This window comes from Cryptomeria japonica, chromosome 9 (assembly GCF_030272615.1).
Source record: "Cryptomeria japonica chromosome 9, Sugi_1.0, whole genome shotgun sequence".
In the NCBI taxonomy this organism is placed as follows: domain Eukaryota; kingdom Viridiplantae; phylum Streptophyta; class Pinopsida; order Cupressales; family Cupressaceae; genus Cryptomeria; species Cryptomeria japonica.
Genome location: NC_081413.1, coordinates 276,963,814 through 277,026,023, shown reverse-complemented (window position 1 = coordinate 277,026,023; position 62,210 = coordinate 276,963,814). Strand labels below are relative to the sequence as shown.

Here is a 62,210-nt window from a genome sequence, read left to right as displayed (position 1 = left end):
TCGAATCGCAGGCCTTTTCGAGCAACAAAAGCTACTTTTGCCTTATCCAGGAGCTCAGGCGGAAAAACTGAATGCCTTTAGCAAAGCAATTATCGCCTTAGGGAAGTTTCGAGTGAAGCAGCCGTGAAACTTAAAAAACGGCTGCAATCGGCGAAAAATTACGAGAGGAAATCAGGAACTCATGATCGGGGCGGGCAAGGATTGCGAAATTGTGGGAAATAGTGATTGTTTTGGTGTTTTGGATCAGCGATCGAGTTTTTCAGCTGCGGAAGGCGAGGATTCGGAGGCTTATGCGGTAAGATCGGAGGTCCCGTTGTAGCTGTTTGTGAATTGCAGGGAAGGTTGGGGCTGCTGTGCTTCCGGCCGATTCCCCTATCAATTTTAGCCTAATTTGCGGTTTTCCTGGACTACTGAATAAATCTCCGCAATGGTAAGTGCAAATGTCTGCACTCTTTTGGCTTTCAGTTCTGTAATTTTTTCTTTTTTTATTTATTTGTTATCGTTAAAGACGTTATATATTGTTTTGAAGATGAACCTTATGATTCAAAGTTTTTGTGTTTGATATTGCTTCATTTGATTGACTGCCAGTTAAGTTTAATTCGACGCACACAAAATAGACACTGAAAAGAATTTAGTTTGGTAGGCCAGGAGGCCTAGGGTTGTGAATGATAGGAATATGGAGGGCTTTCTGTCCGAATCCTGGTTTGGTCATTATTATTTGTGTCTTAATGACATGGAAGAAAAAATGTTTTTTGAACGGCTGTTATTTTGGGCCCTTCAATCACAACCTTTGCCAGCAAGCTCACGTTAATATTGAAGTTAGCATGTCTATTTATTGGCGATTGAACTGGTGGCTATTGACCACTGGTATTGTAATGGCAATCACAGACGAACAGATCGAAACCAGCTTTGTTATTGAAGCTGTTTGGAAAACCTGATGCTTTTAGAGAGAATCCTTCCTTTGAGTTGGAGAGATAATTCTTTATTTGGATATATCGGGAACAGAGATTTTGTATTTTAAAGTCATAAAAACATTATACGGACTAAATAGTTTACAAATAGAGACACATGCAATACATTAACAAATAGAGACCAATGCAACAAACGCTCCGATCTGCAATAAAAACTGATGGAGATGAGAATTAGATTGTCTCGGATCTCTGTTGATTTCACATCTTACCTCAATTGCAGGCATGCTTGAGACACATTTTTTTATATTTTTCTGACAATATAAATTTGCTCGAAAAAGTGCCAATTTCTGAGGCACCCCCACATTTCTCAGAATGCAATAACTTGGGATGATGGTATTGAAAGTACTTTTAAAGGGCCTTAAAGGGCTGCTAAAGTATTTTTTCATCAAGATGACTATTTAATATTTTTAAGAATTGGTCGTTGAATTCAAGTGAAAGGCAAGCATATAATATAATTTAGGAAATGGTTGTCCAAAAATATTAAATAAGTAAAATGACATAATGAATCTATTCTACAAGATGGTATACAAATGCATAATGTCATACAACCCTTTTCATGTCATATTCAATTTTAAGGCTGAAATTTGCCTATAGATGGGAATTTATGCCAACTACCTTGATATCATTGTTACGTGACCGAGGTACATCCCTTATTTAAGGCATATCAGGAATGTATTCTTGTTCACAATGGATTTCAAATTTGACTGTATGTAGGCACTTCGTGTTTACAAATTTTACCATGCATAAATTGAATTTGACCTGATTTCTCACCTCTAGAAAGAATGGAAAAACTAATTGAACTTAGCTGGTTTGAAACATTGCATGATATATCAAATCAACTAGGATAGCATATTCAACCTTCCCATCTTTGGGCTTGATTTAGCAAGTCTTTAGCAACACATTTGTAGATGAAAAAGCTCAAACATTCTACTCCTTTATTGTGTACATGTATAATAAAGTCACGGTTTGATTTTTGAGAAAAATATCTATAATTTTCTGACTTCAATGACGGTTAAGTCATATATGCAGTCAATTTAAGACATACTTTTGTTTATAAATTATAATGTTTGTGTTATGGAATTATATTAGCAGTTGCTGAAGATATTCTTACCTGTCCTCCCTGATTTGGATGCAGGTGGCGCCTGTCAACATAATAGTAGGTTCCCATGTATGGGTAGAAGACCCACAGTTAGCCTGGATTGATGGAGAAGTTATTAAAATTGTGGGACAAAATGCTGAAGTTCAGACTACTGCTGGAAAGAAGGTAAGGGCTTGTGTTGAATGAACTATTTGGTGATGATAATGTGCAGTTTTTATTAGGTGTGCTGGAATCCTGTTTTATCGTGATAGCATTTTAAATGTGTAAGTTTTATTGATCTAATTTTTTTGTTGTAAAGGACTGGTTTTTAAAGTGATGTACATTGTACTGTCACAAGTTATATATGGTAAAATTTTTAGCTTCTACAGTGCTTTTCAAATAAAGAACAGTTTCAAGGGTGAGAAGCATTGGGTTATTTGTCTGTATGGATGAGTCTTTTATATTGGACATGATCAGTAGTTAGAATGAATGGGCATTTTAACTTTTATTGAATTTTTGGCACCCTACCATTAAACTTGGAACACAAATCTAGGCATTTGTTTCATTTATATTGCCGAACGGTTCAATCTATTCAAGCATTTGCTTGTATTGTGTTTTTCGATAAGTTGCAGCAAAATCATAAGTGATTACCAGGAAATTTTATAATCATGCGCATTAATTTGGAGCATATGGTAAATGTTTTTGTTTGTCTACAGGTGTCTGTTAATTTGGAAAATGTGTACCCAAAGGATACAGAAGCACCTCCGGCTGGAGTTGATGATATGACAAAACTCTCCTATTTACATGAGCCAGGAGTCCTGCAAAATTTAAAAACTAGATATGAACTGAATGAAATATATGTAAGTTGTCAGTTTATAATAATTTCTTCTCTTTTAAATTTGAATATTAACATGGACTGTGGAAACATTATGTCTCTTAATAACCTTAATTTTAAATTTGAGGGTTTGAGATATTCTTTCTAATATATAGTTTTAAAGAACACAGTTTAATGATTTTATACATTTGTGATGTTATGTACTTGACACCTTTATTTTTAAAGCTTGATATGTTATTCTTTATGATATCAAGGAATAAAATGTATGCCTAATAATCTTGTTTGACTCTTTTACTATCAGTTTTGTCTGATAGGAATTATACAATGTTTGTCAGACATATACAGGAAATATATTGATTGCCATCAATCCATTTACAAGATTACCTCATTTATATGATACACATATGATGCAACAATACAAGGGAGCAACATTTGGAGAGCTAAATCCTCACGTTTTTGCAGTGGCAGATGCTGCTTACAGGTAAGGCAACTGATCCTTGATGATCCTTCCATAACTTGCTGTTTTTTCAATTAAGTGCAACTATATGGTTGAAATTTAATTTTGTTTTAAATTTTTTCAAACACAGGGCTATGATTAATGAGGGAAAAAGCAACTCCATTCTAGTCAGTGGAGAAAGTGGTGCTGGTAAAACAGAAACCACAAAAATGCTCATGCGTTATTTAGCATTCATGGGTGGTCGAGCTGCATTGGAAGGAAGGACAGTTGAGCAGCAAGTTCTAGAAGTAAGATCATTAATGCAATTATGAGTCAAGGCCAGAAAGTTTTTGATTTTGTAAAACTTAGTTTATAATAATTTAGGACTGCAGTGTTACTGTATAATTCTTTTCTGAATTCTTTGTTTTTTATTTTACAGTCGAACCCTGTTCTTGAAGCATTTGGTAATGCCAAAACGGTCAGAAATAACAATTCCAGGTTGAGACTTTTTGATCATCTAATATATGTTATTGCAAAAGTTATCTCTTGATTCAGTAATGCAATTCTGCAACTTCAGGGTGGCTATATACCTTTTATAAGAAAAGAAAGAGCATTGTTAGTGGTTCAATGTTCTATTGAAATTCTCTTATGTTTTTTTTCATAGCTTATGTTGGACTGAGATGAGAAGAGTTTTCATGGTTGCAGTCGCTTTGGGAAATTTGTGGAGCTTCAGTTTGACAGAAACGGAAGGATTTCAGGAGCTGCTATAAGGACATACCTTCTTGAAAGGTCCCGAGTTTGTCAAGTATCAGATCCAGAGAGAAATTATCATTGTTTCTACCTACTTTGTGCTGCTCCACCTCAGGCATGTTATATTGTCCGTGATATTTTTTAGTGAAAATTCTTACTGTATTGGTAAAGGTGCTGTGATTTATATTTGAACTGCTTATTGTTATGTGTAATAACCATTAATTGATTTTGACAAGCAATTGTAGTTTACAAATTTGAAATTGTATGCTCTGTTACTTTCAGGATATTGAAAAATACAAGCTGAGTGACCCAAGATCCTTTCACTATCTCAATCAAACCAATTGTTTCAAGCTGGATGGTGTTAGTGATGCTGAGGAGTATCTTGCAACTAGAAGGGCAATGGATGTTGTGGGTATTGGTCCAGAAGAACAGGTGCATTGATTGTCATTAGAAAATGGTGTTTTCCAACTACAAGTAAATATAATATCAAATGTTGAATGACCATACACTTTATTAAAGTAATGGCTTTCTTTTCAGGATGCAATTTTTAGAGTTGTGGCTGCTATCTTGCATTTGGGTAACATTAATTTCACTAAGGGGAAGGAGATAGATTCTTCAAAACCTAAAGATGACCAATCACTTTTCCATCTGAAAATGGCAGCTGAACTTCTCATGTATGCTGCAGTTTCTGACATGCATTTTAAAAAATCTTTTGTATGTATCACACTTATTTTCAGTTGCTGGCATTCAAATTGGTGCCAAATAATAACAAAAAAATATTGTAGGTGTGATGCCGAAGGTTTGGAGCATGCTCTTTGCAAACGTGCCATGGTGACACGTGAGGAAACAATCATCATGTCTCTTGATCCAGTAGCTGCGACAACCAACCGGGATGCCCTAGCAAAAACAATATACTCAAGGTTATTTGACTGGTAAGAATGCCATCTCTAGCACAAAGAAGGAACGTAGATGTGCTTGTCTGTCTAACTTTTCAAGTAAATATGACAGTCTAAAACCATGTTTGAATCCTGACAATTGGGTAATTCTATGCTAGGTTTGTATGTAATAAGAATGCCTTTGTGCTGCTGACAGGATTGTGGAGAAAATTAACAGTTCAATAGGACAGGATCCCAACTCAAAGACATTGATTGGAGTACTTGATATATATGGTTTTGAAAGCTTTAAACACAACAGGTACGTCTTATTCATGTGAGAAATGGTATTTAAAAAATTATGCAAAGGCTTTTGCTTGAAAGCATCTTTTAGGTCTATTTGAATCCCTTAGAGAATTTGAAGGTATTTTTGCTGCAATTGCCAACTTTTATTTTAACTGAAAATTGCCAAGTTCTACATCATCAATTTGATTAAGTTAGTCTAATTTCTCTGTGTTGTGTGTGTGGATTTCTGATTGATCTGGCTCAGCAAATATCAAATTCATGTTTACTGCTGTTTGTTTTAAGTGTATTATCTCTCTAAAGTAAATTTAGAGTGGTGAAAATTTGAATTTGTAAATTGTAGATTAGTTGATTTTCACTGCATTTTTTTTCAGTTCGTTTACATAAGTCGTCGTTTTCTTTATGGCAGTTTTGAGCAGTTCTGCATCAATCTTACAAATGAGAAGTTGCAACAGCATTTCAATCAGGTTAGAGAATTTTCAGATGGAGGACTTATTTTAAGATCACATGTTTTTATAATAATTCACTTGAATAAGGAATATGGTCAAGGTTGATTTCTAGAGTATATTGTTTTTCTTCAGCTGGTTTTACTCTCTGGGTACATTTTCTGCAGCACGTTTTTAAAATGGAGCAAGAAGAGTACACGAGAGAAGAAATTAATTGGAGTTACATTGAATTTGTTGATAATCAAGACGTATTGGACCTAATTGAGAAGGTTTTACTGCTGCCTCTTTACTTTTTGGGTAATTTCTGGTGTTATTTTACTATAGATTTTACCATCGATGTATTTTGACTTAACAAATAGGTGAATCATTTTCCCACTGGTGAGTTGTTGAGGTGTTGTTTGACAAGTTCATGGTATTTTCTGGTGTTAGATACTGTTAATATAGAGTGGACGTATATTAGCTTAACATATAGCTGAATCATTTTGCTGTTGAAGAGGGTTGGTTGGTATGTCTATTTGTTATGATCATTTTCTAGTTCTGTCTGTTTTCTATAAACACTTTGTGTCTGTCTGTTTTCTATGAAGAGTTGGATGGTATTATAATTACAATTATTGTAATGAGTGACTTTTCAGATAACCCATGTTAAACCTTTCAAACCCTAAGTGTCTCATGAAATATTTTTAGGGCTGCAGATTCTATGAATCCTAAAGAATGACTTTCCATATTCTAGTACAAGGACATCTACTACATTGAGTACAAGCTAGGACTCTCACATGTAGATTGATTGAGCAGATTTGTACATAACGTTTCCAAGTATTTAATGACACAGATAGAACAATTGTAGCATGGCTGCCATCCTCAGCAGGCTCTAAATAGAATAGATAAACTGGAATACTCACTTTAATATCTATTAGATGGATTGATGATTGGGCTGCTGCTTTCATTTGCCTCTATTAGACGCTTTAGAAAATATTTGGCAACCTTCTACTTTTTGAGACCGTGGAGATTTGTTTAAATACCAGGTTATGCCAAATTCTCTTTATTGAGGGACGAGAAAACAGGGGGACCTAAAAAAGGGGCAATTGGAAGTATCCTTCAAATTCTAGGAAAACGTGGACAGCAAATATAAAAATTACAGATTTCGAAACAAAACATATTCAACAGTGGGGGAATTTTAATTAATCATTGTTTTTTCATTAATATTGGTAAGACTGTCAAAATGAAAATTGTAGGCTGCAATACAGAAATGTATCACATTCCTCATTGCAAAAAGATGTTGGTTTGATATGTTTTAAGAATTGTTCTCTCTAGCCTAATCTCAAAATGACATGAAGAATACACAAACAGTATGCTAACTCATAAAATGTGTGTTGTGTTTAGGTTCTCAGAAAATGTATGCAGGTTTTCCTTGTTTATAAAAAAAATAGGTCAAGGTTTAGTAAGTGGTGTTTTTTCTTTTTTATTTTGTTGGGACACCTAATTGTGCCTCAAGGGGTCTTTCCTTTTGTGTCCCCATGGGAATGTGAATAGGAGGGTGGAGTAGAAAAGATGCCAATTCATCCCTTGTCAGTGTGGATGGCTCTAGGAGGCCCCTAGTGTGGCCCTTGGTACATGTCCTGATATGGGTACTGTTATCACAAAAGCTTGCACCCTTGCTGAGCTATAAACTCAGCAACCTTGTGAAACATGGAAACAACCCCAAAGTGTGGGACCTTGTGCAAGGGGGTTGAATCTCCAGAGAGGGTCGGTTTCCTTCTCAATCCAGGTGCAGGTGTTGAACCAACTCAACACTTCAAAACGTACTCCTAAAGCCTATCCTAACAACTTGCAGAGGAAAAGGGAAAAGGGAAATGCTTAAAAAAGAAAGGAGGTGATGCACCAAGATAAGAGATTGTTTCTCTCCCTACCGGAAATGACACAAACAATCAATTGAAATACCCAGGAGATGCACAAACATCAGCTGTATGAATGACCCCAATGCATGTATGGAGGTTAGGATTCGCTGAATGTCAAGAGGGGAGAAGGATTCCCACAAGTCACACTTCAAAAATAAATTAACACAACATATATGAGAGAAGAGCCACAAAACAAACACCTATGATAAAGGTAAGGAAACATACACAACATACATAAGTTGAAGGAAGGCAAGAATAGCAATTTCAATTCATTCAATGGCCAATGGCCAAACTTATAGTTGCAGAAATGCAAGATAAATACAAGAGAAGTGAAAGAGGATAGAATAGCTCAAGCCAACAGGGAGAGAACCCTTTACAATGAGGCTTAACAGCCTTTATATAGAAAACTGGTTGCATAAGAGAGACCATGACCCCTGTGTGTGCAGGGAAATGTTAGTCTGGGAGTGCAGGGAAGTGCATGCACCTGACTTTCTGTACATGCAAGCAACCTAGCCATACCCTGAAAATGCAACCCTGAGAAGGCTGGATTGACTGACATTCCAAAGTTAGAGCATGCAGACATGACATAAGTTATCACAACAAGCATGGCCTTGTACCTCTCTTGATGGAAATCTTGCCAAAATCATTAAATGCACCCCTGTAGCTCCACAAAAGGTGTACAAGTCGCCAGAGTTGTCATAGCATTTAAAGCTTTGAGTACTGATTATGCCATCCGGAAGTGTTGCAAGCCAGAAGGAAGTCTGAGGACTTCAGAAACTCGGGTTCTCAAAGTGGGGAAGACAAGGAAGGAACTTCAAAACCTCGGGGTTCCAGAGTTCCGAGGAAGGGGAAGGAGACAAGGAAAAGAACTTCGGAACCTCGGGGTTCCAGAGTTTCGGGAAAGGGAAGAAGAGAGTAAGCAAAAGGAAAAGAGGAGACCTAGCAAAGGAACTTTAGAACCTTGGGGTTCCGGAGTTCCAGGAACAGAGAAGGAGGCAAGGAAAAGGCGAGACTTAGCAAAGGAACTTCGGAACCACGGGGTTCCGGGAAAGGAAAAGGCCTAGGGGAGGAACTTCAGAACCTCAGGGTTCCAGAGTTCCAGAGAAAAGAAAGGGGAGGCTAAGGAAGAAACTTCGGAACCTCGGGGTTCCGGAGTTCCGAGGAAGGGAAGAAAACTAAGAGGGAACTTCGGAACCTTGGAGTTCCGGAGAACAGAAGAGGAGATGGAAGGAAAGGGAGGAACTTCGGAACCTCGGGGTTCCGGAGTTCCGGGAAAGGAAAAAAGGAGAGGCAGCAAAGGGAAGGAACTTCGGAACCTCAGGGTTCCGGAGTTTCGGGGAAGGGAAGCAAAAGCTAAGGAAATGACTTCCTCTAGACAAGACAACACTTCACAATTCCTAATTCCACTGCTCTTCTCCCTGATCAACTGGGGCGGCGCCGGTCCATGGATCATATCTCCAATCGGTTCTCTCTGATGGACCAAGGGTGTCATAAAATGGCAACAGGTACATGGCGTTTAAAGTATTGAATGCCAGAATTGCATTGCTGTAGAACATATACCAATTGTCAACTTTTCAATGAAAATAGTACTAGATGCTTCTTTGCTCAGGAGCTTTATCTCACCTGCTTTATTGATGTTTAATTTAGCCTCTTCAAATGCCTGCTTTTATTTTCTCAGGCAATAGATACTTGATGTATGGAGTTTGTATATTATATATGTTATTTAGTTTGTAGATTTAATCACTTCCTAAAGAATACCTATGTTTGGAAGTCTTGAGATTCTTGCTGCACATTGTTGTTTTCAATGTGAATAGTTCTTTGCTTTGACATGGTTAGCGTTCAGAAGATCACACATTTCTTGAGTGCAATTTAGTATGAGATCATTGTTTAGGTCGTACTTGAATCCTTCTTAAGCTGCTATTTTGCATTTTGATCTGCTGAATTTAACTGCCAAAGATCTCTCTTTAAGAACACACATCACAGATATGGGGATTGTTTATATAGTCAAATGCATTGCTGCTAAAGGCAACTGTGAGAATTCAATCACTATCTTAATGCTGTATTCCAACACACATTGTTGTTGAAGTCTGAATTGATTATCAAGCTTGACACCTTATAATTGTAATTGCTATACAAAGTTTCAGATAGATTTTTATGCGTAGGGGAAAATGAACTATTTGTCTCTCTTGCATTTTTTCTTACAATGGCTTCTACTAGTAAAGCCTTCCATATAATTTTCAATATGAATTGCTTCCTATCTATGCCAATTCTACTTTTAGTAATCTTGATCTATGTTGCAGAAACCTGGAGGAATCATTGCTCTATTAGATGAAGCTTGGTATGCATATGTGCTCTTGTTATCCAACTTTTTGATGTTCCTTTTCCAGTTATTAACTTTGCACATTTTTTATGGGATGTTGAGTACTAAATATTTTTTGTTTTTGCAGTATGTTTCCAAAATCAACACATGAAACTTTTGCACAAAAGCTTTACACAACATTTGTGAAAAACAAGCGTTTCAGCAAGCCAAAACTTTCTCGAACTGACTTCACTATTGTTCATTATGCTGGTGACGTAAGCAACTGTTGGCTTTTGCCATTACAATTTGATTTCATTCTGTGCTTTCTATAATTTTCCAGTTATGAATTACTTTTAATGTTGATGCAGGTTACATATCAGGCAGATCAATTCCTTGATAAGAACAAGGATTATGTAGTAGCAGAACATCAAGACCTGTTGAATGCTTCAAAATGTTCTTTTGTTGCAGGTCTTTTTCCTCCTCTCCCAGAGGAGTCTTCAAAGTCTTCAAAGTTTTCTTCCATTGGCACACGATTTAAGGTATTTTGGTGCTTCACTTTCTGTAGATATATGAAATAAATTTTTATTGTCTGTTTATAGCTTAGTGTTATGCTTCTCGTTCTGATCAAGCTAGAAGAATTTTATAAATATTGATCTATATGCAAGTCAGCTAATGGGCCTGTTTTAGAAATTTGAGAGAAGGATTCAGAAATTATAACGGAAGGATAACTTGGTGATCCATGATAAGTTATAACAGAATACCAATTCCTTGACTATCTGTAGGATTCTGTTAATAAACAAATTAAGTTTGTATTAAATCTTCACCAATATGATATCAAGCCATTTTGGTCTAGGTTGCAGTTTGGTCTTGCCTCCCATTTGCTTTAGCATTGATTTCCTAGAGTGTATTCCATATTTTAATAACTTTATAATTAGGAGCCAATTCTGAGTAAGCTACAAAGCAAATTCAGTGCAGTGTATTTACAATAACTATGTTTTCCAATGATTCAGTTTGGATCATTCATGTCAGGCAAATTCATTTTTAAATGTCTTCCCCCTAAGTGCATAAATCTGAGGCCCCAATTTAAGTTTTAAAAGTCCTTGATAAAACCTTTTGTAGGTCTATTCTCTGTAAAGTTCTAGACCCTTACCCTTACACATTGACTAACTACTTCTATGGGATGGGACATCCTTATATTTATGCCAGTTTTAACTTATATGCAAACGAATCTTCAAATGGGATATTGAACTAGAAAAAAATATATGGACCTTCATATCTACACATGCCACTGGCTTTTCAGCTATTCTTCACTGGCAACCTGCAATGCCTTTGTGATTTTATTTGATTGGGGACTAGCTTTGCTATTTTATTAGCTACTTAATCTGCAGGCTTATTATAAATTTTTAAACACATTTTATTCCTAATAAGATAAGTGCTTTCTCCAGCAAAATTTATTTATTGCCACGATTTGGAAACCAATTTTATATAAAAAAATCATTCAATAATTGATCATTTTCCCTTAAGGTGATTTGGAGTAAGACCTTGAGTTCAGGTTTGTTATTAGTGGCAAATGCAAGCACTTGAGAAGCTAGAATGAAGTGTGCCTCCTTTATCTTGAATTGCCATATCTCCACTTGCATTCCCTGGATCATGGTTCAATGCCTCATGAGTGGCTCATGCATTTTGAACATTGCAGAATCTAAAGATTTTTGTAGCAGAGGGGTCGATTGAGTCCAAAATTGATATAACTGCAACGTGTTCAAATTTCTTTGATTGATGTGCAAACTTATTTATTGTTTTTTTGCAACTTTGGAAGTATTCTATTTTCGTCATCATGCTATCATGGAGTGGGATTTGAAACATTGGTGCAAAAACACCTATACAGCTATCACCAGAAGCATTCTTAATCACTTACATGGACTGTGGAAATTTCATGTCTATTGTTAATTATTCTGTTGTTTCATGATATAGGTCTGTTGATATTGTGTCCACATGCTTCTCTATGCTGATAACCTTCATCTTATGTTGATCATTACTTAACATCAGATGTTTTTTCTGCAATTGCTTTGACTCATTATTATTACTAGCATTATTTATATGAATTGAAATTAATTTTATTGGTTCTCTTTCTACAGCAACAATTGCAGTCTCTAATGGAGACATTGAGCTTAACAGAACCTCACTATATAAGATGTGTAAAGCCAAATAATCTTCTCAAGCCTGCCATTTTTGAGAATCAAAATGTTTTACAACAGCTCAGATGTGGAGTAAGTACATTGTACTATTTGACCAAATTCAGATGAATTGTCTTTTATAAGAATTTAACTGTGGTGTTTTTCAAGTAGTTATTATTCTACGAATGGGGATGAATAACTCTTTTATATTCGCTGTCGTGTTGTAGGGTGTCCTTGAAGCCATCAGGATCAGTTGTGCTGGCTATCCTACCAGACGAACATTTTTTGAATTCCTCAATCGTTTTGGTCTTCTTGCTCCAGAAGTTTTGGAGGGAAAGTATGCCTCTTTGATCCATTTGCACAGTTTAGGTTTCTTTGGGTCCTTACAAAATGTTTGCAGTTTTGCATATTGCATCTAAATTCTGATTTCAAACGGAACTGTTGATTTTTTCTTTTCCTTGATGACAGTTATGATGAGAAGACTGCATGTGAAAAGATTTTGGACAAGAAAGGTCTTAAAGGATATCAGGTTTGACCAAAACCTGTACAGTTTTAAATACGTAATGCTTGGATAAGCACGGTTATTCACATCTCTTTACAACTAATGGAAATGAACTCTAGTTACTGTTAGATTATCATTTGTCCCATTCAAGTACTATCGACCACAAATATAAGCTATATTTGGCTATTTTTGCACGTTGCATGTGAGTGATGATGCCATGGTGTATATGCTAGTAATAAAGTCAGACGCACATTTCCTTCTTCTAAGTTAATGATCACTTTCTACATTATTCAATTTCATTTTGCTCAAAGGCTTTGTAAGTCAAACAGAGTCATTATGCTCCATATTTTTTGTCATTTTCATCTGCTTCTGTGCATTTATGGGTATCTGAATAGGCATATTCAGAATCTTACCGAAGCCTCGGTGGAACAATTGGATTGCTAGATTGCAAACAAGGATACAGAGGCTATGGATATGGTGGTGGGTGTAAATGAACCTCGTCTTACAACCATGGCACAAATCCTACAAGGCCCTATGACTATGACTAGTTGAAAGAACACTCTTGGGAAGCTTCCATTTTGTCAGTCTCCGTGTTGTTGATATTGATGCTGTTTCAAACCTCTGCCTCTGTTGGCAAGCCCTTACAATCACCAGGCCCTTGATCTCACCCCAAATTACATGTCTTCTGTCTCATCTCCATGCCTATCACAATTCTATATCCGTGAGATAGATCACACAATTTGGGGTGCCTTTTAATATCCTGCTTAATGACTCTTACAGTTTCACCCCAAATGGGCAAACGTATGAATAGATGATCCATTGTTTCAGTTTCTGTTGTCCATTTGGGGCATCCAAACTGGCCAAGATCTTTTTTCTGGAAGCTTTTTGTTGAGATTCTTGGTGGCTCTGTAAATGTAATTTAGCCATACTATTCTTCATTTACTTCTGTAACTTCCTGTACCTGAATTCCGAGCTTCCTGGGGTATTTAAGTTTGATATGTGTTATTTTATTTATGCAACACCAAACCTATTCTTGAATTACACCTTAATGCATGAGTTGAAATATTTTTGTTTTTGAAAGATATATCATAATCAGTTGAAAGATATATGAATAACTCTTGTACAATCTTTATCTCTGGATGTCAATAGATAGAGTTGAAATCCTCAGAGGCATGTTAAAATTGTAAGTATTCTGACAGTTTTTAAACACATTTACAGGTGGGAAAGACAAAGGTCTTCCTTAGAGCTGGACAAATGGCTGAATTGGATGCCCGAAGAGCTGAGGTTCTAGGACATGCAGCAAGAGTTATCCAGCGCCAAATCCGGACATACATTGCTCGAAAAGAATTTCTTGCCTTGCGCAAGGCTGCTATTAATGTGCAGACTCTATGGAGAGGTATATTACTGCATATTATTCCTTATAACTCAAGAATTTATAAATTCAAACTGGGAGAATGTTCACTGCCTTTTCTTCTTGTATTACTTGATATTAAACAATTAATAATTTTTTAGTTTTTCAGTATTGAAAACTATAAATTATTTATTTCTGTGTGTTGTTTCAGGCAAATTAGCATGCAAACTTTATGAGCAGATGAGGAGAGAAGCTGCTGCAGTTAGAATACAAAAAAATATGCGTGGACATCATGCTAGGAAAGCATACACTCAATTGCGGTTGTCAGCAATTGTTGTTCAAGCAGGATTACGTGCAATGGCTGCTCGCAATGAATTTCGATTTAGGAGACAAACAAAAGCTGCGATTATTATTCAGGTATTATCTGTTATTTTAGAAGAGATTTTTACTGTAAATTTTTGTACCTGTGATCTCTCTGCTTTCCTGAAGCAGTACATTTGTGCAAGGTCCTACAGAGGCGTCAATTAATGCAAATCTACTAGAGCTGGCAGTAAAGAATGTGAAGCTATTTCAAAATTGTAAATTGTAATTTTATTTTGGTGGGGTTGCAGGCTCAATGGCGCAAGTATAGAGCTAATTCTTATTACAAGAGTCTGAAAAAGGCAGCACTTGTTTACCAATGTGCTTGGAGATCAAGGGTTGCAAGGAGGGAGCTCAGAAAACTAAAGATGGTAATCATTGTGTTTACATTGCATTTTAGCAGGGCATTTTAAATTGTGCTTATTAGTCAGTTATCAATAATTTCATTGAATACTTGGCTTGATGTAAATTGTAATATTTAGCACCTACACATTACTTGAAAGTGGACATCACCTCAATTAGAACTTTGCTTGTTGACAGGTCTCTTTCCAACTTCTTATTGTTTATACATCTTTTAATATCAGGACTTGTTTGTTAGGTTCTGACCTTTATTTTTTTCCACCAAATTTCTTTTCTCTTTCTTCATTTCTCATTCACTTTTATATAATAATATTTCATATTATTTCTGTGTCATAATTTTATTGTTCAACCAGAATATTTACTTCAAGCTATTTTTAATCTTGTGCAGGCTGCCAGGGAGACTGGGGCATTGAAAGAAGCCAAGGACAAGTTGGAGAAACGTGTTGAGGAACTTTCATGGCGTTTGCAATTGGAAAAACGTTTGAGAGTATGTCTTTCTAATTTGATTTTCATGTATATGAATATCTGAAATTAGGGTGAAAATCTCTGTTCTTCAGGGGTGTGATTCTGGGCCCTAGACACCCATCCCAGATGTTCTGAGGATGGGGATGGATACCAGCCCCCAGTGCCCCTTCACTGTTTTGACAAAACTGGGATGCCTCATAAAATTGGGGATGTCCTCAATCTTGCAGATGTCAGGGTATTCTCCCATGCCTTCACCTTTTAAACAGAAAATAAAAACTATGGAAAGCTTCCTGTGAGCTTGTCATGATTGACATAAAGAGATATAGCTTTCGTAGGTGGAGTAGAGAGGAATGTGAGGAATCCAATGAGATTTCAAGATATAACCTATGTTAAGTGAGGGATCAAATTAGTGTTCCAGATTTAGCCTAAGTTACTGGTTTAGGTTTGGGTTCCACAATGGGGGTTTGGAACACAGGTATGGAATTTTTTTAAGGGTTGGTTATGTTTTAGGTATGCCCATACAATAAACATATTTCATAAATATATAGTATATACATAATTTAACCTAAATATAAAGATTAAGTTCATAAATATATTATTAAATTTAGATTATTGTATCAGATTAAAAATTGTAGTAAAATATTAGAATTTAATAATTTATTAATTTAATTATATTATTAATTGTCTTTTTTTTTTTTTCTATTAAATATAAGGAGAACCAATTACATAGAGTATATATTATCAAGAACCAGTCTCTGTACAGGCTCGAGTTCCAGAGCTGCCAGATTTCAAAAAATTACAGACAGAGAATATAATGCGCTTCACAAAATATATTGTTCAAGAGTTACATCCAGAATATGATGTGCTGTATACTATTCACACAAAAAAGACAAGTAGCCAAGCACAATATACCAAAATTCTGTCAATATAACCCGAAGGTCCCTCCATTTCTCATCACCTTTCCAATCAAATTTGATACTACCACTTTTATCCAAGGGGTTTTCTATCATATTAAAGTCTCCAACAATCCATGTGATCTCCTCCATCTGATACATCCAACTCCACAGCTCAATCCTCTCTCTGTGGTCGTTGGGTACATAGACAGAACAGACTCCAAAGAGCTGGTTCTTATAATAAAAAATAATCCACACCAGTCTATTACAGGGTGAGCAGCCCCATCTAGAAACATACTTGCTCCAACTGCTGCTGATCAAAACAGCAGCACCTCCTTTCCCTTTGGGATGGCTGGTGGTATAGTAATCTGCATCCTTCCAAATGCATTTCATACTGATATCATGTTGAAATCCAGTTGCTTTTACCTCCTGTATGAGTAGAATATCTATCTCTCTGTGCATCCTCAAAAATCTCTTTACAATATACTTTCGGTCTGGGGATTCCAACCCCCTAACATTCCATGAGCCTATTTTTAAATCCATATAAACTTAGGGGGCAGTGTCCATTGGGGCTCTGAAGCTCGTAGAGCAATTCGGGAGGGAGCCCATAGGGGCTTTCTTAGTTTGGTTTATAACAGATCCTCCACCGGGTCTCCCTCTCCTTTTAAACTCAAAAATCTGATCAGCTCCTAGTTTAGTATTACTCAGCTTTTTATCTTTTTGTTTCTTAGCTTTTTCTTTTCTCCTCTTCTTTCTGCTAGCATTTCACTGTCCCATCAATTCCATAGCCTCCTCCACTATGCTATCATTTGACTGAGCCTTATAGGGGACAATGGCCCAGGATCTAGCCTTATCTTCATCAGATAAAACACCTTCTTTAGGGCAGACCTCCATACCCTCCGGTTCTTCACCAGTACAAGTCTGTTCAGGGACACCTACAGCAGCTTCCACCACTCTGTTGGGGTCCAGACCAAGAGGGAAGGGGGGGCGTAGTAGAGGGCATACTAGGTACAGAATTTTTAGTCCCCAATTCTGGAGTATCACCAGCATATTAATTGTCTTAATATGCTAGGGTATTGTTTTATTCGAATAGAAGTTAAAACATATACCATAACTAATAACACATTGGATACGGTTGGATGAATAAAATGTATTTATTATCTCAGTATAGAGTCAGCAGTAGAGACACAAGCAGAATTGTTTCATTCAGAGTGCATGGCTGCTGCACCTCTATTACATTCCTATTTCTGCAATCTTGGGTGGGAGGTAGAATGATAAACATTCTTGGCTGGACTTTTAGTTTTAGGATGTCTACTTTGACCCCAACCAGGCAGTCTGCCATAAATCTTAAGCATGTTTACAGGACATTTTAAGGGTTAGGACTCCTGACTTACTCTTTACCAGTCAAAATTAAAGTCAAAATTATAAATTATTAAAAAAGCCATTTTTTTGTGTGGGTTCGTTCTGGGTACTGTTGGGTTCTGCTGGGTCCTTCTAGGTTTGCCCAAGTTCATCTGGGACGAGCCCACAGTCATTGCATGCACTTTGGTTGAATTTCCTGTTGAATTGGCCCTGAATCCAGACCAGGAAGGAACTGGACCTGGATCTGGGGAACGTAGGGGATGAATAGGTAATGTCGGACTTAGCAATGGCGAATTGATAGTACTCACCTGCTGGAATTGGTCACATGTGATTGCAGTTCATTTGCAAATGAATTGAGAGGATTCATTCTGATTCCTTAGACAAGTTCCAGTTGGATCAAAAGTTATTCATAGATAAAATGATAAGCATCATTTCCTTGATCCATTTTAGGAAAGCAAGCATGTACATAAGAGGGCATCACTGGTTAGAAGCAAGGAATAAAACACAGCGGGACCCATTGAATGGAAAGCAAACTCATGATCTCATCTTTAGGTGGTGGTGAAAAATTTATTCAAATGCCAGCTAAGAAAGAGAGATCCATTTTCTTTCCAGAGAAATACATTGAATTGTCCAAACATAATTATGCAGAGAAGTGTAACCTACATTGGCAGCAGGGGCATGTAATTGTGCATTCAGAAAACTATTGTAAAGCTGAATAACAGCTGTCAAGATAATAAATGATTTAATTATTTAAATATATTAATAATATAATAAATATTATAATTATTTTGGTCTACTGACCTGTGTGGCTGTTGGGCTACTGTGAAGTGGCAGTGCATCTCACTGCACATCCTGGTTTTTTAGAACACGGGAAATCAGTTGCATGTTTGACTTTTATACTGGGAGAGTGAAAAATTTGCTTTCCAATGAGTTTCAGATTGATTTGGTATAATTGTAAGTGCTACAAAAAAAAATTCAACTCAGTGGAATTCAGATGAAACCAAGAAGAATGGTATATTTGCATAAAATGAGTTCTGTTAGAGTTTAATGTATCCTTTTGATCTGTTTTAGTTTTATGCATACAGACTGTTTCTACTGAGAATTCATGCTTATGTGTGACAAGGGTAATTTCTGCAAACTATCCTTTGAATAAGGTGATTTGCAAGCTATACATGTTATTGCCTTAAAGGCTTCTTTAAAACGAAGAAGTAAAAGTCAGTAGAAAATGTTTCATTATTGATGAATGAAATCATGGCATCTCAAGTTAATAAAATTAGTTTTTGTTTATCTCATAAATTCTTGAGATAAAAGAAATTTGGAGTACATTTATTAAGCATCAAATTTTACCCCTCTATAAAAGATCAGTTTGATGGTTTTAAAGATAAAACATCATGTCTTTTTATATAAGGTACAAAAGCATGGAAATTTAGGAGTTTAGTTTGTATGAAAATATCTTACATTAACATTTTCAGTTTTTTTTCTACAAAATTTTTTTTATTTGTTTTTTCATATTTTGATTGGTGAAAGATATCCTTTGCAAAATAAGTTAAATTTGTCACAATCCAAATTTTTTGTCCTCTTAAGAAAAGGCCATGGAAAGAACTCTTTTAGGTTTTAATTATGCTGAGAGACCCAATTATTATTTGCAGCCGGTGATGTAATGGCATGGGTCTGTTCACCAAACCTACTGTTCAATCTTTGGGAGGTATGCAGCTGATTAGTTGGATGAAAATGATGATCTCCAAGACATGATTTAGCAAGAGATGGAGCTGGGCAGACCTGATCATTTGTTTACCCAAGAGACATTGGATAATCAATCTACTATCCCCATAAACAGAATGATTCTTGAGCTTTTTTTGACAGCAAGAAGACCCAAATTGCATCCCATAAATTCCACAACATTGTTTGAGGCCTACCCCAAGTTTATACTGAAGATGCCTTGGACCGAGGTCAAGATCATAACTCACCTCTAGCAGCAGCAATACTGGGATTGGATTTTGAGGCCCCCTCAAAACAGAGTACAATAATTGAAGGAAATTTCCAGAGAGGGGCAGCCAGGCAAAGAATTGCATGTAAAATCCATAAGGTTCCATTTTTTCACAATATGAAATTTTGCTTTGGATGGCACATTCAGATTTTGCTTTTTTTGTGAAATGACCTTTGGCATTTTCCACAGCATGCTGAATCTTGTAGGTCTGAGTGTTCTTTGGGGTAGCAGTGTCTTCAAACATTCCTTTGTTGCCATCAATCTGAATACAAATTTAACAAGAGGCTTACCTTTGAGCGAGCTGTTGTAGTAAGAATTCCATAGCCAAGTTCAAATTTCTAAACACAGATAGAAGATTAAAAAATTCCAGATAGAAAAGGCTTCCTCGCAGTCAAAAAATAGGCGGGGTTGGGTTTCACAAGTTTTGAAATGTCTGAAGTAGATATGAGGTTCTAATATGCCTCTTTTGTCGAGATTTTCTCTAGTGAGAATCTTATTCTGCTTGACTAACCAATGAAACATTATTATTTTTTAGAGTGATGTTAAAGTTCCATATGTTGTTTAGAGAGCGGTCATCAGGTTCCCCTTTGAGAAGAGAATGAGCTCCAACCCAAGTTGATTGTGGAACTTAACATGTCCAGATTAGCACCCATTCTCTTTGATGTTCCTCAGAAAACCTATTAATTTGAGAATAATTAGAATGATTTTCTTCCCAGTCAATAAGGCGTGCAAGTTATTCTAAACCAAGTTGGGTCATGGACAGGAGAAGACCTCTCAGCATGAGAGTGCTTTGTGGTTTGTTGCCTAAAATAGGATGATCTCAACATCCAATATTGCAACCATTTCTAGTACTGAGATATATTGCTTTTAATTAATTCATCAGCTCAAACAATCAGCGTCCATATTTTAAAGGCACCTGGGGGGTGGAATTGAGCAGGCACATACCTTGACTATCATCACCATATTCGTGAGCAAGAATTTGTTTTCAAAGAGTTGTAGGAGGATTTAGAAGGGTCAAGGGCCAAGGGCCTTGTCTTTTGCTGAGCTAAAAGTGACATCTTTGAGCTCATCCATGGTGACATCTTGGCATAGGAAAATTTTAATGTCCTTAATGGTGACTTTTGGTATATTGTTTAGAAGTGAAGCTTTGGCAGCAAGGTCTCCATCCAACTTTTGTTAAAGAGCTTCATAGTGATAATGCACGGCCTCTTTAATTTCCTTTCTATTAGATATTGTGTTGCCATTATCCAACATAATTTCTCTGACTGTGATACCTTGGTACTGTTGTTGTGTATTCAGATGATAGAATCTGGTATTAGCGTCTCCTCCATGAAGCTAAGTCATGTGGGATTTAAGCTGCTAGTTTGTTCTTCATGCCTAGCTTTTTCATGCAGCTGAGAGAGAATAAAGTTTCTTATTTTAGAGCTTCAGTAAGGATCTTCATTTTTTGGAGTTAATTAATTTCCCCTAGCCTGAGGAATAAAGGAATATTTTGGTATTTTAGGGATAGAAAGAGGCTTATATCAATTTTCTTACATCTCCTTTTAATCTGGAAACTTTGAACTTTCAAGTAGCTTGGGGATTCTTTACATTGCTCTTTACAATTATCTCTGATTCTTGAGCCACTCCGTTTTACAGAAGGAAAGAGAACAAGTTTGAAATCTCCTAGCAAAATCAGATTGCAAGGTTTGTGTTCCCTTAATGAAGGAGAAAATAAAGATCCAACATTGTCTTTTGCTAGTAAGAGAGTTGGGAACGTATGCATTTAGGTAGATGAATTAGAGCTCCTCTTCTTAAGTTAAAGAAAGCTAGTATTCACTTTGATGCCCATCAATCTTAGTAAGATAAGATTGTTAAAATATTCCAAGCTATAAGGAGGCCTCCAAAGGCTCTGTTGGCATTGATAACTTCCATATTAGATTTGTTCCAAATAGATCTCCAGGAGTAAAAATGTAATGTCCCTTTCCCTAGAGTAGCTGGAAATGATCCATTTAGCCTATTTAATTCCTGTAGGCTAATTTAAGGCTATATCAGGAAATAAATAAATAAATAAATCAAAGTTTTATTATAAGTAGTTTCTTGATTTGATTGCGTGAGAAGTTTTTTGACCATCAACGTTTCTGATCACACTCTGTGATCCATCATCAGGATGTAATTAAAGTTGTCCAATAAAGCAAATTTTATTGATGACTTCACTTCAATGAAATTTATAAAGTGACTTAAGTGAAATATTAAAAGTCACTTTGTAAAGGAGCTCTAATGAAATATTTTAAGCGGGAAATTAAAAGGTCCCTTTGGGAATGTTCCTTGGGAAAATATAAAGAGAGGATTTGAGAGCTCCTTTGCTCATACTTGTTTATTTTCTCTCTATTGTGAAGTTTGAGCTCTTGTTTGAGCAAACTTCGAGCTTGGAAACCCAAAGGGAATTAATTTCAGTGGTGAAAGATCTACCGTAGTCGATTTGCTGGTGGAATCACTTAGATTTCACACATAGGATTCAATGATTGAAGATTTAATAATTTGCAGAGTCTTGTAGGCAAGACAAACTTTCAGAATATTTGCAAAAAGATTTACAGGAGAGACTATGGATGCTCCTCATGCAAATCACGTGACAAATATTTATGGGTGATTGGTAGTGTTGGCCGTTATAGGTAAATGAGTCTATTGCTGACTGCCATTTTCAGACCAAGCTGGATGTGTGAAGAGAGGAGCAGGTTGAGGTTTTGTAGCACTCAAAAGTCAGGCATAAGGTGGTGCTTGAAGAGTTGTTTGCTGATTGCTTACCTTGAGCAGCTGGACGTGAGGAAATAGAAGTCTTATAGCTGAAGATTTTAGCAATAGGAAGGGCAGAGTGTTGGTGTTTGGGTGAGATTGTGCTGGCCGCTGCCAGTCAGGGAGTCAATGTGGGGTTTATTGCAAGCAAACAACATTTTAGAAGGGATGTGAGGTTGCTGGAATTGATTCCTACAGTTGCCACAATGTCTGGAAGCATCCGAGGCGAGTAAGATGCTATGTTTTGTCATTGGGAAGAAGAAAGATGCTATTATCAGTCCATTAGGTGGGCTGTTTGTTGAGGTCAGACTTGTATCTATTTTTATTTGTATGCTAATCCTCAGATCAGCAAATATAATTCTCATTTCTTGCTCATAATTTATCTTTGTATAAAGGTTAGATGTTGAAATGTTGCTTTCTATTTCAAATGCTATGTGATGGGAATATTATTAAATCCACAAAGCACATTAAATCAAATAATGCAATCTGAAACTTTTCATGCAAGCATACACACAAACTGTTTGACAAAAGAGTTATTATTTGAGCATTGGAAAAGGTGAAAACTTGGGTGTAGAAAACTAGATCAGGCTCTTACATGAAAGTGCTTTTTTTGATCTTGATTGGTTTCTTAAATTCCAATCAAGGAAGGACAATGGTCTTTGATGAGACACTTGAGGTATCTTTTCTTTAAGGAACCACCTAAACCCCGAAAGTTTCAAAAGAACAAAATACTTTTTTAGAGGGTTTCTTGCCTTTGGAGAAACCGTTTAGAGTTGCTTGGGTCTTAGTCACTACATTCTTCTTTGCTTCCTCCATGCTGATTGCTTGATTTGTTTTCCTTCCCAGCCTGGTAGATGATCGGTTAAGATAATGGTTAGAATTGATTCCAAGAGTAGGGGCAATTATATTTTCAACTGTTTCAGTCTGGTTAATCATATCGGCATCCTCAAGAGGTTCTTAGGTGGGTCTTTAAGCAAGTTTTGTGTGCCTTCGTGATGGGTTTCCTATATAGTTTGTGATGAGTCTCCTCTTCAGGCTTTGAGTTTGACTGAATGTCTTTATCCTGGTCAAAAGAAAGGGCAGCAAATTTGTATGATTTGTCATGGGGATGAGAGTTAGTGGGTCTGGGTTTTTTACTCCTAGACAGTATATTTCTCCTCTTGCTTTGAACTTTATAATGTCAATTTGCTGGAGATATAATGTGCTGATAGCCCAGATTGTTGTCTCCAAACACAAGGAAATTCACCTCCAGACAGCAGCGCTAGATGTAATAGATATCTTCAGTGCTGGTAATGTATTTGTCACAAGCTTCTGGGGTTTCGTCCAGAAGATAAGCTTCCTAGGGGTTGTCTTGGAAGAAACACTCACTTGCAGAGCAAAAATCATAACCCCAAATATATGCCTTTTAATACAAGATTCCTCCAGCCAAAAAGCTATCGAACTCCTCTTCCATTTCTTGATTTGGCAACTTAGTCAAAGGCATTAATATTTATATTAATTATTAAATAGCCCCCATGAAGATATGGCCCAGTCATAATAATGTTATAACTTAAAATGGCCCCTCTTTAAGTCATAATGAATAATTATAACAATTATTCATTATACATTAGCTTTTTGGCTATATTTCAATTATTCCCTTTATTATTTATTTATTCTAGCCTAGGGAATATGGCAGGCTAGAATTTGACTTCCTGTGGCCTGTCATTTGAGAAGGGACATTACATGCAAAGTGGCATGAATGATAGAAGTCAACTCAGAAGCTCAGGCACCTCCTGGCAGAAGTCCAACCACATGCATGATAGTACCACAAAAAGCAAATGTTATATAGAGGTCTGCTCAATAGTGCATAGGATGTTAGGAAATTGGGCACGGGCAATAGTCACATGCAAAACACATTTAATAGGCTTTGCTCAAAACAAGTGCACAGGGTGTACAAAGCAACAAACTACACGTAAGATGCATTGTGTTATGAATGAACTGAAGATGAAAGGTGCACATGGTTCTGCCAGTCCAACACTTTGCCCAAAACAAATACAAAACAATACAAGCAAAAGCACACAAATGCACAACAAAACAACCGGGTGTGTACATGAAAACAAACATGTGTGGCACACATACTATTTGGGTGATGCAAGGTTGCTCGACCTGAAGGATGTAGAAGTATCCTAGGGATCGAGCAAACTGACATCACCAAAAAAACATTGTCTTTTTTTTTGTGTTTGTCTTGTGTGTGGGGAGTATTTTGCTTTGCAGTTTTGTGTGTTCGTGTTTGGGAGAAGACCGGTAGTTGACTCCTTGGTGTCACATGGGCACATAGTTTGAAGCAAACTCTTAGTAAGGTCATGTGGGGTCCAATCCATGCCATGGGTTTAGGGTGGGTATTAATAGCTCTCGTTCTGCCATTACTCTTCTGTGTGCAAAGTCTGGAAAATTGCTGTTGCACTGAAACAGAGCAACACCAGTTAAAGAACATGGTTGGTGCAAATGAATTAATGGGTAATGGGTATTTAATACCGGGTTAAGGAATACAACACCATTGCTAGTATAAATTAGGTTTGAGTGCAAATCTTGCACATTTTGTAGATGAGGGAAGACCTTGGAGCTTTAACCAAAACATGGGACATCTATGGAACTCCTCTTGTGAGCTCCTAAAATTATTCTAGGTTTCCTGAACTATCAAAGCCTCTGGAGTGTCCCAGTCATATGGGGTACCTTTTGACATATGCCATGTGGCACTTCAAAATGAAACAGCAAAATGAAAAAGTTTCAGTTTCTTTATAATAGTACAAGAGCCACTCTATATATATTAGCAATTTATGTGAATATGTGATTCACATGAATTAAAAACTAATTGATCTGTAATATGGATTGCTTGAAGTACATTGATCTCTTGATGTTTTATGTAATTTGTTGGTGAAGCATTCCTACCTATTTGGTAAGACGTATTGAGTTTAATTTATGACGCTATCTGAAATTCTCTTATGCAGACGGATTTAGAAGAATCAAAGGCACAAGATATTGCAAAACTGCAAGCCTCTTTACATGCATTGCAAGCTCAAGTAGATGAAGCCAATGCCATGCTGGTAAAGGAACGTGAGGCAGCAAGGAAGGCTATAGAAGAGGCGCCACCTGTGATTAAGGAGACTCCTGTGCTTGTAGAGGATACTGCCAAGGTTGACCTGCTAACAAAAGAGAACGAGGAACTAAAGGTCAGTTTTTTGCAGCCTTACATAGCAGAATAGGCAATTTTAATTCAGTAGTAATGCTTGTGTACTGGACGGAGCTATGGTTTCTTATTGCAAATTATTATTTCCTTGTTTAATTGATGTAAATATGATCCTAACAATTGGCACCATACAGGCTTTACTAAAATCACAAGAGAATAGAGCAGATGAGGTTGAGAGGAAGTATTCAGAAGCCCAAAAAGTGAGTGAGGAAAGGCTTAAGAGGGCTGAGGAAGCAGAGTCAAAATTAGATCAACTTCAGGAGAATCTACAAAGGTACTCAACATAAAATCATTTACGTGTCTAAGGGCAATCTTCTTGAATTACTACAAATATCTTGTTTTTCAAGTGCATTAACTGGCCAGTGGATTAATTAGTTCTTTTAATGATTCAGGCTTGAAGAAAAGAGCTCGAACTTGGAATCTGAGAATCAAGTTCTTCGGCAGCAGGCCTTAGTCATGTCACCAACAAGAGGTCTTTCAGGGCGGTACAAGACTCCTGTTATTCTGGTAATTTATGTTATCTATTAGAAATGCATAAGATGGAATGCGTTAATATTTGTTCAGATGGGCGATAGGTACAGTTTGTCATAATCTGAAGTGCTTTTTCCTTGCTTTTTTCTATTTTGCAGAGGACTCCAGAGAATGGCCATTTGCTAAATGGTGAAGTTAAACCTGCAGGAGTAAGTACCTCCAGTGTAATAAATTATATCTTTTTACATATAACTTTTGTTATGTCCTGATTTTAAGTAAGTAATATTATTTTTCAAAAATATTTTAACCAATAGATGTTTCTGGCGGGATGTACAGACTCCTATGTCTGCCTTGAAAGAACTCACTGATGGAGAGCAGAGGCCACAGAAGACTCTCACTGACAGGCAGCAAGTATATGATTCTGAACCTGCTGAAGCATTATTTATCTCTTCTATTTATATATCTAATTATATCACTTTTTTGCTTAGATACATTATATTATAAAAAACTGGTGATTTTTCTATTCCCTTACACTACTTTTTTTGTTGTTTTGGTTCTAGGAAAATCAAGATGCATTGATCAAGTGTATCTCAGAAGATATTGGCTTTAGTAATGGAAAACCTGTAGCTGCATGTATCATCTATAAGTCACTTCTTCAATGGCGTTCTTTTGAAGTTGAAAGAACAAGTGTTTTTGACCGTATTATTCAAACGATTGGTTCAGCAATTGAGGTAATATTGATTCTGCATTTCTCCAGTTATGAGTGGTTTATGTGAGCATGCACATCTCTTACCAGTTATCACTTATCAATGAATCATATTAAAATTTTATTGGATTTCTCAATTTACCGCTGACATAATGTTTTTTGTATTTCAAAGACTCAGGAGAGCAATGATGTTTTGGCTTATTGGTTATCAAATGCATCTACTTTACTCTTGTTCCTACAACGTACGCTAAAAGCAAGTGGTGCAGCTGGCATGACCCCTCAACGCCGCAGATCATCTTCATCTGGTTTATTTGGAAGGATGGCTAGTGTAAGATTTCTCTTTTTTTAATTATCATACTATCGAATCACTATGGTCGGGATTTAGTTACATTTAACATCTTTCACATTGTTTTAACAGGGATTCCGAACAAGTCCATCGAGCACGGGTCTCTCATTGGGCAACGGTGTTACTATTGGTGGTTTAGATGCTTCGCGGCAAGTAGAGGCAAAATATCCAGCTTTGCTTTTTAAGCAACAACTTACAGCCTATGTAGAAAAAATTTATGGAATGATCCGTGATAATCTGAAGAAGGAAATTTCGCCCTTGCTTGGATTATGCATTCAGGTTTGTTGACATATCTTAATTAGAATTCTTTCAATGTTGACTAAAAAAACAATAATGACAATTACTTTGAACTTCTTTTGTCAATTTAACAGTTTAACCCCCTGATGTCTTTAGAGTATTAGAAATGGGAGACCATCAGCTTGTACTAATGAATTTTATATTATTATCATTATGCATTGGATGGAGTCAGGGATCTTAACAACTACTAGAATATGGAGGTTATTTGAAGGTGGACTGTTTATAGAAAAGATATTACACAGTCACAAATTTCATTGCCTTCTGTTTTGTTTACAGGCACCAAGAACATCTAGAGCAGGTTTGATTAAAGGGTCTTCTAGGTCTCATGCCAATGCAGTAGCACAGCAAACATTGATTGGTCACTGGCAAAGCATTGTGAAGAGCCTGAACAACTTTCGGAAAACATTATGTGCCAATTATGTAATTGAAGCTTTGATTTATGGGCATTTAGAAGGATTACATGTTTTTGAAGTACAAATCTATTTTGTATAATTCTTAAAGTAGGGCTTCATATTTTCCGTACTTAAAGGGCTGGTCACCTCCTTTTTGTAGGTGCCTTCCTTTTTGATACGTAAGGTATTCACACAGATATTTTCATTCATCAATGTACAACTTTTCAACAGGTAAATTAGCACGTATTTTCTTTTCTGCATCTTCAGTTACTTATTGTTATTGTTCTATCTCAGTATTTCTTGAAACATTTGCTATTGAACCAAAATCTTCAATATAATTTTTTTTATTGTGTACAGCCTTCTCCTGCGACGTGAGTGCTGCTCATTTAGCAATGGGGAATATGTTAAGGCAGGGCTAGCTGAGTTAGAGCATTGGTGCTACGAAGCAACAGAAGAGGTTGATCAGATGTGTCTATAATTTTTGTTTCCAAATCAGTATTAGTGTTAGTTCACTATGCTCCATTTTTTTGCTGTTTTTCTGATTGGAAATGTCTATTATGCAGTATGTAGGTTCAGCCTGGGACGAACTCAAACATATCAGGCAAGCGGTTGGGTTCCTGGTAAGAACTATTTCAATCGAGATGCAAAATGTGCTGAGAGCGCACTCTTTTGATAAGAAGTTATAATATATTTTAATTTCCTTTTAAAATATTAACATGTTTTAATGAAATTTATGCAGGTCATACATCAAAAGCCAAAGAAATCCTTGGATGAAATCACTCATGATCTATGCCCAGTAAGACATTTTTCCTTTGTTCAGGAGGGTTGTTAACTTATTGACAATGGTTAATGGATTTTAATTGTTTTTGTTATTCTGATTATTTTTCAGGTTTTGAGCATACAACAACTCTACAGAATCAGCACCATGTATTGGGATGATAAATATGGAACACATAGTGTGTCGTCTGATGTGAGTTAAATGTTTTAAAATAGCTATCTGTAGATATATTTTTCTGGAATACTATGTACTTTTAGGTTATTTGATGCAAGATTATAGATTTTAAGTTGCAATTCTCAAATATTGTTTTTTGCAGGTTATTAACAACATGAGGGTATTGATGACAGAAGATTCCAACAATGCTATGAGTAATTCTTTCTTGTTGGACGATGACTCAAGGTATAGATCAAGCCTTCATGGTTTATGTATTATTGAAGTTTTCATTAATTAAGAAATTGACAAATTGTATATAAATATATGCTCAAATCACCTGTAATTTGTAACAATCGAGATGAACATAGTACAGAGAGTAAGAGGACAGGACATAGCTTTCGTATTTTATGTTTGCCTAAAGCAATTGAACTTTTTGTTTGTTTTTGGTACAGCATACCTTTCTCAGTGGATGATATATCGAAGTCATTGAACCAGATGGATTTGTCAGACATTGAACCTCCTCCTCTTATTCGTGAGAATTCAGGGTTCAGCTTTTTGCTGCCACGTGTTGATTGATATTTATTGGAGGCAGAGTTCTAGATTTTTGGGGATTCATTTGCTACCCTGACAATTGGCACCAAATATTTGTGAATAGAAGCATGCCTACTGGTTGTATTTGTATTTTATTTTTTGAGTTCAAAAGTGCCCCACAGTCTATCCAAAAAGAGTTTGCAACAACAGCCCATTTGTTTTTTTCTTTTGAGAAAATATGATTCTTTTGCCCTAGATTTTTTTATTTGGATTTTCTCTTTAGTTTTTCCCATGAAGGAATATTTGCTTTGTTTTGAGGGGCAGATTATAGGAGGTTCTGTAATCACTTTACAGAATCATTTTTCTTCTGCCCAGTATTTACTTCCCAAGAATTAGTATTCCTTGTCCATAAAGAGTCCCACAAGTTTGGCAAGCTTGAAGCAAAATTATTGCTTCCGCTCAAGCACAGCTTGTATTGTAATGTATTCTAGATAGTATATTAGTCTCTAGTATGAATTCTTTATTGGTTTTGAGGCTATAGTGACATCTAAGGCTTTCTGATTAGATAGGATTTGAGTCCCAGAATTGTATTCAGTTTAGGTATTTATGTGCAAGTCATCTCAAACCTTCTGTTGGAATATTGTAATTTTTCTTTACTTCTAGTAAAGAATATGAAAGAAGGCACTGTTGCTTTCTATATTGTACATAATGAAGATTGACTCAGTAATTTGTATCTGGAGATATCTTTCGTTTACTTGACTATCTTTAAGGTACTGTAATGTGATTGAGATTTTTTAGGGTTATTGGTGCTGTGATTTGCGTCTTATCAAATAATTTGCATATGATAACAGACGTGTTTCCTAAGCATTTTATCTTTAGATATATGCATGCTATATTTTGTTACATCTCTCATGATAACGACTGTAACTTGTAAATGTGGACTGGATTGTTATTGGGTTGTTTTGCCATTCCTTTTTCAAGTTCCAACTCGCATTCAAAATACGATGTATAAGTTCTACTTAGGGGGATCATGTTAAATATGGTTAATTTTGGAGCTTGCAAGTTGGAGGAGGTCATTGTCGGTCCATGATTTTTACTTTGAGATTGCCACCAACTTACCTCGTTTTCACCATATACTCATAAAAATGAAGGGGTAAATGATTTGATTTCGTACCTCCTTGTATTGAAACAACTAAACATCTAACCAAGTAGTTGAATAGAAATAAGAACCGAACATCTTATAGATCAAGCTTACCTTGTCAAGATAAAATTTTGAAAGGGAAGAGTATGTATAGTAACTAGTAGTCCTAAGCCTCGAAGGGTTAACCATTCATTTTTGGAGATGGCCATCATCTCTTGTCTAGTCTTGCATTTCATTGTTTTCCTTGATGAAGACTCACATGAGAGTTGAAGTATCGGTCTTCATGGCCAAAATATACAATCTCATTCAAGGTTCTTATATGCTTTGTCAGACTACTTTTTTTATGGAGGCTCGCAATCGTGTAGAGAACTCTTGCCATATGTCTGCCATGCAAATTGCCCTAGTTTTCTTTATTTGTTTATCAATTTCTCAATATTTAAATTATGTTATCCTTTTAATCAAGTGGCTGAAGGCAAATGTCTTGTTTTAACAAACCAAGTATTTATCGAAATTTTGGTCATGCTTTAGAAGCAAGTTTTATTACCCTAAGCAATGTTCTCTAAATTAGTATTGATATTCTAAATACATTTTTACGCTGAAGGCGTTCCCTTATTTGAAAGAGAAGACCTGATCTCGGCCATCAACGGTGTGTAATAGATGAGGAGGGGTGCAAGACGATTCAATCGTTCTTGGCCGTTAGATTTTTCATGAAGTTTTTTTCACCGGTTTCACTGTTTCCGTCGCTACTGTCCTTCGATCTTTGCCCTTTTTCGTCCTCACTGTTATTTGAGTTAATGTTAGGTTTTGACTGTCCTTTCACTTACCTGAAGTTTTTCAGTGCATTTATAACACGCTGACGCTGCCTGTACAAAAATATTTCTACGTTGCTTTCAGATTCAGGAATTAATGATGATAAGTCCCAATCTTCTACCAAGTATGTGAAGACTTTTCTGTTCACCACGAATATTTGAAGCTTCCGAATCACATGCTGCAGAGCAAAGTGCATCCCCACGATATATTTTTGCAGATATAATAAATCAGCTGGTTTGCATTATTGTTTGTTACACTCCAAATGCACAGCTTGAACAAGAAACTTTTCAACCACTAGGTTTAGTTTCTATGAATAAGAAAGTGTGTAAAGGCATATCTCTTATGGTTATGTAGATTGTATTAGTATATTCAAGTTATTGTGGGCTGGGCTAGCCTTCCATTCTCCATCCATCCATGTTATTCTTTGGAATAAATAAAACACTACATTATTATTCTGATTTTTTGTTTTTTTTTAATCTTTTTTCTATGGGTGTTTTCAAAATCATTGACAGTAGATATGTTCAATGTAATCCCTTGCAAAGGATTTCCATGAATTTCATTAATGATGAGAAATAAAGTAAAATAAGTATAGTTATCATAAAGTATGTCAATTGATAGTTTTTTACAAATTATATTATTATTTAAAAAAATTGTATTTCAATTGATTATTACTCTCATAATATATACCATTAGTAAAATTGGCTTGGGTAAGAAAATATTATTTATCTACATTTTTAAAAATATTTGTTTTAATACTTGGAAAAGCTTACCATATATTTTCTTGCAATTAACTTTAAAGACCAATAAATTAGCAACTATCTTCATTGGGAAAAGTTCTGAAATCAACTACCAAATATCTCACTATTTCATATTTGAAAAACTTTGTTCAAATTAATTGATCATTTAATATCTATCTAACTGTTTGGATTATCACAGTGAAGGATGCTTGTAAGATTAATGTAAATATTTTTCCAAATTCTCACAATGTGAATGTTACACTATTTTGTAAAGGAATGCAACCCTTCCCCATGGCTTATTTAGGCTAATTCAACAAAAAATATATATTTTAGATTAAATTAATTTAGATTAATATAAAAAATTGTAGGAGTAATAATATTAAAATATTATGCATTAAGTTAAAAGTAAATATGATACGAAATGTATTTAGTTTTAGGATGATAGAAAAGGAATAATTCTAATATTACGTAGATTTTAATCATTTTGGTATATTAAAATAGTCAATCTAGATGTATCTATTGTTTAGAATTTTATGACGAGTGCTTATTAGCTTTGAGTTGAATATGTGAATCTCGATCAATTGAGTGTATAAATTTGTCACATGGTTTGTAGATATGAAATTTGTGAGAGAATTTTACGATACAAATTGACTGACTTCACGCATCGATACAAACTGTTGTTGATAGAGTGCAAGATCATTCAAATTACCTTGACTGTTGAATTTCTATTGTTTTTCATTCATTGAATTGACATCAAATGTAGTCATTTCCTATACCAGACACAAGACTCTATAATTGAATTATGATGTCATTGTCATTCCCTGCCTCAATAAATAATTCACAAAGGGTTTTATTTACAATCCATTCACATAAGTTCCTATCACAAAACTTTATTAATAGAGTTCAACACCTAGAAGGTTTTAAGAGACTAGCATCCATCATACAAACTCACTTCACGCATTGATACAAACTGTTGTTGATAGAGTGCAAGATCATTCAAATTACCTTGACAGTTGAATTTGTTTTTCATTCATTGAATTGACATCAAATGTATTCATTTCCTATACTAGACACAAGACTCTATAACTAAATTGTGACACCATTGTCATCCCCTGCATCAATAAATAATTCACAAAGGGCTTTATTTACAATCTGTTCTTATTAATAGAGTTCAACACCTACAAGGTTTTAAAAGACTAACATCCATCATAACATCCTGCTAGAGGATTTTGTTAGATGTTATAGATGCAATTTTAATTATTAATCTGTTTAGATTAAGTTTTAACTATTAATCTCTCCTCTTAATGTCGCTTTTCCTTTATCTCTCTTATCTTTCTCCCTCTACCTCTTGGTCTCTCTGTCTCTTTAATCTACTAGTCTATATCTCTCTCTCAATGTCACTTTCCCTTTATCTCTCTCATATGCCAATGTATCTCTGTATCTACCTCTTCCCTCTTGGATATCCCTCTCCTTCTTAGGTCCTCTCTCTTTGTTCTTTGTATCTCACTCCAATTTTTCTTCTATCTACTTACCCTCTCTCTCTTGCAAACATAATATGAGCCTATAAACCAATTTTTTTTCCTGATTGAACTTCCACACCTTTTCGGTGTACTTATTGCACACCAAGGTGTACTTATTGCACACCAAGGTGCAATTGCTAGTTCTAAAGATGTTGAGAGATACCAATCTCGATGTGTCTATAGTAAATTATGCAACATATATAGACACTTGAATACATATATAGAGAGGATAGACTAAAATTAAATATTTTGCTTAATATTTTAATATTAGAATTAAAATTATAATAATCTTTAAATTTATATGGAATATAATATTATGTGGATATATTATTATTGCAATATTGATAATATTTTTTTTTTTGAAGATTCAATCCTTGATATTTGTGTATCGATGGTGCCCAAGCCAATTGCAATGGTATTTATGAAGAACCATCTCTTTCAATTGTTGGAATTAGACTTGTAGATGGATGGCGATCATCAAATGGTAGTCCAGAATAACTGTCAAATTCAACTGATACGTATGCTAGTGGTTGAGGTTGTGCACTTTTGGGTTTATATGCAATTTTTTTAATATTTCTTAAAGTTCCATCTACAAGTCTTGCTTCTATCCATATATTTGATGTCAACATTATTCTGACATTTTTAGATAATAATAATTCTACGTCAAGTTCATCATTTATATTGAAAAAAATAAAATTATAAAACAATTGTTTATAAAATAAAAATATAGTAACATTAAGTAAAATAAGTAAACATTAAAGAACTCTTAAATAAAGTAATCACAGAAGGACATCCTCAAAAGTAAAATCTAAATATGAATATCATTTAAATCTAACTAGTATCTCTATTTTTTTTTAATTGTATTATTATTGAAAACAAATTCTTTTGAATAAATAATGCCAAAAAAAGCTATTAAATAAAATTATAATAAACAATTATTTAACAAAGATTACTTACTAATTTATTTATAAATTATATTATTGTTATTTTTATTTAGTAAAATATATAACTCGTTACTATTTTTAGTTGATAGGCTCCTTGTGTGGACTTTTGCTTGCTAAAGTGTCAACCTTCCAATAATCGCCCGTTTTTTGGCAACTTTCCGACCAGGCTTCATTTCTGGGGCGATGACGGGACAACTTGAACCACGTCGTCTATTGATGCGTTTGAGTGTGTCGTGGCAGTGAGGTGATATACCACCTGCCACGTCCTTTATAAATGGCTTTGGCGGTGACGTGAAGAGCTTGCATTAAATGCGGCTAAAGATTTGGTTGCTCTAAGGCATGTTTCATGTCCTTGGGTAGTGTGTCCATTACTTTTGTCATCGTGAATGGTAGCTCATAATTAATTTTGGGTTTTCATTCTCTGCATTTTTACCCTTGTGGTGGCACATGAAGTTCACAATTAATTTTGGGTTTTCATTGTATCTAAAGCTTGTTGAGTGCTTTGCTAGGTTTGGTTGATGTGATGGTTTTTCACTGTGTTTGGTTGAAGCATCGATTTGTGCAAAAGGGAGGTAATTGTTTTCATCTGCCGAATTTAGGTACCTCTAAATATGAATTGATTTTCACTCTTTTCAATTTGACATTCTTTGGTTCCATTGTGTGTATTTTCATTCTATCTCTCTATTACCTTGCGGCCTATTTTGCCTTGACTTGTGTCGTAGTTAACATATTTTGGATTTTTAATAAATTGATAGTTTTTCATTCTCTGTGTTTTACATATTTCTATTTGCACTTTAAGAATCTATTGTTTGTGTCTTCGTCGCGTCTTTGCATTGCTTTGGTGGTTAATGAAAGTATATTTCAGGTTCTTTGCATTTTTAGGGTTTCATCGTTTTTGCTTTGCATGTGTTTTTCGGTTATCTGTCCATCGATTTAGGGTTCTACTATGTGAAATTGTTGTGGGTTATTTGACCTCAGTTGCTGTGGCACTTAACAAATTGTGGACTTTGACTAATTCATATATTTTTGTTCTCTGTGTTATATATCAATTTCACATTCTCTGTGTTAGTTTCTGTATTGGTAAATTTAGGGTTTGGATATATATATATATATATATATATATATATATATATATATATATATATATATATCCCTGTGATTAATTGATAGATTTTAGTCCCTTGTGTTATATATAAATCTATTGTTTGGTTTGATTGTCTGTCTTTGCCGCATCTCTGTATTGCTCAAGCAGTTAATGAAAGTATACTTTAGGTTCTCTGCATTTTTAGGGTTTTATCGTTTTTGCTTTGCATGTGTTTTTTGGTTGTCTGTCCATCGATTTAGGGTTCCACTATGTGAAATTGTTGCGGGTTATTTGACCTCAGTTGTTGTGGCACTTAACAAATTGTGGGATTTGATTAATTCATTGATTTTTGTTCCATGTGTTATATATCAATTTCACATTCTTTGAGTTAGTTTTTGTATTGGTAAATTTAGGGTTTGGATATATATATATATAGCTTTGATTAATTCATAGATTTTTGTCCCCTGTGTTATACACACACACACAAAGGTGTGTGTGTGTATGTGGATTTGAAGTTGCACTGTGTGCATTTTCATTCTCAGTCTCTGTTGGTCTCCGGGCTATTTGCCCTTGGTTGTTGTGGTGCTTAACAAATTGTGCGCTTTGATTAATTCATAGAATTAATATATACATATACATTTGCATGCGTGCATGCGCCCGCGCGTGCACACACACACACACACAGATGGATTGAGAACACCATACTTACATTTGAATTGCAAAAATGTATGCCCATGGTAGATTTATTATCATTGTTCGTGTTAACATCTTCAGATTCATAAAAGTATGATGTGATGGGATCCTTTTGCCTTTTAGGTGTCAATCATGGTGCTCTCAATCCATGTACATGTTATGTCCTATAATTGTTTTCAGGTGTGAGGTATATGCTTCGGTATAATTGTAATTTGGCAGTGTTTGGAGACTGATTTTATGGAGGACAAGTTGATTGATTATTATGCATTGAATGTAATTTATTGCTTAGCGTCTAGCTTTGTTCACTTTTTTCTTATATATATACATTGTATATATAAAACACAACGAGTGCCCTTACACACATTAAGTATGGAAAGAAGGATTGCAATTTATATACTTTTATGTTTGACAGTGTGTGTCACACATGGTGAAAAGTGATGATGATAAACTATTGTAAAACCATAAAGATTCAACCACAAACAATCTAGGTTCTACAATGAAACATTCACCAATACCAATAGAGATATCTAAGATCATGCAAATCAACAAAATAAATCAATATTACCATTCACATGTCAAGTAGGGTTTCAATCTCCATTGTCTCCTATCTCCATTGATCTTGTTTGATATATTTGCTCTCAGATTTTATGCGTGCACAAGAGCTCAACATAGAATGGATTGTGGTTGATAGCTTGATCGCAAGAAGGCTTGATTGCATAAGATTGATTAGATGCATCGATTAACTAGCTGGATTAAAGGGTAGGTAGAGGAAATAATAAAATGATAAAGAGGTAGGTAAGAGAAGAATTAAGAGATGAATGACATGTGTCGGGTACAAAAGGCTAATGAATTAATTAAATAAATAAAGATTTATTTTTTTAATAGAGGAAGTGGGATCAATTAAATAAACAAAATATTTATTTAATTTATGAAAAAAAGAAATTTAAATAAATAAAAGTATTTATTTAAATGAGGAAATGCTTAGGAGAGGATTAATGAATTAATTAAATAAACAAGAATCTATTTAATTAATAGAAGACTTAGGATAAAATAATAAAATATTTATTTAATTAGACAAGACAATTTTAGGTACACACACACACACACACATAGATGTATACATATGTATATATGTGTATATATGTATACATATACATACATATGTATATGTATTATGTGTGTGTGTGTGTGTGTGTGTGTGTGTGTGTGTGTGTGTGTGTGTGTGTTCATTGTATTTGCAAACTGGTATTGTGAAGGATAAGTTGATAGATTATTATGCATTGAATGAAATTTAATGCTCGGTATATTCTGTTGTGCATGATTTTGTGGGCTGTTGGAATCTAATGTGAATAATCTTGATGTTCAGTATAGACACCACCATGTCGATTTAGAGACCACTGTCTTGTTTGCTTGGATGGTAATGCTTTGCAAGCAGTTGACATAGTGATATCGACCTTATTGATTTCTTTGATGATCCACTAATATAACTTTGGTTAATGGCTTTTTGTTGATAGTTTTATTGTTAAAACAATGAAAAAAAGAATAATGCTCTTTCTTATTGTGCAAATAGAGGTTGCATCCTTGCAATTAGCATACAAGAATCAATTTCTCTGATTTAGAGAATAGTTATTGCTATGTCGGCCAACCCAAGCTTGAAAAGACCTCAAAGTAGGCTTGTCCACATGATTATGTAAGTTCAAATATAGTCTTCCATTGCTTCTTGAAAAAAAGAAGTGAGCATTTGGAACATGCGTGCTTATATTTGTGTGTCTCTTATGTTCATTCTATTCCTTCATCTGGTCCTTCAAACACACACATCGGTGCATTTATTGTAAAAACACTCACGTGGGTGTTGACGTGTGTATGCATGCGTACCTATATGTATGTGATTCTGCCTATTTGTTTAGGGTTTCCAACATGCACAACATTTTCATATGTAGAGAGAAATATTCATGGTTGTACGTAGATACACAAACACATGGTTGTGGAGGATGTCATATGTGCTCAATTGATGAAATGAATAGCCGCCCTCACATTTGCATCGCTAGAATATATGTAAATGGATCTACACAGCCGTTTATAGTTGTGAATACACCAACCCAAACTGGAAATTTTGTCGAGCCCCCCATTTGTGATGTATTCCACTGCTGTTTAATGTGATAGTCAGATATATCCCCTTGTTTGCATAAATGCAGGCATAAAAATAGAGATACAAATGGAAGCCAAAATCATGCATGTGTCGAAGTAGGGAGAACAAGATAAGGGAGAACAAGATAAGCTTTTATATGTGAAACATATGCACATCCATGTGTATATCATCATGTATGCCCTTTGGTGCAACAAAGTGATACATGAGCTGCCATGCTTTGTCTTTGTGAGCTCTAGATCATGTACATCTACATAGAGATTCACATATATGTACATGTATCTATGCTGATATATGGGTTGAAAAAATAAGAAAAAAACTACCATATGTATATATAGGAATGTGCAACTCATCTATATACTAACACAACTCTATAGATTTTCATTTGGGAATAAACTATAGTGCCCTTTCTAATGTCTATGTAGGATGCATAGATGCAACCAGAATTGATTGCACATGCAATACGTTCCATAAACGCTGGAGATAAAATTTCATCCCCAGTCCTTCAACTTCCGTCCTTCACAAAATTACATGCTGATCAAGATGAGGATGAGCATTACAGAGTGGTCCTCTCTGATGTCACCCATATGCAATTAGGTATAATCCCACCTAAGTACAAAGAGTTGTTCAATTCAGATACACTCAAAGTAGGTTCAATAGTCTCCCTAACAAGCTTTGTGTGTAGATCCGCGCTTGCATCAAGGTAACTTCATTTGCATCATGTCCGCTTCTTTCTTTGATGGCTATGTATGTTCAATGTTTATTTCTTCCTCATGCCATATGACTATAATAGTTTTCAGTCTTGATGTTAGACTTGCACAATGCTAGATGCTTGGAAACCTTAAGTACCTTTTCAAAGACCAGGAAGATCAAATGATGGGGTGTAGCACGCCTCTATCTAAACGATCCCTTAAATTTGGAACACACTTGCCTCAAGTGCAAGCTGACAAATTTGGAAAGATTAGTCCTATAAAAGGGCTTAATCCTTACCAGAGTAAGTGGACTATTAAAGGGTGTTTCACAAACCAAAAAAAAACATACGCCAATTCAGTACACTAAAGGGTAATGGACAAGTTTTTAGCTTTGATATGATTGATGGTGATGGCACCGAGAGCATAATTACTTGCTTCAATGACGCTGCAGAGTTGCATCATGATAGAGTTGAGGTGGAAGCGTCGTATTGTGTCTCCAAAGGCTTAATTAAAGAGGCAAACACAAAGTTTAATAAACTAAACAACCATTTGGAAATAACTTTGGAGCAATCTTCAATATTGAAATGCTGTGATGACAACAATACATTTCTTAGAAAAGTTTTAAGCTTTACACCAATAAGTGAAATTGCAAATTACAGTAACTACACTTTGGTTAGCATAATTGGCATTTTAGTTGATATTGGAAATACTACAATAGTGCAAAGAAAAGATGGAACACAGGTTATGCGCAAAACTCTAAAGATTAATGACATAAAACTTTTCTATTGATGTGAATTTATGGGGTGACACATGGCAAACTGTAGGCGAGGAATTGGAAAAAAACAACATTCTTTTGGAGATTTGGTTGTCGTTTCTGCCATAAATGGAAGTGTGGGTTACTTTAATGGGAAGGTCATTAACAACACTGCTGCAACAATATTGAATGTGAATCCTTTCATCCCTGAAACACTGACACTTATGACTAGAGGGGAACTAACATCTGATGTAGTGTTATTTCTCTCAACCCCTAGACAACTTAATATGCCATATAGCAGGATGACACTTGCCTTTGTTTTGGAGTTGTCTAGTGTTATGACATAAGCCGTTGAAATGACTGCTAGAGCAACAGTTAAGTTTGTCAAACCTAATGCTTTTTGCTACCTTTCTTGTCCATTGAAAGTGAATGACAAGGAATGTAAGAATAAGTGTGTTCAAGAAAATACCAATGAATGGTTCTACCCTAGATGTAAAGTGCAAATACTAGAATGCACTTATCGCTATTTGTTGCAGGTGAAGATTCACAACCATACTAACAGCATGTGGACTATTGCTTTTGATGAAGTAGGAATAAAAATGTTGCAAATCTTTGTGAAATAACTTTAAATGTTTTAGTATGACACTGACGCTGCTACAACAACCACGACTTTGATCAATGATGTTCATTCAAATTATTATGTCTTCACCCTTTTCATCAAAACTGAAATGTACAACTCAAAGAACAGGTTGAAAATAAAAATTGGTAGAGCTTCAAAGGTTGATTTAAAGGCTTAGTTAGAGCTGTTGCTTTTAGAGATTGCTCAAATTACTAGATCTACATAATACTTTTCTAGCTTTCACAATTTCCTCCATTTCCTTGATACTTAATTATATGGTGAAAATGGATAACAATAATAACAATATTGAAAGGCTAAATGAATTCAACCACCAAACCCTAGCCTAACAACAACAAAGATCCACCATAACATATGAAGATTACCTAAGACAATGCAAATCAAATGAAATCACAAAGATTATACCATCACATGTCCAATAGGGTTTGGATCTCCATTGATCTTGCTTGATATATTTGCTCTCAGATTTTATATGCACAAGAGCTCAACAAAGAACGGAATGTGGTTGCAAGTAGGATCGTAGTGTAGTCAATTGCATAAAAGATGATTAACATGAATGATTAGGATGATTGATTAGGATGCATAGAATTATTAGGGTTTGATAACGAAGGAAGCATCTCCTTATATAGAAGACACTATATGAAATGGAGGGATAAGATTGAGAGGTGTAAAAGGAGGTCGGCTATGATTAGAGGGTAGGTAAAAGAAATAATAAAATAATGAAAGGGGTAGGTAGTGTATGAATTAAGAGATGAATGACATGTGTCATGGGTAGAAAAGGCTAATGAATTAATTAAATAAATAAAGATTTATTTAATTAATAGAAGAAGTGGGATAATTAAATAAATAAGATATTTATTTAATTTAGGAAAATGATAATTTAAATAAATAAATGTATTTATTTAAATGAGAAATAAGGCTAGAAGAGGATAAATGAATTAATTAAATAAATAAGGATTTATTTAATTAATAGAAGAATTAGGCTTAGATAATTAAATAAATAATATTTATTTAATTAGACATGACAATTTTAGGTGTCTACACTTAAGACAATAACAAAGATGAGTTAATTGTTTTATTTCTTGTGTTTCGTTGACTAAGCTTTATTGCCACCTTCCACACTTGATTTTTTGCTTTTCGTATGGAAATATATATGGATTGATATATAGCTTGAACATTTCTAAACTTGACAATATGTTGTTACCATCATGCTTGTTCTATTTTGTGTCCTCTCTAAGTTTGAATATATTATATAGATCATTGCTTTGCATTATCTGCAGCTAAAACAAATTAGCATTCTATGTGGAATCTTACCTTCATAGCTTGTCATGCCCAAGCCTCTATTGTTGTTCTCTTTGTTTGTCATTTTACCTTCCTTTTGCTTTCAAATTATGTATTTGTCATAATATTTATGTATGCCAATGTTTGTTGGAATTATTTTGTTCGCAAAAGTGCACCTCCCTACAAGTTTAGCAACTGACTATTATTTACCTTTCATATGAATTTCTGCTGAATAATTTACTGTCGCTCTGTATGCTTCTATTGGATCGTTTGTGTGTGTGCATAATTATTTCGCATGTTCTTTAATGAGGAAATATCTGCACTTGTTAGTAGATATGTGCATAGGTTTTTATATATATATGATTCCTCTATGGTGTGCAAACAACATACATCCACAACATTGAAACGTGCCATATGTTTACATCTGTATATGCATATATATGTATGCTTGGCTATATGTTTTGTTATGGATAGGTACAACACAATTCTGATCTGCACTGGATATGCATACGTCTCTTTGTCATGAATATAAATGCCTGTCTATACACATATATGTATATATGCACATGACAAATGTGTTCTCATAAATATGTGCACCTGTCCATACATAGGTATGTGTGCATACATACATACATACATACATACATACATATATATATATATATATATATATATATATATATATATATATATATATATATATATATATATATATATATATATATATATATATCTTTGCACATATGCCTATGTCTGTACAAGCTTCACTGAGTGTACATCTTTTCTAGATCTGTGCAAATGTTTGTGCATTTGCTTGCATGTGCATATATACATTTGCATTGTGTGTCTAGCACAGAGCCTTCATCCGCATAGAAAAAGCAATGTTTGTGTATGCATATACATGTGTACCTATATATACATATAGCTATGCACACACACACACACACACACACACACACACACACACACACACACACACACACATGCGCATGTATGATGGAAGCGATGAACATACTGCCCAAAGACACAAAACATGCCTTAGAGCAACCAAATCTTTGGCTTCAATTAATGCAGGCTCTTCACATCAATGCCAAAGCCATCCATAGAGGTCGTGGTATATCACCACACCACCATGTCACACTCAGACACATCAATAGACGTCGTGGTTCAAGCTATTTTGTTATCGCTCGGGAAATGGGGCATGGCTGGAAAGTTGCCGAAAAATAGGTGCTCATTGGAAGGCTGACACTATGTAAATGTATACATTCTTGTTTGTATATTTAGAGATCCCTAGTATGGAGAAATGCATAGAGAAGTCTTTATATGGATATAGCTATTCTATGGATATGTCTATATCCTTGCTTGTTTGCATATGTGTTTGTTTATATGCAAGCTGTTTTATATACAATTAAAGACATACATTGTGGGTATTAAGAAAGATACCATTCAACTTCGTGCCTCCAATATTTCTACATATACACCTATATATATATATATATATATATATATATATATATATATATGCCTTTTTCCATAGGCACAAAAAAATGCAGACAATGAATAGCCAAAATTAATTGTGAACTTCGTTTTGACCAGTGGAACTTTCAGTGACAACTGCTTGATATCATTGCAACGAGCTATAGTGCACTCATTGTATACATCTTAACTCTCCTGAAAGAAGCAAAGAAATATGTTCTCATTTGTGTGCTTAGTGCCTCCTGGGCTATATGTCTAGATATACACATACATATATATATATGTTTGCATGCATGTATGTGTCCACAAAAAGAAATAAGAATTCTCCTATATCAATGCATTCTTGCATACACACATTCTTTCTAGTTGGGTATGCCTATGCCTATATACATATACCCTTTCTGGTCCACATTTTGTAATGGGGACATAGAATGAGAACACACACAATGAAAACCTTGATCTAATTAACTACCAGAGAAATAGAGATAAACGAATTCAATTGCAAGAAATAACCATGTCTCTCCATTTACATATCCAGTCACACATGTACATGTATGCGTTGGATTTATACAAATCCACAGTTGCCTACACAGTGACAGACAACAACAACAACTCTTAAAGGCACGTATCTGTCTTTATTGCAGTTCCAACATTCAATAGATTTATGACAACATATCTGCTAACGTTCAAATTTGTGCTTTGTATTCACCATTTGTTTCCTATATTTGAATATTTTCTATGAAAAAATGGATGTACATTTATGTTTTGATGCCTATTCATAGTTGATGGTTCATGTATGGTTATTTGAATATGTATTTACTAATTTGCATTCTCATCTCTATATGCTATACACAAGATCTTTTCCCACTTATGCTCAAAATTTTGAACATCTATTGCCTGAACAAGTATATAGACATGTGTATTGCCGTTTTTTGATTGTACTTTGTTTCTATGCCTATCGCTGTTTTTGATTTGTACTATCTGTTTTGATCTTCCTTGAACCAATGATTGTCTACATGTGCTCATGAATGCCTGTTTGCAATGTGCTATTATTAATTGAAATGTGTGTACGTCTATGCACAAATATATAGCTCAATTAGATACACAAATATTTAACATACTGCCAGTTCATCCAAGATAAAAAAATAGGTACAGATGGCTATGCCCCCATGTACAACTTGCACCTATAACTGTCTTGTGAAACATGGGAGCTTTCCATCTTTTTTCAAGGTTATGCTAGAAGCTAACTTCGAGAAATTGGTAAAATCTGTACTCCTTTTAACAAATAGCCCTCTTGTGCAACTCATTAATGTCGTTTATAACTACATTGTGTGACTTACTAACTTTGCCTTTCCAAAGAATCCCACCAGCATTTGTGGTTGTTATATCCAATGTATTCAATATATATATTATATTGCAAGGACCGATAGGCAATGAATGGCATATTCTCCTTGTTGCCACATAAAACAAAGTTTGCTTTGACCATGGATGGCATCAATTTGTAATCGACCACAACCTAGAGCATGGCGACTTCCTTCTTTTCAAATATATACAACACTCTTACTTCAAAGTCGTGTCCACCACTTCCTCGCTGATTACCACCACACATGTCCACCCCTGAAACGTACCTCTATTGCAATAATTCGACTTTTGTTTACAACCATGGCAATGCCGATGCATCTGACAACATCAATAAAAAAATGCAGCCACCATTGTTCTGCTCATGGTTAGTATAGCTTCTTGTCTCATTTTTGAAAAAAATAAGGATTGTTCTTTTCTTACTAGCTTTGCCATTTTTCAATTGAAATTTGTAGCTAATTGATTTTTCCTTATTTTCCATTGTCCCCTGGTCAACTCATCATACAAAGGAAATACCCTACAAAATAAAATACCCACAACTACAACTCACTTTATTTCAGAGAAACCTTTTACTGCAATGGTTATAAAGTGATAGAATATTGGTGGTCCTTTCCTTATGGTAAGAAGTCAAATATTGTTTGTTTCATCACGTTGCAATTTATGTAAACATGCCTGATTTCAATATGTAAAGCTCACATTTCTACAACTGCTTTATCTACCTCTTTTGACCATGTATTTACATTTGTTGCCATTTGATTCTTTTTTAATTACCTGGTTGCAAAAGTTTCCAAAACAATCACCACATGTGCTACACCTCCCTCATCACCAAACACAAATCACCCTCTTCACTCCTGATGGCTGCTCCTGGAATGTCAAATGCATTATTGATAATAGGACACCGATCTTTTCTATAGGTTGGAGAAAATTTGTTTACGAAAACAAATTGAAAGAGCATGATGTTTGCATGTTTTAAAACATTTGTAAAAGTGATTTCCAAGTCCATATCTTTCCTTTCCAGATGACATGTAAATCAAAACACACCTTCCTGAGTTACTTCTCACATATATATGGATACAAAGTCCATTCATAGTCACATTTACAAATGAATTATAACATACCTATTCTTTCCATCTGCTCGCAAGATAGTCTACTTCATCGTGCTCAATGACTTACTTGCCTTTACTTGTTCATTGCTCAAGTAGAGATGTTTTTTTGTTTTGTTAAAGTCTTGAAAAACAATATGAATATTCAGGATGTTCTGTTTATTAAACTATCTAATACCTATGATATTTAGAAACTGTGGTCTCTACACAATACTTGACCACCTAATTAATGTTTTTTATGTATAATGTTTATACAATACAATTACTTAACAACAAAACATAAACATACTTTATTTCACAAAATCAAAGTTTATTATCCTTTTTTCATTTCATTGTAGTCACTACAACAAAACATAGAATAGTGTTACCATTGTGATTCTGATTGTTCACACAATCTAAATCATGAATTTCATTCCTCTTCTTTTACTGACCACACAAGTATGCATCCTTTTGTCGCAATTCAAATAAAATTTTGCCTATGTACATTCACATTCTCTCTCACTTTCCTATATTCTATTAATCTCAACTTTGATTATATTGTTCACTACAATGCCATACATTTACATATTTCTCACAGTGAATACACAACAAAATATCTTTCATAGATTCACCTTTCATTGTCACCGTTCAGTGTTTTGATGGTTGCTTTCACCTCTTATCTAGAATTGCTCCTACAACTGTAGGTTCTACATCTTCGGTTTGTCCTCTTCTAACCTCTTCATTCTATCCATGGTAATATCTCCCAATTGCACATCCTCTTAGATTATTTGCGCCTCTCAGGTTTTCCACCTTACACATGCATTCTAATTGTTTCATGTCACACGTTGAATGCAAATGCCATCTCATCAAACAATTTAGCAACTTTTGTGCATGCGTTATCCACACAAGGTGCATTGGCCAATGCATGTACATATATCATTGTTTTATTTCTAGGTTCCTCTTATGGTTTGAGCTTGCTCCTTTTCAAACAACCTTTTCACTTCTAAGAAAAAAAATCAGTTGCTTTTTCAAATATGCTTCCCTTTTTATGCAAGTTACTTTGCATTTACGCACAATGTTGACTTCTTTCTTCTCTCTTTTATTGGTGCTATTGACACCTTTCCTGTCCACCGCAACTTCCAACTCAAAAATAATTTTCGACCGTTGTTAATCTTCACACTGCATAGACTAGTCAACATCATGTTCTACCACAGGTGAATGAATTGTTATATCTAAGCAATTAATCTATGGAACTTTCATTTAGCATTTAATTTAAAATAATTTATTACCTTCAGGCCACACAACGAACATAGTCATGCATTCTCCCCTTGCATCATTCCCATTCATCATTTTAAATATAGTCTATCTGCAAGCAAGGTACAAATCTACACAAACATTTCTTTGTGTACAATCAGTTTGTTTTTTAAAATTATGTATTGCTCATACTATAAAACTTGACTTTGGCAACCTTGTTGTTCAACCTGCTGATAGCTTTCCTTTGTTTGCCTTTTCCTCTCCAGTTTAACCATCCAATGCAGCAAAGCTTTTTCTATACACTTTACTCTGCACTGCTGATGGCCATTTTGCATCACTCCTGCACCTGTGAGTTTTGTACATATTCAACTTTTCTTTCTTTCAAAGTTTCTCCAGTTCAATTGTTTTCCATATACAATTCCAATTGATTCCTTTTCCTACTCATTGCATATAACTGCAGGTGGCCATCCAATCATTGTTTGCACCCACAACACACAAATTGACTGACATAAAGCTCATCCAAAGGTAAATTAATTATTGTCTTTGTGGTATTTATTTTTAGCATTGCTGTATGTTTTTGAGTTTAACGTTTTTTTTCACTTTTTAGGTGACTCACCTTTGAAGGTTCTTTACTTTTACAATGCTCACCCATTGTAATCATACATTTTATTCTTTCATTCTCACATATATCACATTTCAATTGCCCCTCTGCCTGTAATGAAGGTACAACATTTTTGAATCCTTCTGTTTTGCATAGAAGGTTTTACTACATTTTGTTGCAGTTCCTTTCAAACTACTTGTTATTTTCATTATTCTAATCTGCTTTGTCATTTTGGAGAAAAAAATTGTGGATATATGATTCCTATTTTGTTTATTGATGCATTTGTGTATTCACCTATCTTGTATTAAACATCCATTTTTATTTTGCAGGTTTGATCCTTTACAATTACAATCCTACTTGCAACAATCATATCAAACAATCATCTTTGGAACACTTTGCACAACATATTTGTGAGCCATATCACAATGATCCCATCTGCTGTAAGTATTGTTAAATCTTCCATTTCTCCAATGTTGCCCTTTTCCTAGTGTTGCTGATCTACATTTTCTCTTATCCGTTTCTTTTTATTTCTTTTAGTCAAGCACTGTAACTTTTCCTCCTGCACTAAGGTTAATCTTTTTTACCGTCTATTCTATCATAACTAACGTTTGCACTTTGTTGCTACAATAACATGCAATATTGATTCCATGTCTCCACCAAATAACTAATACATTGCCTTCACTCAATCACAAGTATTGAAGTTGAGGAAAAATCAACTCTACAGCTCCCAAAGATCACCTGCATGCTAACTTGTCACAGAAGGAGAAGCACAAAAGCTATGGAGGCCAAAATTCAGAGATCTAGAAAAGAGGAGTCATATTGATTGTGCAACAAGAATGCAATTCAATGATTAGAATTGTTATGAAAATACAAAGAGAGAATCCTTATAAAAGGATACTCGAAACCCTAAAGGTGAAAACCCTAAAGAATTATAAGATTCCTAAGTTTAGCTTAAGAATAGAGTATAATAGACTAATAATTAAATAAATAATTATTAGCTAATAAAAGATAACTCTAACACCCCCCTTAAGATGAACTTAGGGAGTAGCTAAAAAAAACTAAGGACTAAAAAAGCATGTAGAAAATGCAGGAAAGCAACAAAGGGTCCCGACAACTAGGCCTAATGAGTTACCCATGTACAATAAAATCTCTTTAAAGTGGAGAGAAAGGAGAAAACCCTGTGGGAACAAAACTCCTTTCCAAGAAGAGATGAAAGCTCAAGTGAAGGACTAAGAAGCCTCCAAACAAGAGTGTTCCAGAAGATAGGGACAAAAGATGAGTATGAAGAATCACTGAAGCATGAGAAGATACAAACACTGTCGAAGAGTAACTGCCAATCTAAAGAACCTCCGCTGAAATAGAACATGACCAAGTAGAGAAGACTGCAATCTGCATGAGTTCCCTCAAATGACACTACTCGAATCAGATGGCAAACAAAGGCAAACAACTGAAATCGAAGATACAAATGGCATGAAACTCCAAAGCCTGAAGAGCTGATCAATCGAGCAAGGAAGCATTAGAACCAACAGGAGAAACCCCCCCATAATGCTGAAAAGGGAGAGGGATAGGTACACTGAAAAGAACGGCCAACAAGAACTGCATGATGAAGAACTAGGAACATCAAAGATGCATAGAAAGTACATAGTGTCATGGAAGGAACACTAACTTGACACACATCATGAGGCTAATGTTGTGGAAGTAACAATCACTTGACAAAGGTAGATGGCAAACAAAGGAAAACATCAACCCCTCCATGGCACTTTATAAGTAGTGCATGTACAATAAGGCACAAGATGTGCAAGATCCCAAGTATACAATGCATGGTGGCACTTTATCATAGTGTGTTTGCATAAATAAAATGCTACAATGATTAGAAGAGATAGAAGACTGGAAACATAAAGAACAACCAAAGATGAGACATCCTACTCAAAGAAAGAGATCCTAGGACCTGAAACATCCAAGATATTCACCAGAGTGCTGAAAAGAAAAAAACTGAATAAAATATACTTGGAGTAGAATTTGGAAAGAAAAATCATATGAATGGAAAGAACAAAAAACAATCTCTCCAACGATATAAAGTTTTTGGAAAACGGAGGTCAGATGCTCAAGTTATGTCTCCCAAAGTGCAAAAATGAACCTTTGGCTTTGATAGCAAAAAACACCATCAAAAAAGAAAAATCAAAAGATCAAACCTCCAGATCTGGATAGAGCTTGGAAAGAGATTTCTGATGATATAAGGATGATCAAAATACGCCTCTGTATGCCCAAGATATGGCCAAAAACCTGAAGGTGCTCTGGATGGGCCCACAAGAGGCCCAAAGGTTGCCTACACAGTGCTGACGTCATATGTCTGTGAGCATTAATTTGATGGTTGTATAGCTGTCACCACCAAAAAACCAATCTACCAAGAAAATCTTGCCGAAAAAACAATCCGGGGCCTGCAAAAAATCCCGATCGTCGAAAAAACAAGGGAGAGGCTGGAAACCGGCTGACGGCTCTTGGGCGGTGCGGGAGTGGTGCAGGGGCGGCGTGGGCGGCCGGTAGGGCCTAGCGGCATCGAAGCTTGGTGGGGCGTGGCGGCGATGAACAGGCTGCCGATTGGGAGGAGCGAGCTCCACGACTCGCTGTAGGCCATATAGACCTGCACAGGTTGCGACCCCCCAAAATTTTTTTTGTTTGTTTGTTTTTTGGAAAAAAAAAAAACTAACCTTTTGTGTAAAGGTTTTGCAAAAATATTTTTTTTTGGAAATCCGGCCTGGGTAAGCCGTTAAATTGCCCAAATGTTTTTTTCTTGATCTGCATGGACGAGGCCGTATGACTTGGGGCCTATTTTTTTTTGTTTCCAGAACACCTGACACCAAAATATATCGAATTTTATATCAAAATTAGTGGAAACGTCCTCCTGAATCCAACCGTGAGGTCCTTTTGGCACCAAAATGTACCAAAAAATTGGCTACCCCCAGAAATGGAAAAAAACAACTGCACAAACCCCTGAATACACAGATCTAAAGAACAAGGCCCAAAAATATCTCATGAAGAGAACATGGGCATGTATATCTGGAGCTCTGATACCATATTAAAGTTGAGGAAAAATCAACTCTACAACTCCCAAAGATCACCTACATGCTAACCTGTCACAGAAGGAGAGAAGCAAAAAAGCTACGAAGGCCAGAATTTAGAGATCTAGAAAAGAGGAGTCATATTGATTATGCAACAAGAATGCAATTCAATGATTAGAATTGTTATGAAAATACAAAGAGATAATCCTTATAAAAGTATACTTGAAACCCTAAAGGTGAAAACCCTAAAGAATTATAAGATTCCTAAGTTTAGCTTAAGCATAGAGTATAATAGACTAATAATTAAATAAATAATTATTAGCTAATAAAAGATAACTCTAACAACAAGTATACACCATCTTAATCCAATGCATCCTCCATATATTCTCCACCCCTATAAAATCATTCTATCGTGCAAATTCAGTTTCCATTCAGATTTATTCTTTCCAAATAGTACAACTTTTGACTTTCGACTGTTACCAAGTTGTTTCTCGATAAAAATTGGATTTCCCTTTAGACTTATCATTCTCTATAGCTTGATTGTTGATATAGCCTTTTGCAAAGATTGCACACAACATTGCTTCTCAACCTTCCTTCGCTTTCCCCTCTTGATGATGCTGTAAAACATCAAACAAGTACCGACCATTTTTTGCTTGCTTCTTTGCGTTCCTTTTATTGTGAATTCCATTTATTCGAGGCCTTACACACTTTGTTATCTCCATATACCCAGGTTCATTTTATCATCCATTGCAACCAAATATCATCACAATCAAGTTGTCTACCACATTTGTTTCTTCCATCCTACCAATGATTACTCTTTTGGTAAGTTCTACTTTATGCCCTTTTCAAAAATGACTTCTTTTGGTTCTCTCATTACAGAAAAAAAATGACTTACACTTTGTCTTTGCAAACACAGTCGATACAAATTTGGCAACTCTACTAAGGATACATTCCTTGAAGCCAGTCTCAAGTTTATTGCAACTGAAGTCATTCCAAAGAACTTCCCTATGCATTATGTGGTTCATAATGACTATGGTGGCCCAATTCAATCATATAGTTGTACATAAATTTTAAAAGAAAATATTTTATACCTCTTTCTTGCATGTATTCAAAATTGAAAAGTTATTTATTTTTCAGATTTATGTGCAGATTTCAAGATTCACATAGTTGTACAACTCCCCTTTCTTGCTTTTCGCTTTTACTATGTACAACAACAATCTACACATAATAAATTTATATTAATCGTTTTCCTATGTTGTTGACTCAATTTATTTTTTCCTCAAATATTGCATGTATATATATCTTATTTGTATGTTGCATTAAACTATCCACAATGTTATTTGATAACCACATTTCACTACTTCGCTCCTACTAATCACATTTTATCATATTGATTGTATTTATTTTCTATTACTTATAATTTGGAAGAAACAATCTCTTAATGCTGCATATTTATGTCCTTTTGTCATTTCTTTAAAAGTCCAACAATACCATCTAACAATTCAAAAAATCATTTTGCACTCAATTTTTGTACAAATAAAACCAAACTTTGAGTTATCTTCGCTTAGATTAAACATTCAACACAACTAGCTCATACAAATATCACATATTTTAATATTGTTTCCACAAATTAATAATTCCACGCACAAAAGTGACTCATATTTGTCTTTACTTTTGCAAAGTTTACTCATTTACTTTGAATACATTTAAATCTCCCTAACATAAATTACGACCCTTCACCTTGTTTTGTGACTGCTAATGATGCATGTTTTCCTCGTTTTATCATTTATTTATAACTAATACAATACTATCTAGCAATGCACAAAAACTTTGTACAATCAAATTTCAAACAACTAACTAAACTCAAAATTATCTTAGCTTGGATTAAAGATACAACACAATTAACTAATACAAATAACACATATTGCTATATTGTTTGCACACATTAATAATTTCACGCACAAAATTGTAACTCATATTTGTCTATATTTTGCAAAGTTTACGAATTTATCTTGCTTAAAATTAAATCCACTTAACATAAACTACAACCCTTCACCTTATTCTCGTACAGTTTAAAATTTACCTTTGCATTTCATAAAATATCGTTCATGTACCTATACCTTTATAACAACTTAAAGTCCACTTCCACTTCCACACAAAGAATGCATCCTTCATTTGCTAGAGCCTCATCAAAGGTGTGCTTACTCCCTTATGCTATAAACCATAGCTACCCTTCATTCCATTGTTAGATACTTTGACAATCCAATACCAAACCAATTTATGCCTCTTCCTTCCTTGCCTTGCAACCTTCCAAATTACATTGCCTAACTCAAAAGACTATTGCAAACCAGATATCACAAAAACTTCACTCATCTAAATATTAAAACAATGCACACTTCATAACAAACACTTCCCTCAACACAAAGTACAATACATAACAAAAAACACAACCCCAAAAGACAATGAAAAAATATTGCCCACATAAATTATGATTTTGCTTGCATTGCTACCAACTTAAAAAAAAACATTTGCAGTTGTTACTCCCCTATTGCTTTTCTCTTCAAATTTTCCCCTCCTCACTTTTTCCAAATATGCTCTCACTATCTATAATAATACCATAATACGATTGTAGTCACATAAATCTGTCCATTTTAATTAAATGAATATTTCGTATTTATTTGATTAAAAATCCACTAACCATCAATTAATTAAATTAATATTTAATTAATTCATCTCCAAACATTCTTCTATTAATTAAATAAATTATTCAATTTATTTTAATTAATTCATTAAATCAAATTCCATTCAATTAAATAAATAAAATCTATTTATTTAATTAAATCCCCCTATTCCTCTTTTAAATAAATTAAATAAAACATTTATTTAAATCATTATCCCCACCCCACTTGCATTTTCCTACAAATGCAACTTGCACACATTTTGAAATAAATGAATTTTTATTTTAAATAAAATCCTATTTTCCCTCACCCACCAAATCCACTTGCAAAATCTAATCCCCTTCTAGATTCTTCTAACCCCTTCCTAATTAGCCTAAACCATCCCCTAAATATTGTCACATTCCTAAGCAAAGGGAAGTCACTTCTCAAATCCTCAAAGTCTTGGATAACCATTAAAGGTTTTCAACCTTCAACCACTAAATGGCTCAAAGTCTTTGATAGCCATTAAAGGCTTCCAACTTTCAACTACTTAATCCACAAAGTCTCCAATAACCATTAATGGTTAACCCAAACCTTCCCACATGGTTAAAACATTTGTTTTGACTCAACCTCTACCCAACCCAAGGGTCTCATCAAGCCTTTAATGCTTTGACCATGATTATCTCTTAATCATTTGCACAAAGGTTTATCCTTGCATTAACTCCTAATCCAGTGGGTAATCCTAATTTAGACTTGATCCTTAGCCTTTAGATAACCCTGAGGTCTTCTCAGGCCTTTAATGCCTCCAACCTCTTCTCTCAACCCAATCCTGTGTTGACACTTGTCACTATTTTATTGGTGCAAATTGTGCACATGGATGCCCAACTTTCAAGCTTGACCCTTGATTAAACCTTTCAATCCTGGCCATCCATTGCTCCATTTTTCCTATAAATAGAGCCCATTCCTTCATAATCCAGATCTTGAAAACTTGTATGCATTTAGGCTATAGACATTTTTAGAGAGCATTTAGCATAAGCAATCTAACATCTTATCATTTTGGTTAAAATATATCATTTTAGCATCAATAGCATAGTATTTAGCTTTTCATTTCATATTTGAAGCTTAATATTAAATCTCAATCCTCCATAAGCATCCATAGTGCAAAAAGTTGCTGAGAGCTACACTATTTTGGAACTTGGAGAGGAGAGGAACAAGGGAGAAGGAGCTAAGGCCATGCTAAGAGGCAGTTGGAGATGCCTCATAATCTTTGTTTCGTTCATTAGATACATTAGCATGCTTTTAGTGTCTCTCTTGGTATGCCTTTTTAGATTAGTTTTTGATTGACTAACACTAATGGTTTTCGTGTCTTTGGTGTTGTTTATCAGTTGCTAACCTTGTGCCGTTTTGCAGGGCATCAACGATTATTTGACACTGTTCCAAATTCTCTACAGTCACTCACTACTTATATAGAGCATTCATTGCAAGAAATCCCCCAAATCTATATTGTCATAAAACAAAAGACAATACAACTACTATTGTCAGGACACATTTAATATTCCACTTCCATTGCAACACAAAAAAAACAAAACAAAAAATCTCTAACAAAACAAATGAAACGCTTCACAAACATACACCAAACTCAAAAAACCCCATTGCAATACAAAAGAAGCAACGTCCCATACTTTTTGCATGGTTTAATCATACAAATTAAGTGCAATCATGCTTTTATGCCCCAATCCTTGAAAAATTACAAAACAAAACAACCTCCCCTTGCTATGTCCACTCAAACCCTTTTGCCTACACACTTATACAATTGCATTAAATACCCCTTTCCAAATGCCTTTCCTATCGGCTCCTTATTGCATTCAAACCATACAACTGCTAGCATTTATTAAATTACACTATTTATTAAATATTTAAATACTTTAATCTAATTTTAAATATCATTTCCTTTCCAACCTACATAATATTATTCACCTAAAAAGCCCTAGGATTGGTTTGTGCTTTTTGTCACCTATTAGGTCATTTCAGTAAGGAATGCCACAATCTATGGGAACTTTCAATGTTTATGATTTCAATGAAGAATATTGTGACAAGTCAATCCAGTGGGCTGTTAATCAAGACACATCTAATCATCTCCAATGGACAAGCAAATGATTCTGAAGATTTATTATGGCGAATGGAACAAGAGCTAGATAGTCATGCAATTAACAAATGAATTACTCAAGTGTTTCAAGAAGTCAACAATGAAGAGGATATAGACTTATAAAACAATCTTATATTGCAAGAGAAGGCTAAATTTTTTTCTCCATTGGTTTAGTCATTGGTCATCAGGGGTGATGTGGCTATAGAGGATTTTACTCTTCATAAAGATCAATCAGCATCCAAGACCACAATTTCAGAGCCACTTTCTTTATTGGACATAGTAAGGGATTCGAATCTAGTGATAGATAGTAAGGGATAAGGATCCAGATAATCATGCAGATTCATTTCCTCAGGGTCTTATTTCTTTAGAGAAAGATAAGTCTCTTGGAAAGGAGAATGTACTTGAGGAAAATTCAGAAAAAGAGGTAGCTCTAATTCTTCATATCCCTAATATATTAGAGGAAGACAAACAATAAAAAAATAAGGTAGATACATCCCACATTGTCTCTGATTCAATGTCAACAAACACGGTTTCAAGAATAAAGTTAGACTTCTTTCTTGATGTTCCCGATTCAATGAAGGATGCTCAAGTTTCAGAAAAGGAGGAAGATCCAATACCTTTTTCTATGGATACTTTAGATGCAGGCAAGAACTCAGGAAAAGAGATAGTTTTAGTTCTCAATTCACCAGATTCATTGAATGAAGATAAGGATTTAGAGAAAGAAAAATATTAAATCAACAAGTAAATTTTCATACTTGTTCTCTCCCAAAACATGCACTTGATAAAGAAAACTTCATTCAATTTTTGAACAAGATAGGCTAGAATAACTTGCAGAATACATAGCTAGTCACACGGGCTTGCACATAAATGAAATTGCAGAAGAGATTGCAAAAGAAGATTTTGAATTTGACTTTTCCCAACATCTTTCTATCTCTCAAACTCCAAGTACCCTTGCAACTCAAGAGAAAACCCTAGGAAAAAGGGGTAAAAAGCCTCTTTCAATAGAGACATAGGAATAAGTGGTAGAAGGGCTCCAATCCACATTGGATAAAGCTTTACATCCTTTGCATGTAGGGCTCCAAGGCACATTGGCAAAAACTTCTACCAAGAAGAGCATGTTGCTCTTCTCAAAAGTAATGAAGATTCTATCGTGGAATGTATCTAGAAGCATTAATGCCACTAACAAAACAACCTTAATTAAGTGCCAAATAGAGGCTTGTGGGGCAGATATTATAATATTCGCAAGAGACAAAACTCTCAGAAGATACATATGCGGGCAAAATGGAAGTTCAATTTCTCTGCAACATAAGGAGCCTCCGTGGGTCTATCCTTATTGTGGAATTCAAAATTTGTGGACATAGAGGTAGCATCAAATCAAAAGAGTTGTATGTTAGCCAAAGTAACTCATTACAATATTCCTTTTGGCTAATAAATGTATATGTGCTAGCATCAATGGTGGATAAAATCTTTGGGTTCATTTTTCAGATATTCTAGATTAGCTAGGAGATGACAAAGTTATCTTTGCTGTAGATTTCAATGCAGTATTATCTCTGGATGAAAAAAAAGGTAGTATCTTTTCTCCTCCCAAAACTATGAAAGAATTTTCATCTTTCATTAAGATGATAACTTAGTTGACATAGTTTCAGCCAATGGAAAATTCACATGGACCAATAGGCATAAGGATTTTCCCCAAATAGCAGAAAGATTGGACAAATTATTGATTACTTAAAATTGAATGTTAGGGGATCTTAATATCTCTTCATAGATTCTTGATTACTTCAAATTGGATGTTGGGGAATATTAATCTCTCTTCGCATATTCTTACTTTATTAGGATTAGACCACTTTCCTATATTATTATCTATAGTAGCAAATCAGATTGCTCAAATCAGAAGACCTTCCTTCAATTTTGAAACCGTGTAGTTTAGACATGCACAATTTCTTCCTCTACTTAAAAAATGGTGGGATAATTCTCCTTATTTTCAAGGTTCAAGACTGTTTCAGCTTTGTAAAAACCTTCAATTCATCAAAGGCAAAATCAGAAATTGGAACAATCTACTTTTTAAGAATATTTTTGAGCAAAAAGAGAAGATCCAATGTAAACTCTCAGAAATAAATAATCATATAATCTCTCATGGTATGGATGTAGTCACTTATGAGGCTCAGAAGAGGCTGCAAGATGAATTTGAAGAAATATTGGCTTGAGAGGAGATCAATTGGAGAGAAAAGTTCAAGGAGAGAGGGGGATCACTACACGAGATTCTTCGATTCCTCAAATCGGATTAGGAATCAAAAAATGTATTTTTTTTTCTATAAAAGATAGTTCATCAGAGGTAACCCTTCACAATGCTCAACATATCCACGATGAGGAAGTCAATTTTTTTTTCTAATTTACTATCTAAACCATTGCATCGAGAGACTTAAATTGCTCAAAACAAGAAGGAACTTTTGCAAGTCATTCCCTCTCTAATTTCCCAAGAATCCCAATTGCTTAGACCATTTTCCTTGGAGGAAATCAAATCAGTTATATTTTCTCTACTTCTTGACAAGGCTCATTAACCTCATGGGTTTACAACCAACTTTTTCTAAAAGTGTTGAGACTTTATATGTGTTGACCTTCTGAAAGCTTTGGAAGAACCAAGAAGATTATGTTCCATGTTGAAACAGTTCACTGTAACCTAGGTTTTTATTTGCGTCAACTTGAATTTCATCATCATAATACTACCTGCAACAAGTTAGTTTCACAAAATACCAATGAAAATGCTACAGGAAACCCAAACTCAACCAATGAAACTACATGAAATACATATGAAATAAAAATGCTATTTTTACCTTCATGGTTTATGTCTCATTGTGTCCTAACTCCACTGTTCCTAGTTGCAGATGGTGTGCTCTCAGACAAGAACTTATAGCTTCCAAGATGGCATATGAAGAATGGACTGATAACTGATACTATGATATGAAATGCTAAATGACTGTGCTAAATGATTATGCTATTTGCTTCAAGATTAAAACTCACGGATGCATAAGTTTTTACAAATGATTAGCTTTGAAAACTCACTTGAAGACTAACTCTCTCTCAACTCAAACTCCTGATTTTATAGACCTTGAGAGGATAAGATGATGTGGCCTAGATCAATGGTCATGATCAGATCTACAGATTTGGATGGCTGTGAGCAAAGGTGAAGGTTGAGAGAAAGGGGGAAGGAGAAGACAAGTGCCACTCATCCCTTGACTGGGTTGCTGACTGAGGGAATCTAGGGACGGTTGGAGAAAAATTAGGCATGAGAGGACAAGTGGACTCAAGTCCTTCCTAAGATGTAGGGATGTTGGAGAGAATATAGAAGGAGGTTATGAAATATGTATACATACACAATATTTCATTAAATTTGGAGGTTGAAGATAAATGATGAATTAGTATTTAAGAAATTATTTAATATTTGAGACTATAGGATAGGAGAATAATCATTAAACATTAGATATTCAAATGATTGAAGGCAATGATTAAATATTTAGATACTCAATTAATTAGAGGAATAGAATAGATGAATTAATTAATAAAATATTTCAATTAAATTAATCAATAGAAAGACACGAAAATGAATTAAATAAATTAATCTTTTCAAATTAACTATTTAATAGAAGAATAATTATTAAATAAATATAAAATATTTATTTAATCGCTCATAGCCATATTTATGTGTATACACTATCATCAATAGAGTAGCTACTCCACAAACGCTCTCAAATTCTAGACCAATATCTTTATGCAACACTATATACAAGATATTCACCAAGGTCATATACTTAAGTCTCCACCCTCATTAATAAGACCCATTGATAGGTGTTTTGACACACTCACCAACAATCGGGTAGTTTATGTGAACACTCACCACCTCTCCTGAAAAGCAGTAAGTTTTGGGAAACTAAGTACTCCAAGGTCTCTATAGTCGGGTCTTGACGGTGATGGACAACTCAATGGTTGATGTGATTGTACCTGTCAAGGGGCCTATTGGTTGAAACTTTTTCAAATTACCTACTTTTTTTTTTTGTATTTTCTGATTTGGATTCTCTCAAAAATAAACAACAAAAGATAGATCAGGGGAACAAGGAAATAACAACGAAATCAACACAATAACAACTGAATGATCCACACGGTTAGAATTTCATAACCTAGTATTATCAATATTACTAAATCAACATTCAAATGACGAACTCTAGAAAATATATAAAGTCAGACAACTTCACATACCAATGGAAATAAATATCATCAAACCAATAGTCACCCTATCAATTTAATCCTCATATACCATTTACATGCGCAATATGATTCATAAAATAACAAAGTATCCAAAAGAACTAGTTGTTGATTCAAATAATAGAAGTTACGGGATAACGAAGAACATAACCATATAGAACACACAAGTAGATCAGGCAATCCACAAGCTACTTTTTGTATTAAACTTCAAAGAGTATCACAAAATCTTCTAAACTCATAAAAATCTGCATAAAATCTCTAATGGAATATCTAATTGGACCTCAAATCATCAATTTGCGGACCCTTCCAATGAGGTAACTTCTCCAATTTATAGAGTTTCATGTCCTACTTTCTAGGAATAAATCTATCTCAATTAAGCACCATAAAAACAAGGAGTCGTAGTTGACAAGCAAGTCTCTGCCTCAAACTCCTGTTAACTACTACGAAACTGTGACTGGGTGACCATTACGAAAAGGTGCTCCATGAACCAACACTTTGTAATCATGAAAAACTTTCTCAATAATTAAAGTACATGCTAGAGTAGGAGTTGAAGTCCCAGTATTAGTGACATGCAAAATTATAAAAAATATCATGCTATCATTAGCAACTGTATGTTTATCTTTTAATTCTTTTTATTTATCTTGTAGTTACTAATGAAGCATGCAAGTACCTCAAGAGGATAAGCAACATACGAAATCTGGAACTCAAACTTCTTCAATATTTGCTTTTAAATATCTTTAAGCTCAACATGCTCGATCTCTGTGTTTGTTATACACTGAATTGCATCTTCTAGCTTTGAGGTGTATGTTTGCCCTTGATATTGGTACTTCATTGTGATTGGCAGCTTCTTGAGATCTTTCATCTTTCAGAAAGATTCCATTAACACAGCTAAACCTGTAAAACCAACCAAACAAGCATCAAACACTACTCAAAGAAACATCACTACAAAAACAACTCACTTCGGGACTAGGTCCCGAGGTGAGAAAAAAAAAAAAAACTACACAGAAAACCTGAGAGTTAGGGAACTCGAGGTCCCAAGTTTTCACTCTAGCACAAAAAGGGACCACTTTGGGAACTCCAGAACCCGGGTTTCCGAAGTGGTCAACAACCAACAAAACCAGCAAATTCGGAACCCCAGGAACCTGAGATACTGAATTCACCAACAACACAAAAGTGAACCACTTCGGGAACTCGGGAACCCGGGTTTCCGAAGTGATGAAACTACTAACTATGGAAACAAACCTAGGACTCCGGGGTTTTGAAGTTCCGGGGTGGGACCTAACATGCAATGCAAAACTTTAAAGAACCAAAGTCCCGACACACTACAAAGATGAAACAGAAAAGAGGGTTCGGGACCCCGGGACTACGAGGTTCTAAATTGAACAGACATGCAAAGAGAAACTAATTTGGGAACTCGAGAACCCGAGTTTCTGAATTTGTTTAAACAAAGACCCAAAACCAACGAAAACCATCATTTTGGGAACTCGGGAACCCGGGTTTCCAAAGTGATGGAAAATAATTCAATGACCCCAATTTCGGGAGCTTGGGTTTCCAAAATTGGGGAAAAAAGCAAAACAACCAAGGAAAGAATATCACTTCTGGAACTTGGGAACCTGGGTTTCCGAAATGTAACATAGGCAATGGACTTGGAACCGTAGGAACCCGGGTTTCCGAAGAACAGACCAGAAGAACAACCCAGGAGATTGGGAATCCAAACTTCTGAGGCGAAAACCAAAAGACGAACAAACACTTTGGGAGTCTAGGAACCCGAAGTTCCGAAATGATGCTCCAAACCGACACAAAGCGAACTCGGGAGTTCGAGAACTTGAACTTTTGAATAAGGAAATAAACAAACGACCCGGAACTTCAGAAACCCAAACCTCCGGGGCTAGAGAAACAAACAAACAAAAACATAAATGAACTCGGGAACCCGAGGACCCGGACTCCTGAACAAAGAAAATGAAACAAGCAAAAGTCCACCTCGAGACCTCAAAAACCCGAACTCCCGAAGTGACCAAAACAAAATCCAAAAAGCAAAGGGAAAACTAACAGAAAAAGACAAAAAGGGGGACCCGTATTTGTATGGGAATGAAAAATGATGGGACTAGATATGCAGGGAATAACAAATGACGACTGTCTGGGAAAAATGACTCTAGGCTTTTTAGAACTTTAAAATATCTGGTTTATCTAACACCTAAGGCTACTATCATTCAAAACAACGTATAAGAGTGAAAAGATGAGTGAACTAATAAACAAGGACTCGAATCTAGAACTGAACAAGATCAACTCTTAAGTGTGTGCGCGTGATTCATTACTCCACCTACCTTAATGATGAAGATAAACAAAGGGAATTGGGCCCAAGCTATGTAGGTGAAGCCAATCAATGTGTTTCATGCAAGGTCATCCTGGGTATAACTCTTCTACCACCTGAGCGTCCATAGCCTCAACAAAGATACCTCTGGCTCCCCTCAAGCAGTGCTCCACTGCCAGCCATTCGTCCATAGCCCCAATGGAGATTACTTAAAACAACCAAATTTAGTTGCTGTAAGTGAGTTATTTCTTTTCTCTTTCTTTCTCCTTCCCTTTTTTTAGATCATTTTTCATATAATAGAATATAGAACATTTATTTCTTTATAACCTTTAAGCAACTTTCAAACATTGAAATCTGATTACTAGGTTGGGAGCCACAGTGGGCAATGTGAAACATCCTGACTTCTGATTTTTCACTTGAAAATAAGTTCATCTGATATTTTACAATTATTTTTTGATGTGACTTAATGTGATGGTGGTGCTAAGTAATCAATCTAGCCTTTTTCCAATTGGGAGCCAAGAACTCAGATCACAATTAAACCATTATATATCACTTGAG

General features: G+C 35.1%; 1 protein-coding gene across 1 annotated transcript; it reads left to right on the top strand.

The window, feature by feature from the left end:
- Positions 1–2,100: 2,100 nt before the first annotated feature.
- LOC131032998 (myosin-9) lies at positions 2,101–29,765 on the top strand. The gene is made up of 38 exons (XM_057964098.2): positions 2,101–2,235; positions 2,766–2,909; positions 3,220–3,365; positions 3,472–3,628; positions 3,760–3,818; positions 4,026–4,185; positions 4,353–4,502; positions 4,608–4,744; positions 4,856–5,002; positions 5,163–5,264; positions 5,655–5,712; positions 5,859–5,960; positions 9,887–9,924; positions 10,034–10,160; positions 10,254–10,424; positions 12,021–12,152; positions 12,287–12,396; positions 12,528–12,588; positions 13,780–13,957; positions 14,124–14,329; positions 14,524–14,643; positions 15,021–15,119; positions 25,099–25,320; positions 25,472–25,611; positions 25,730–25,844; positions 25,967–26,017; positions 26,145–26,219; positions 26,369–26,539; positions 26,687–26,842; positions 26,933–27,139; positions 27,434–27,577; positions 27,710–27,780; positions 27,907–28,006; positions 28,113–28,169; positions 28,289–28,345; positions 28,439–28,519; positions 28,644–28,726; positions 28,933–29,765. Exons 1-38 carry the CDS (start codon positions 2,101–2,103, stop codon positions 29,054–29,056), a joined length of 4,593 nt encoding a protein of 1,530 aa, XP_057820081.2. The 3' UTR covers positions 29,057–29,765.
- Positions 29,766–62,210: the final 32,445 nt, after the last annotated feature.

What these genes read in the sequence shown, in the direction of transcription:
- LOC131032998 (XM_057964098.2), top strand. Translation starts at nt 2,101, where the DNA reads ATGCAGGTGGCGCCTGTCAACATAATAGTAGGTTCCCATGTATGGGTA. An exon ending in ATGAACTGAATGAAATATAT is followed by an intron (nt 2,910 to 3,219) that starts GTAAGTTGTCAG and finishes AATGTTTGTCAG; the next exon opens with ACATATACAGGAAATATATT. An exon ending in CACATAGTGTGTCGTCTGAT is followed by an intron (nt 28,520 to 28,643) that starts GTGAGTTAAATG and finishes TGTTTTTTGCAG; the next exon opens with GTTATTAACAACATGAGGGT.